Here is a 72,089-nt window from a genome sequence, read left to right as displayed (position 1 = left end):
GGCAGATTCATTCTGCCTTGGCCAAGATCGCTTAAGCTATTTGAGATCGCTAATCGATCAAGAGTGTTTTACGAAAACGCTTAAGCGGTACAAATGGATAGTTTAACGATTTTCAATCTGGGGATCTGCCCGAGCTAGAGCGTTAAGCGATTACCGATCACTTAAGTGACCATGAGTAAAAGCAAAGAATCGCTTAAGCGATATAGAAGGATCTCTAACACTGTGTAAATACAGAGGTCGCTTAAGTGTTCCTATGATTCGTATTATTTATTGTATTTCAGAGCATCGGTTTAGCGATTAACGCTATGCTAAACATATAGGGTTATGATTGTTCAATAGACTAGACCGTTATATATTTATAAAATATATAGTTCTTTCACGTCAGTATGAAAACAATAAGGTGTGAATGTTTACGTCTATACTAAACATATAGGGTTTACGATTCGTTCAGTGGACTATGACCGTTAATATTTATTATTAAACATATAGTTCTTTTACGTTAGTATGAAAACATATAAAGTGTTGAATGTTTACGTCTATGCTAAACATATAGAGTTTACGATTTGGTCAGTGGACTAGACCTTTATATATTTATTAAACATATAGTTCTTTTAATCATGAACATATAAGGTGTAAAATGTTTACGTCTATGCTAAACATAAGGGTTTACGATTCGTTCAGTGGACTATGACCGTTATTATTTATATTAAACGTATAGTTCTTTACGTCAGTATGAACATATAAAGTGTTGAATGGTTACGTCTATGCTAAACATATAGGGTTTACGATTGTTCAGTGGACTATTACCGTTATATATTTATATTAAACATATAGTTCTTTACGTTAGTATGAAACATATAAGTGTTGAATGTTTACATCTATGCTAAACATACAGGGTTTACGATTCGTTCGTGGACTATGACCGTATTATATTATATTAAACAATAGTTCTTTTACGTAGTATGAAACATATAAGTGTGAAGTTTACGTCTGTGCTAAAACATACAGGGTTACGATTCGTTCAGTGGACTATGACCATTATTAATATATTAAACATATAGTTCTTTTACGTCAGTATGAAACATATAAGGTGTTGAATGTTTACGTCTATGCTAAACATATGGGTTTACGATTCGTCTTCAGTGGACTATGACCGTTATTATATTTATATTAAACATATAGTTCTTTACATCAGTATGAAACATATAAGGTGTAGAATGTTTACGTCTATGCTAAACTATAGAGTTTACGATTTTCTTTGTTCAGAACATAAAGGGTGCGTTTGGTTGAATATTCCTATAAATATTATAAATCCTATTCCCATAATATTTCTTTGTTTAATTATTTAGGAAATATTAGTATTTTTTTAATAATTTTAGACCCATTAACTGAATTAATTTCATTAATACCACTTGAAAAAGTTTAAAAAGTAACAAAAACACCCCTACCACCCAACTTCCCAGATCCGGCACCACCGATGGCTATAAACGACCGACAATAGTTGGTAATTCATATGTGACATTTTCGGCCAGATCCATTGTGGATCTGGCCGGAAAAGGCCACATCGGGCGTCATCGACTTTCAAAAGAATGGCTGACGTTGATGGTCAACGGAGCCAAATCTTAGGCATCGTTGACAAAAACGACGGCTAGATGTCAACTTTTTCGTCGTTGATGGCAGATTTGACCTTTTCCCGCCACACCATGGTCGATCTGGCCGTAAAAGGCCATATCGAGCCCTATCAGCCTGATCCGACTGTTATGAGTGGTAACGCCTTTCCTAGTAGGATTTCGACGGTGGTGGCCGGAATCTGGGAAGTTGTGGTAGGTGGGGGTGTATTTGTTAAATTTTATCTTTCGTTGGTCGATTAAGCGATCGTACTAAAAGGAACTTCGTTTACACAGGTTCGCTTAAGCGATCGTGTGATGACAGAATAAAATGCCCAGGTGCATGATCGCTTAGACGATCTGAGATATCGCTTAAGCGATCCTTGTCTTTTGTATTAGTCATTGAGCGATCGTGGATCGCTTAAGCGATCGTGCACCTGGGCAGAATCATCTGGCCAGGTGCACAATCGCTTAAGCGATCTTGTTTGAAAAACTCTTAGTCGTTAAGCGATATATAGGTGCTTAAGCGATCATGGGCAATATATACTTTTTTCTTTCTCCTTAATTTGACAAACTAAAATTACCAACACGCATTAATTCCATACTTTCTCCTCAATTTGACAACCTAATTCCAAACTAAAATCACCAACAAATATTTAGGCCATGTAACAAGAAATATAAAGAATTATTTATTAAAGGTAACAATAAAATTTATAAATACTAATTGAAAAAATACCATCAATAGTTGGCCTTCGCCAACTCCATGAATTTCTCCTTCTTCGAACCTAATTTTCTGGATCTACATATGATTACTTCTGGCAACTGCTTCTCTTGTGGCCAAGTTGTTGCAAATTGAGCACTTTTCATCTTCCGGGGAACCTCAGAGGCTGATGGATACGCTTAACTCTTTTCTCCCTTTACTGTCTTCTTGAATGGCGGATGAGTAATGTCAGCCAACTCTGGCGCACTACCCACGCCTCTTCTGAGGGCACTGGATATATTATTTCTGAATGAGCTAGCATATATGTGATCTGCCATATAGAGAGGGGAGCAAAGTTCCATGTAAATTCTTGAACCAAATCCGGCTTCTGTTGGTGTTTCAGTGCTACTAGTACAGGAGCAAGGTAAACGTTGAATGTCAAGCACTTTAAAGCTGCAAGTTTACTAACAAGGTTAACTAGGGCATCCGGACCATAGTCGCACACAGTGAATCTTGAGCATTAAGAGGATAGGCAAACAGTGCATTTGACAGTTCAACGTTCTCGCAATAATTTTTCAACTGACGGAACAAGGGTTGTAGTAAAATTATCTGACTCCGTACGATGCTCATGGAACCACCGTGACAATGTCCTTTGGATTGCATCAAAAAGTGCAACTATTGAAAACTCTCTTTCTATTAACAACTTTGAATTTATGGACTCCGCTATATTTGGGTCATTGATATCAAACCTTCTTCCAGGAAAGTAAGCTCTACTCCATCACTTGAAACCAACATCATGCTCAAGATACTTAGCAACTCTATCATCCTTGATTAGATTTGCTAGAAGTGCTCTTCGAACTCATCAACCGATAAGCTTTTGCTGCATGTAGTATGTCTAAAGGAGGCCAACACACTTAAACTTTGTTTTATGTTCTCACCAAGGTGCCTCATACAGAATCCGTGATGTGCTTGACGGTAAATAGTGCAATCCCCTTATTTATAGAGTTGTGCTTATCAGTATATTATGCACAACTCGTCACTGTCAGGCACATCGTACGTAATTGCCAAAAAACCAAGTCCAAGACTCATTTTCTCAGAGTCAACCATACACCATGCAACATGATAGTGTGATTCTCGCTGTCCTGGCAGTGGCCATAACAATGTACCCCATACTTCCCGTCAGAAAGCAACCAAACAGCAACACCTTTCTCATGTTACAAAACCCCTTATAGCAGAACTGTAAGCAACGAAAAAATATTTAAACATCATATTCCTGTCACTTCAAAGCCGTCTTGCTACCTTGGTTTGTCAACTCAAGCATTAACGGTACCGTTCTAATACTGCATACTCGTACTCCGGCGTGCCCCTCACAAAATCTTGTTCAGTGTCTCCTTTCCAGCATTCTAGTAACTAACGCACATCCCAACTCTGTGCGCACAAGTCTCTGAATATCTTTAGGAGATGGACCTTTCCCTTCAACGAACCGACTTTGACAAATTGTCCAATAACATCAGCAGACACTTATCGATGCTCACTTAAAATATGTCCCAACCACAGTGTGCTCACGGGTATATGTGCTAAGAATAACTTTTTCCGACTCTGCCAACTTTCTACAATAAATCCACCACTTACACTTTCGGTCACGAAATGCAACCGTCACAGCCAATGAATTTGATTTTTAGTGATGAACTCAAAATTACCTCTCACGGCAACAAGTTTTAGTTTCCTCACCACTTCCTCTTGTTGTCAAATAAATACCCTATGTGCAACTCCGATCCATCCATAAATATGAGCGATTCACTACTACCTCCAATTGCCCCCTCTGAAACTGCATAAAGACCACAGTGTCTCTTCCTCACATCTACGCCTTCTGCATAATATGTATAAATGAATCTCTAATCTGCAGGAACATGTACGGGGTCCTCCTCCTCAACATTTTCATTTTGCCCCCATGACCAACCTCTTTACAGTGTCCTTCTCACCACCCAATTCACCGTCTACTCTTGATTTTTCAACTAACAATCATTGCCCTTGTAGTTCAAATTAAAACCAGGCAAATCTCCGCCAATTTCCTCGTTATCCCCTTCTTTGAATCAAATTCCAACGGTTTTCTACCAAAGAAACCCTCAAAATCGGCCTCGAACCATTATCGGCCACATCAATCTATAAAACTTCACACTTTCATCCGACTTTAATATAGCAGGAGTACCTTATAATGTTGAGGAATTACTTAAAACATACTTCACAAACTTATCACTACGTCAGCAACTCAATTCATCTCTTCTAATTATTCATCAATCAACTCATCAAACTAATTGGGCTCACAACATGGTATAACTTCTTTGCTCTTCCCAATCCACTTCAGCTAATTCTTCCTCTATCCACTCACCAAAATATTCAACACCCAAAACAACTTGTCCTGTCTAATAATAGCCAAGTACCTATAATGCAAGAAAAAAAATATCTTAACAGATGTACTAAGGGTTGAAATATTTTAAAAAACATCGCACAGTCGCTAAGCAATCTGGTATTTCGTTTATTGGATCGTTAGCAAATAATGGATCGCTGATAGATCGCTTAAGCGATCAGGTATGTGGATAAGATCGCTTAAGCGATCCAGTATAAATAAGCATGATCGCTTAAGCGATCTTAGCCCATACCTGATCGCTTAAGCGCTCTATTCTACTGTATTATGATAATCCATAAATTATCAGTTTTATATGATCTCTTGTCGGATTTCAATTACTTTCTAGTGCATTTCTACCTGAATTGGTGCGTAATTCTCTACTTTGCGTGTTTAGGTTAAAATGGACTCTTTAGCAAATAAAGGCAAAACTTGGCAGTTTGACTCAGAATTGAAGGATTCCAGAAGAGAAGAGAGTTCCGGAGTAGGACAATGCACGATGAAGCTTGTTTCCAAGGTGTGAAGAGTCGAAAAGAAGAATCGGACGAAGAGGCAGCAGAGTGGCAGTTCTGGAAATTTCAGAACTTTTGAAGGAGCTTCGCCCCGGCGAAGAATTGTCTTCGCCGCGGCGAAGTTAGGCAGAATCGATTTTGGTTTTCATTCTTCGCCGCGGCGGCGAAAGTCAAAAATTAAAGTTTTGAAACGCACAGTTTCGGTGTGTGTGTTTTGGACTGGGTTTTTAGGACTAGGTATAAAAGAAAAAGAAAAACTTTTTAGAAGGGATCTCTGGGCAGTAAGGTTAGCCGTCTTTTACAATTTTAGAGAGAAAAGCTTGTATTTTCGGATTGTGAAGGGGACATTCAGATTGCAACAGAGAAGATTTGTCTTGGGGGAGATTTCTATTCCTTCATCTCCGTTTCATTATGTTTATTTTGTTACTTTTGATTTCCATTTTTATTCTGTTAAGTTAGCTATGAACTAATCTTCTATGGGTTAGGGTTTTGATTGTAGTTTGGATTTGAAATGGGTTGAATATATGTTTATGCTATTTTCATATGAATAAGTTTGGTTGTGTGTTACTCTGAAATTAATTGTTGTATGTGATGAACATGATGAGATTGAGAAATAATTCATGTTAAGCATGGGTAATAACATTATAGTATTGGAGCTAGAGAGTGATTCAAGAATTAATGAAATCAAGTTAGGATTCTTGTGCTTCTGATTTAGAATTATTAACCTTCAAAATGTTGGGTGCGGAATGTTAATAATGATGAATAGGAAACATAGCCCGAGAGGGTTTGTTATCATAGTAGTGAATCCGATTTACAACCATTGCATGTGATGTGAAAATAGTGTAACTTTTAGTTATAACCCATAAATAATCCAAACGAAGTCAAAACCCTACCGTTTTACTTAAATTGAATCTTTGTGTCCAATGTTTTCCCTTTTTAAGGATTAATTACTTATTGATTTATTTGTTTCTTTCAATACAAATTGCTCCCACAAATCCAAGATTTTCGTTGCTTCAACTTGTTAACACCATAGGAAACTTAGTGCTTTGCTACCAGTCCTCGTGGGACGAGATCATCCCCATCACTTTATTATTAGTGCGACTAGTATACTTGCTACATTTTTGCATGTTGTAAGAAACACGCAGCAAGTTTTTGGCGCCGTTGGCGGGGACTGTTTTTAAGTTAACATTGAGTTCTCTGAGTTTAACTAGATTGAAGTTTTTGTTTTTGTTTTTAATTTTTGTTGAGTTGTAATTTCAATTTTCTTTCACTTGTGTTCTTTCAGTTTATGCGAAGAGCAAGAGTCAACCAGTGGTTCCTGTTGACCTTGAGCTTTGAGAGGACTGTAAGAAGACTAAAAAAGAGATAGAAGAGAAGAGATACATTACTGCAGAAACGGAAGAAGTTGTAGTTGAAATGGCTGGACCAGAAAATAGGACACTGAGGGAATTTTCAGTTCCCACGTGAACGGAAGTGGGGTCAAGTATTCGAGAGACCTACTGTACAAGCTAACAACTTCGAGATCAAGCGGCTATCATCCAGATGATCCAGCAGCGGTAGATTCAACGGTGATTTGAAGGAAGATCCGAATCAGCACATTGCAAATTTCCTGGAAATTTGCGACACCTTCAAGTCGAATGGAGTGTCGGATGATGCTATTAGGCTGCGTTTCACATTCTCATTGGGAGATAAAGCAAAGGGGTGGTTAATGGCATTACCACCGGGAAAATTACAACATGGAATGAGCTGGCATAAAATTTTTTGACCAAATTCTTTCCTCCAGCGAAGTCAGCGAAGTTGAGAAATGATATCACCTCATTTATACAAGATGATGCCGAGTCGTTGTACGGGCTGGGAAAGATACAAGGAATTGATGAGGAAGTGCCCACATCATGGTTTGCCAGTTTGGCTTCCAGTCCAAACATTCTATAATGGGTTGATGGGTAATGTGCAAACCATGGTGGATGCAGCTTCAGGAGGAGCTTTGCAGAATAAGACACCTGAAGAGGCGTATGAGTTGCTTGAGGTTTTGGCAAGCAACAACTACCAAAGACCGAATGAAAGAGTAACAACGAGGAAATCTTCGGGTCTTCATGAAGTAGATGCTTTCACAGCCATCTCAGCCCAACTCACTGCACTTCAAAAACAGTTGGGACCTATGCAGTAAACTCTTACAAGCACCTCAACTAACTGTGATTTTTGTGAGGAAACCATGTGCAGCGAGTGAGTGCCAAGTCGGAAACACATTGCACCGTCGTCTTCATCAACGGAGCAAGTAAATTACTTGGCAGGAAATCAAAGACAGACCGAACAATCCTGCTCCAACACATACAATCCAGGGTGGAGACATCATCCGAATCTGGCTTGGGGAAATCAAAACCAACAGGGTAACCAATGGAACCAGAGGCAAGTCCAAATAACCAGCCAGGGGTGACCAATCAACGGGAGATCCAAGAGGTGTCGAAGTTGGAGGATTTGTTCGGTAAATTCATGCAAGAGTCTACAGGGTTCATGAATGAGACGAGGACAAACTTTAGAAACCAAGGGGCGTCCATTCGGAATCTTGAGGTACAGATGGGCCAATTGGCCGAGAAGCTGAATGAAGAACCACAGGGTTCTCTACCTAGCAACACAGTGACCAACCCATGTGAAAAAGCAAATGCAATCATTTGAGAAGGGGGACAGTTTTAGAAGAAGTAGCAGCCTACGAAAGAAGGAGGCAGGAAAGGAAGAGTATGAAGAGAGAATGGATGAAGAGATTATCTGTGAAGAGAATTCAGGTGCTTTAGGGGAAGGAAACAAGAGAGAGGATGAAAGGCAAAAGAAGAAGGAGAAATTGCCCCCGAGATACCACCAGAATTAGCTCATCACACTCCACCTGTGCCTTTTTCTCAGAGATTGAAGAAGAAGAATCAGGATAAGCAATTTTCGAAATTCATTGAATTTTTAAAAAATTGCATATTAACATTCCTTTTGCAGATGCAATATAGCAAATGCCGAGCTATGCGAAGTTCCTGAAGGAGATACTTTCGAACAAGAGGAAATTAGAAGATGAGGAAACGGTGATGCTAAGGAAGAGGTAGTGCAATCCCCAAAGAATTACCCCCAAAGCTCAAAGATCCAGGGAGTTTTACTATTCCTTGTGTATAGGGGATTTACTTTTGATCGTGTGCTTTGTGATTTAGGAGCTAGTATAAATTTGATGCCTTTTTCTGTTTCAGGAGATTAGGGATCGGTGAAGTGAAGCCAATGACAATGTCGTTGCAACTAGCGGATCGGTCGAATAAAGCACCCGAGGGGGGATAGTTGAAGATGTGTTAGTGAAGGTGGGGAAATAAATATTCCAGCAGACTTTGTAGTGCTGGACATGGAAGAGGTAAGGGATTCTCTCATTTTGGGGCCGACCATTCTTGGCCACGGGGAGGAGCACTGATTGACGTGCAGGAAGGGAGTTGCTGTTAAGGGTTCAGGATGAAACAGTAACTTTTAATGTGTTTGATGCGATGAAGTTCCGTCAGAAGCAGATTCATGTTTTAGTGTGGACGTGGTGGATGAACTCATGTGGAGTCCATGGAAGAAAACAGTCAGAATTGCCTGTAGAAGGTGTATAGCAAAATTGAAACAGTAGGGTTGAAGACTCAGCGAGGAACGATTGTGCTAGAATGTTAGAAGCACTCCAACCAATTGAGGAGAGTAAGATGCAGAATTTGAGGAATTTGACTTTGACAAGAGAAGGCAAAGGAAAATAATAACGAAGCTCCAAGGCTTGAACTGAAACCTTTACCCCCTCACCTCAAATATGTCTATCTGGAGATTCAATACTTATCCGGTGATTATTAGTGCGAATTGAATGCCTTACGGAAGAGAAGTTGATTAGAGTGTGAGGGAACATAGACTGGCGATTGGATGGACCATTGCGGACATTAGAGGCATATCACCCTCATTTTGCATGCATAAGATTCTCATGGAAGATGACTTTAAGCCGATACAACCACAACGGAGATTGAATCCTTCGATGAAGGAAGTGGTGAGAAAGGAAGTGGTGAAACCTTAGATGCGGGGATAATCTATCCGATTTTCGACAGTCCATGGGTGAGCCGGTACAAGTTGTTCCAAAGAAAGGAGGGATTACCGTTGTGAAGAATGAGAGTAATGAGTAATTCCAACAAGGACGGTAACGGGTTGGAGAGTGTGCATTGATTACCGTAAACTGAACGAGGCGACAAGGAAGGATCATTTTCCTTGCCCTTCATCGATCAAATGTTAGAGGGTGGCAGGACATGATATTACTGTTTCCTGGATGGATATTCAGATATAACCAAATTGCCATCGCTCCGAGGATCAAGAGAAAACGACCTTCACTTGCCCCTACGGCACCTTTGCTTACCGAAGAATGTCGTTTGGGTTATGCAATGCACCAGCAACATTCCAAAGATGCATGATGTCCATCTTTGGAGACATGGTGGAAAGATTCATAGAAGTTTTCATGGATGACTTCTCAGTTTTTGGTCATCTTTTGACAATTGTCTAACAAATTTGTCTCTTGTTTTGCAGCGATGCACAGAAACGAATTTGGTGCTGAATTGGGAGAAATGTCACTTCATGTCAAGAGGGAATTGTGCTCGGGCATAGAATTTCCAAGGATGGGATTGAAGTTGATCGGGCAAAGACAGAAGTAATTGAGAAGCTGCCACCGCCATCAAATGTCAAAGCAGTCCGAAGCTTCTTAGGGCATGCGGGGTTTTACAGACGCTTCATAAAGGATTTTCTCTAAAATCTCTAAACCCCTTTGCAATCTATTAAATAAAGATGTTGTTTTTGATTTTGATGATGATTGCATGCATGCTTTCCTAACTTTAAAGAAATTGCTAGTTTCTGCACCCATTATTGCAGTTCCTGATTGGGGACTGCCATTTGAACTTATGTGTGATGCTAGTGATTTTGCTTTAGGGGTAGTATTAGGCCAGAGAAAAGATAAGTGTTGCATGTAATTCATATAGCAAGACACACTGGTTGACGCACAACTGAATTACACCACTACTGAAAAGAATTATTGGCTGTGGTGTTTGCTTTTGACAAGTTTCGTTCTTATTTTTAGGTGCGAAGGTAATCGTTTACACGGACCACATCAGCACTCAGACCACTATTGGCGAAGCAAGAAGCAAAACCTCGGTTGATAAGATGGATTCTACTACTTCAAGAGTTTGAGTTGGAGATTCGGACAAAAAGGGGTCGGAAAATGTAGAAGGGATCATTTGTCAAGAATTGAGAGACCAAACAAGGGAGATGAGGTGGAAATGCCAATTTCAGAAACATTTGGATGAAAAGCTGATGAGAGTGGACGAAGCACCATGGTATGCAGACTTTGCAAATTATCTATCATCAAGGGTGCTCCCAAGTGGTATGACATTTCAACAGAAGAGAAAATTTTTCTCTGATTAAAATACTATTTTTGGGAAGAGCCATTCCTGTACAGACACTGTACTGACCAAATGATACGGAGATGTGTCCCGGAGGAAGAAATGGAGGCATTCTAAGACATTGTCATGAGAGGGAAGTGGGTGGCCATTTCGGGGGAGCTAGAACAGCAGCGAAGGTGCTACAATCTGGGTTTTATGGCCAACCCTCTTTAAGGATTCCTTCCGGATGATCCAGGAGTGTGACCAATGTCAACGGATGGGGAGTATTTCAAAAAGAGATGAGATGCCGTTGAACAATCTGGTGGTGGAAATTTTGACGTGTGGGGGATTGATTTCATGGGTCCTTTCCCGAGTTCTTATGGGAACACGTTTATCTTGGTGCAGTGGACTATGTGTCAAAATGGGTAGAGGCAGTTGCATTGCCAACTAATGATGCTAGGGTGGTGTAATTTCGTGAGGAAGAATATTTTCTCAAGGTTTGGTGTGCACGGGCGATTATTAGTGATGGAGGATCACATTTTTGCAATAGGCAATTGGATGCACTGCTGAGTAAGTATGGAGTGACACATAGAGTGGCAACACCCTACCATCCACAAACGAGCGGACAAGTGGAACTGTCAAATAGAGAACTGAAGGGAATTTAGAAAAGACAGTCAATGCCTCGAGGAAGGATTGGTCAAGGAGTTGGATGATGCTTTATGGGCTTATCGCACGCATTCAAAACCCCAATTGGTATGTCTCCGTTCAGATTGGTGTATGGGAAAGCATGTCACTTGCCGGTGGAACTTGAACACAAGGCATATTGGGCCGTCAAACAGTTGAACATGGATTTGAAAGCGCGGGAGAGGAGGAATGCTGACTTTGAACGAGCTGGATGAGTTTCGTTTGGAGCATATGAAATGCCCGGAACTATAAAGAGAAACAAAAAGGTGGCACGACAAGACATCGGGTAAAGGTTTTTGAAGTGGGCAGAAAGTTTGTTGTTCAACTCTAGACTTAGGCTTTTCCCCGAAAACTTAAGTCTAGATGGTCCGGACCATTCACGATAAGGAGGAACATGCATCCGGAGCAGTGGAAGTCACACATGAAGATAAGGGCACTTTCACGGTTAATGGACAGAGGTTGAAGCCTAAGTTGAGGGGGTGATGAGCTGCAAGTTATCCCAATCCGGCTGGACATCCCAACCTAAAGGATGGAAAGAGTCAAGCTTCCGACTATAAACAGCGCTTCTTGGGAGGCACCCAAGCGTTTTAACTTTTTGAATTTAACTTTTTGTTGTTTGAATTTTTCTTATTTCATTATGAGTATGTATAAAATTTAGATTTTTTGTGTTGTTTCAAGTGTTTCAGGTGAAGTCTAGAGCAAAGGAAGGTATCAAAAATTTTCAGACTTCGCGGGGCGAAGAACATTTCTTCGCCGCGGCGAAGAGACATGAAGAAACCCGGTTTGCTACTGGAGAGTTTCGCCGCGGTGAAGAAATTGTTTTCGCCGCGCGAAGAAAAGGTAAAAATTTCGAAAAATGGCTAAGGCATTTCGCCGCGGCGAAGAAACTTCTTCGCCGAGGCGAAGTTAGCCTTAAACTCTCGGGAAGTTTTCGCCCTGGCGAAGAAATTTCTTCGCCGCGGCGAAACCTGGGAAAATTCTAGGGTATGCGTGATGAACTTCGCCGCGGCGAAGAAACCTCTTCGCCACGGCAAAGCTCCTTTTCTATAAATACCAACTTTTCTTCCTTCTTTTTCACGCCGCTTCATTGTGAGTTGAGAGCAAATTTTCAATCCTCCAATCTTTCACTTCTATTTTACTTTTCCAACCAAAATAATCACTCCACATCATTCTAAACACCAAATCAACCCTTTCAACAACAATTTTCACAAAAATTTCACAAAATTTTTGGATAAAAAATTGGGGTTTTCTTGTTGGATCGTTTCTAAGTCAATGGTGGTGGCAAACGACTTCATATTGGTAAGATTTCGAAAACCCAAAGCTTTATTTTGGAAAATTTTTAGTCTTATTCGTAGATCTAGAATTTATGTGAACTTTATTCTTGAGATATTTTGGGTTTGTTGAGTTGTGATGTGATTCATGTGAGAAGTTTATAGCCAATTGAGTGTAGAAGTGTAGTTTTTGATTATTTGGAGTGTTTGTGTTGAATTGAAAATCGTAGTTTGGGGGTGGAATTGCGAAGTTTTAGAAGTGGGATTATTTTGAATTGTGATGTGGAATCTATTTAAGGGTTATTGCTGGAAACAGAACCCGCCTTAAAAACTGCCTAGCAGTACTTGGCAACCTCTGGTATAACAACGCCCGTACATCTTAAAATAGAAAAATCGTAGTTTGGGGGTTGAATTGAAAATGTTTGGAAGTGTGAATCAATTGTTTTTGCAGGATGGACATGGCTATGTTTTATAGGGCTAATATTGAGATTACAGTGGATTGAATTTCAGTGAATCAATGGCTCCGAAAATTAAGCATACAGGCAAGGGGAAGAAGTAGACAACCGGTTTGTGAACGAGGCAGCCCGAAAACGTTATGAGGAGGTGATCACACAAAAGGATAAGGGCTATCCCTGAACGTGGATGACAGCAAAACAATCAGTGGAATGGAGTAGGGGTAGACAGTGGAACATGTTCATGAGTGCTCCTGAAAAGCCGGCAGTGAAACCGTTGGTCAGAGAGTTCTATGCCAATTTCCCTGAAAGGCAGGATGACATTGTGTTTGTAAGGGGAGAGGATGTGCCATTTTCAGCACAGAAATCAACAAATTCTTTAACCTGCCTGAAATTTTCACTGATCAGTATGTGGAGTTCAAAAGATAACCTTTGATGATAATATTATCTTGCCAGTCATCGCAAAACCGGGGCAGCATGGGAAGTGTCTAGAAAACAGAAAATGACACTCAAAGGAACACAGTTGACACCAATGGCTAGGCTGTGGCAATACTTTATCTGTGCCAAACTAATGCCGGAGACACACTATAGCACAGTGACTTATGAGAAGGCGTTATGTGCTGTACTCTATTGCCACAAGAAAGAGTATGGATGTGGAGACATCATTTATCACAGTATCAGGATAGCATCCCAAAAGGGACGATCAAGCTACTGTTTCCCGCATCTCATCATGCCATGTGCAAAAAGGCGGGGTCAAGGTTGCAGATGATGAGCGCGTATTTATTCGGCTCCAATTCTAGATGACGACTATTACACAAAAGTCTTGACCGAGCGGCAGGATGCCCAACCAACAGCAGGGGCGAAGAGGCAGAGAACGAGCATGGCCACATCATCCAGCTCCACAGGATCTCAGAAAGCAATGATGCAAGAAATGAGCGGATGATGAAATACATGAAGAGACGACAGGATTGGATGATGGAGCGGACACAGAACTTCATGAAATGTTAACGAAAAGTTTCAAGGATCTGAATGTTGACACGTCCGAATATCAGTGGGTTGACTGGACTCAGAGACTGGCCGGATCAGAGGAAGAAGAGGAAAAGAAGAAGGAAGAAGAAGCGGAAGCTGAGGAAGAAGAAAGACATGAACTGGAAAACCTGTTTATGTTTATGTTTTGTTACTTTCATTTACTTTTTGTCCAGTTGAAACTTAACTCATTTTATTTGGTTTTGGATTGTTTTTTTTTTTTTTTTTGTGTTAGTGTTAGTTGATTTTTTTTTTTAGTGTTAAAAGGGCGAGACAGGTGTAATACTTTCATTATAGTTGTGATTCGTTCTAACATAAGGGACACCACGTTTTTGTTTTGACAGATTTTGGATGATGAAAGTCCGAAGAAAGTGTTGAACATTGTGGAACGACGATTCATGACTTAACCAGGGAGCATTCTCGTACCTTTTTATGTTCATTTTTTTCAGTGTTGTTGTTCTCTATTCCTGACTTATGCATAATGGAACTTGGGGACAATGTTTATTTAGTTTGGGGGTAGGGAATAGATTTGAGTTTAAGGGTATATTGGCTGGAAACCAGTAACTGCCTTAAAAACTGCCTAGCAGTATTTGGCGACTCGGGTTTAACAACGCCGGTACACCTTAAACTGTAAAATCTATTTTAAGGGTATATGGCTGGAAACCAGTAACTGCCTTAAAAACTGCCTGCAGTATTTGGCGACCTCGGGTTTAACAACGCCGCGTAACCTTAAAAGGTTGGTTGTATTTTTTCGTTGGTTGTCAGTTTTGCCGATGATGAGTTGTATAAATCAATGTGAGATAGATTGTTGAATTTTTATTGTTGAGAAATGTTAAGCATTACTTCAAGTTTACGTTTATTGACTGGATTTGATTGAGGTTTGTTGAGTGGTAACCACGATTTCATTTTTTTTCGGCAGCTTAGATTCATTTTATGCGATTAGGCAAAGTCTCGATAATGTTGGTGGATTCTAGAACCTAGTTGAGAAATGCTTGAGGCGAAATTTTAGGATTAGACATGGTTGAGGAAATGATGTAGGCGATTCTTGGAACGTTTGAGCCTTTCTAGCCAACCCATGATTGAAATTTTCACTAGTCACCCATTTGAGCACATTGGAACTGTGCTTTATTTTTCCTTAGAAAACAACAGATGTAAACTCCTTTACCCTAAACACTTTATCATACCTTTAGGAGAATTCGGTCTTAGTGCAAAACCGAGAACGAAACGAGTGTACAATTGAGTAAAAGATTAGTTTGGGGGTTAAGAGAAGAAAAAATGAGAGAGACCAAAAGAATGATGTGGAGGTTGATAAAAAAAAAAATAAAATAAAAAATAAAAACAAGGAGGTAGTCACTCAAGTCAATGCCGGGTTGTGTAAAAAAAAAAAAAAAAAAATTTATGTCGAACACAATGCTGCCTAGTTTAAGGGTATACGGCTGGAAACCAAACCCGCCTGAAAAACTGCCTAGCAGTATTTGGCGACTCGGGTTTAACAACGCCACGTACACCTTAAACAAGTCTCCCCTGCATTTATGGTATCCAAAAGTTTAAGAATTCGTGTTGAAGGCGGTGAATAATAGACATGTTGATTGGTGTTGAGAAAGTGTGGGTTTCGATGTGATTGAGTTTTGCTTTAGGACAACCGAGTTCTTCTATTTGTTTCCTATCCTTTTATTGGAGCCCATGAACGAGCCTAACATTGCAAGCCTTTAAAGACTTTTGATTCTCATCTGTGTTTAGTCCTCATTAGTGGAGAGCAGTTCGATATTTAGGCTTATGGAGTCTGCCACATTTGATAAACTTTACACTTTTTGCATAAAATACCGGAAGTTGGAAGGTGGATTGAAGTGGGGATTACCTACTTGGTAGACTAATTGAGGAAAACAGTCGATATAGCCCATAACTTCTGGAATGTCGAACATTCCTAATAATAAACTTTCAACAATTGTGAGATATGTGCAATATTAGGCAATTCGTTGTAGAATTTGAATTCGTTTTATTTTGGTTTTTCAGTTTTTGTGCATGTTTACGTATTTTTGTTTTTCGTATTGTCTTTGTTTTTGTTAGTTTGTTGTATTCTCGGGGACGAGCATCTCTTTAGTTTGGGGGTAGTTGATAATCTGTAAATTATACGTTTTTATATGATCTCTTTGTCGGATTTCAATTATTTCTAGTGCATTTCTACCTGAATTGGTGCGTAATCTTCTACTTTCGTGTTTCAGGTTAAAATGGACTCTTTAGCAAATAAAGGCAAAACTTGGCAGTTTTGACTCAAATTGAAGGATTCAGAAGATAAGAGAGTTCCGGAGTAGGACAATGCACGATGAAGCTTGTTTCCAAGGTGAAGAGTCGAAAATCGAAGAATCGGACGAAGAGGCAAGCAGAGTGGCAGTTCTGTAAATTTCAGAACTTTTGAAGGAGCTTCGCCCGGCGAAGAAATTGTCTTCGCCGCGGCGAAGTTAGGCAGAATCGATTTTTGGTTTTCATTCTTCGCCGCGGCAAAAGTCAAAAATAAAGTTTTGTAAACGACAGTTTCGTGTGTGTTTGTTTTGGACTGGGTTTTTAGGATAGGTATAAAAGAAAAAGAAAAACTTTTAGAAGGGATCTCGGGCAGTAAGGTTAGCCGTCTTTTACAATTTAGAGAGAAAAGCTTGTATTTTTCGGATTGTGAAGGGGACATTCAGATGCAACAGAGAAGATTTGTCTTTTGGGGAGATTTCTATTCCTTCATCTCAGTTTCATTATGTTTATTTTGTTTACTTTTGATTTCCGTTTTATTCTGTAAGTTAGCTATGAACTAATCTTCTATGGGTTAGGGTTTTGATTGTAGTTTGGATTTGAAATGGGTGAATATATGTTTATGCTATTTTCATATGAATAAGTTTTGGTTGTGTGTTACTCTGAAATTAATTGTTGTATGTGATGAACATGATGAGATGAGAAATAATTCATGTTAAGCTTCAGGGTAATAACCTTATAGTATTGGATGCTAGGATAGATTCAAGAATTATGAAATCAAGTTGGATTCTTGTGCTTCATGATTTAGAATTATTAACCTTCAAAATGTGGGTGCGGAATGTTAATAATGATGAATAGGAAACATAGCCCGAGAGGGTTTGTTATCATAGTAGTGAATCCGATTTACAACCATTGCATGTGAATGTGAAAATAGTGTAACTTTTAGTTATAACCCATAAATAATCCAAACGAAGTCAAAACCCTACCCGTTTTACTTAAATTGATCTTTGTGTTCCAATTGTTTTCCCTTTTTAAGGATTAATTACTTATTGATTTATTTTGTTTTCTTTCAATTACAAATTGCTCCCACAAATCCAAGATTTTCGGTTGCTTCAACTTGTTAACACCATAGGAAACTTAGTGCTTTGCTACCAGCTCTCGGGGAACGATATCCTACCCATCACTTTATTACTTAGTGGACTAGTATACTTGCTACGTTTTGCATGTTGTAAGAAACACGCATCAATTTACCAGCGTACTAGATCGCTTAAGCGATGATCATCATACATAACACATTTTCAGTCTCTCCACCTACAATCGGTGCTACCACCCCCAGCTACCCACAATGCAAGAAATTTTTCAACAAATTTCACTCCTTTCAACTTCCATTACATCAAACACACCCAACAACCTAAACAACTAAATCAAAATCATAACCCAAACCCAATCCGTCATTTAAATCTTTGTACATCGAAAGGGGAAATAGACATACCTGGACAAAATGTCAGGAGGAGGAGGAGGAGGAGGAGGAGGATGATCTGTCTTGGAGAAGATGTTAATGGCGGAGGAATGCGTTAATGTCGCGGGAGGAAGAAGAAGGTACTGTTTGGGTTTGTTTGCAAGATTTTCTACTCTTTGGAGACTTATTATAATTTTTAAAAGAGTACACAAGTATTCATTAATCTCAATTACCCCCCTAATCATGTTTAATTAAGCTTAATAAAAAACAAGGCCATTTAGTTAAAATTTACAAACTCTATAGTCTTTTAATTAAATTTTAAGTTCAAATGGTCTTTTAATAAACTCCCCCGTGGTATTGGTGGTGGAGTAGGAGGAGAAGGAAGAGGTGGAGGGGTGAAATGACATAATTACTTTTTTACTGTTCTTGAATTTACCAATTTAATGGACATAATTAACAGTTGGTGGGTATTTGTCGTTTTCAAACATTTTGGTTATGAAATTGTCTTTAGGACAAACTTCGGGTGGGAGGATGGCGTTTGGCCAAAATTAATAATATTAACTATCTTAATTTATTAATATTTCAGTTTTAAGATACAAAATAATTCGATATTAGAGCATGTTTGGTACATTATAACATGTGAAATTAATATATTAAGTACGTTTATTTTACAATATTATACTATTTAATATTAGAATGGGAACCCTTTTCAGTTTTCACTACAAATGAGGGTTCACTTATCTATCTAATATATCAAAATTTATAAATGGAAACTCATTAAGTCTCACATTTACTCTTTGTTACTGGCTGCCTTGTATTATGAAAAGAGCTAGATCAATGTGTTTGCTCCAAAGCCGGCGGTGGGCTGACACGGCACGAAAAAAGCATGACACGACACGAAAAAAAGCATGGCATAACATGACATGAAAATATGCGGGTCATGCTGTGGGCCTTAAAAAAGCTGGTGGGTCGACATGGCACGACACGAAAAAAATAAAAAATAAAATTAATAGCTATTTTTTAAAATAGTCGTTACCCACCTATGCAAGGGGGTAACGGCTATTTTAAAATAACTGTTACCCCCCTGCACAGGGGGTAACGATTATTTTAAACTTAAAATTGTGTTGCTGAAGCCATTATGTGTATGAAAGATTGAATGACTGCAGATTTCAAACTTCAAAATCGTGTTACTGAAGATATATTTGAAGATTTTAAGGGCCCCTTTGGTTCACTATTATTACCTTATCCTATTCTACTATTCTATCCTAAAAACCTAAAAACGCATTTGTTTGAATATTCTCAAAATTTAATTCTACTTTATTTAACTCTAAAAATATTAATAATTACATTTCTCGTAAAGATAACCCAATTTTACATTTTCTAAAATACTATTATAAAAAATATCAAAATAGTGAACCAAACGAAGCTTAAGAATTTAGAAATTAATGAAAATGAAGATGTATACTAATTTTTAATTCTAATTGCTACGTTAGCATTTGTAATTTATAATTATAACTTATAACTAATAAAAAGTGTTAAAATTCAATTAATATTTCAATGTCTCATTATTTTATTATATTTCATAGTGATTATATATTTTTAATTAATATAAATACAAAATGTCACTAAATATAACATATAAAATATTTTTATAATAATTATTAATAATAAATCAAAATTACCATAATTTATAAACAATAATACTATACTTACAATGCTTTTCATATAAAGTGAGGTGGCAAAAAATGAATGGAAGAGTGAAACAAAAAGTCAAACTTATTAAATTCATTCTTTCATTTATTGTTTGTCACATAATTTTGTATGAAGATCTTTGTAAAATTTCTTTGTAAGTGTAGTATTAAACATTTATAAATATTAAAATAAAATATTTTTACAAAGCACATGAGCTTGCCCAAGGCACGACACGATATATAACAGGCCGTGCTGTAGGCCTTCAAATTTTGTGGGCTGACACGATACGACAAGGCACGAAACTATGCAGGCCTAGGCATGGCACGACCCACGACACGGTGGGCCTTGAATTTTTAGGCACGGCACGACAAGCCTTTAATTTTTAAGCACGGCATGACCCACCGCCATCTTTCCAGTTGCTCCCTTAGACATAATTAAGGCAGTTTGTAGAGATATCTTTAGCTAAAACTGTATCCTATGTGAATAAAATTTTAGTTCCAGGAAAATGGCACCTGAACTGGTGAGGCCATACCTTCAACTAGTCAATGGAATTTCTTCATAGTCTTATACAGCGGTCATGTGAAGGGCAACTGAGGACGCAAAAGCCCCGTCAGTGATTTTCATCAGCACCTGGTGTCGTCCTTCCTCTGCGATCGCACCATTCTTCACTACAGCTATTATGTCTGCATTTTTTATTGTGGTGAGGCGATGAGCAACAATTACAGTTGTTCTATTCACCATCACACTGTCTAATGCATTTTGAACTATTCGTTTCGACTCTGCGTCTAGTGCACTTGTCGCCTCATCAAGGAGAAGAATTTTCGGATTCTTAAGTATAGCCCTTGCTATGCAATCCTTTGCTTCTGCCCTCCTCGCTCGCCTACATTGGTGTCATCGCCATTTGGCAATGCAGCTATGAAGTTGTGTGCATTTGCTGCTTTTGTTGCTGCAATGATCTCGTCTTCAGTAGCATCTCCATGTTTGCCGTCGGCTATGTTCACGCGGAGGGTTTCATTGAAGAGTATTGGCTTTTGACTCGCTAAGCCCATCTGTTACCTCAACCAACTTATTTTGAACTTTTTTTATATCTACATTGTCAAAGAATATATGGCCAGAATCAGGATCATAAAATCTCTCTATAAGGCTTATTACAGTTCCACTACCACTCTCTCCAACAAGAGCTAAAGTCTGCACAGAGAATACCAGAGCTTAGAAAATGACTGATAATGTGTCAAACTAAATGTTCAATATATGTGTGTGATGCTGAAAAAGAATACCTTTCCAGAAGGGATGCTCAAGCACAGGTCTCGGAAAATTTGAACATCTGGCCTTGTTGGATATTTGTGTTAGTGTTTTGTAAATGCCGGTTGTCCAAAGAAAAGAGAGAGAATGAATAAAAACTGGACTACTTTTCATTAGACAGAAAACTGAATATAACATGCTGTTGTTCAATGTTCCAACTACTGTCAGAACTTTCACTTAATCTCAGCTAAACCACTCACTTCTAACAACTTCAAACAACTTCATTACAAAAATAAGCTGAGTCAACTAATTCAAAATTAACACTAAAATATACAGAAGGACTTAAGCTACTGAACTTCAGAAAAGCACCATGCACGTCCATCCACAGCAGCAAAACAGCTTCAACTTACAGCAAATCTTACTTCCAGCACAGCACCAATCTTCAACAATTTGAAACTGACATGTTCAAATAAAATATCACCTCGTATACTTGTTAGTGTCATTCCTTCATTGCTGCTCGAGTTAATTTTAGGATTGTTGTCAAGAATTTCATATATTGAAGTTACTGAATCCTTAGCTTTGTTGGTGTTTGGAGCCAAGCCAGTGGTTTCCGAGACACAGTTGGCTGCAATTGTCAATGCAAAGAAAACCTGCAAAAACCAATCTAAATCAGATTAACAACTCAAATGAATTCCTGTAAGGGTGAAAAAAGAGAAACAACAAATAGCTAAAACTTCAACCTTGAAAACTTCTCCGAATGTTGCTTTTCCATGGTGCACAACTATTGATCCAATGTAGAAGCAGAATGCATTTGAGCAGTGGAGAGCAAAGTAAGAAAAGCCAAAACCTCCACCACTTACAAGCCCTAGACGGGCTCCTTGTTTCATGGGGGCATCGCATTTCTTTTGGTACAAGTCCATCACCTTTTCTGTGCAGAATGAGGCAACAGTTCTAATGCTGCCAACAGCATCATTAGCCACTTGACTCGCTTCCTCATACATCAGCTGCATGTATATGTAAGACTATAAGCATAATTCACTCATTACACACAGTACAGAACACCCAAGAAAACACCAACCTTTGCGTTTGCACTGAAGTCCTTCAGAAACTTTGTTTGAAAGTATCTTTGAATTAACATCACTGGAGACACTGCTAAAATTATAAAAGCTAATATCCAGTTAGCGGTAAGGGCTATGACTAGCCCTTCTGTGATTGTTGCTATGTTCTGGACAATTAAGGCCAAGGTATCACCAACTAGACTTCGAACGGTAGAAGCATCAGTTGATAACCGTGCGCCAATCGCACCACTGAAAATTGAGGGTAAAAGGCATAGTTAGAGAAGCATAATTGTATTTCGGATGATATGAAAGTTACTATTGTTTAAATCACCTTGAATTTGCAGAGTCATCAAACCAACTGATTTGCTGGTGCACAACTTTCTCCAATGTCAAGGAACAAATTAATTGAATCAGTTTACCTCCAGCAACTCCAAAGAAGTAATTTTGTAACGGTATAGCTACTACAGTAGTAAAGCCCAAACTCAAGTACATAAGTGCCCAAAACCTGGAATCTTTCTGTAGTTGATTTGACGGTTCATAGAAAATTCTAATGGATGATGAGAGCAAGAGACCAAATGCAGGAAATATTAAACCATGTACACGGCACCTAGTGATCCAATCAACAAAACTGGAATCTCAGGTTTGTTCAGATAGGCCAGTCTCCTGATTGAAACTTTCTGTCGCTTCTCATTCCCATTGCAGATCTTTCAGCTCTCACCTCCCCATCTTCATTAGTCTCATACAAAGTAATAGTGCCAGGAAAATTATAGCTGAAACTGAAGGAGTGTCGGCTACCTGATGAACCTCCACTCCCTGATCTTCTACTTGATGAACCTCCACTCATCGATGTTCTTGTAGATACTCTGTGGCTCCTAGACCCTGTCATGATCTTTTCCATGTTATCAAAACTGGTATCTGACTTATCTGCATCAGTGGTTTGAGCATCTACACCTTCTTTAGCTCCTTCTTGCAGGCGAACCAACCCAGAGTAACCTCCCTTAGGATCTTGGATCAACTCCTCATGAGTTCCTAGAAATCAAATTTTAGAAACTGCAGAAGCAGGGTGAGAGTTTTGGAAATCTAAAAATGAAAAACAGGTTTATTGTTGCTACCTTTCTCCACGATTCTCCCCTGATGCACCACAGCGGTCATGTCATCATTTCTGATAGTTGTCAAGCGATGTGCAACAACCACAGTTGTCCGATTTGTCATAACTGTCTCCAGTGCATCTTGGACAATGCGTTCAGACTCCGCATCCAGCGCACTTGTAGGCTCGTCAACAAGAAGAATTCTCGGATTCTTTAATATGGCCCTTGCAATTGCAATTCTTTGATTTTGTCCACTAGATAGCTGAGTTCCATGCTCACCTACCATTGTGTCAAGCCTCTATTGAAAAAATGCTATCATGTCAATTACTTATTTGAATTAAAAAAAAAAAAAAAAGAAAAAAAAGCCTTGATTAATATGCTATAAGGTGGCTAGTGGTGAACGTAGCTCAAGCAAACTGGTGGTAATTTTTATAACTAGTTTTTACAGGAGGCTTTACCTGGGGAAGCTTGTCAATAAATTTTGCAGCATTAGCAAGCTCAATTGCAGTTCTAATCTCTTGATTAGTTGCATTTTCTTTCCCATATGCTATGTTCTCCTTTATACTGGTTGCAAATAGAATAGGTTCCTGACTAATTAGACCGATCTTCTCTCTTATCCATCTGAGCGACAGCTCCCTTAAATCAACACCATCTATAAGTACTTCACCAGAATCAGGATCATAGAATCTCTCCACGAGGCTGATGACTGTTGACTTGCCATTTCCACTTTGCCCGACTAAAGCTGTTGTTGTACTACTTCGAACATGCAACGAGGAGCCTGAAAAGATCTGCACTTCAGGTCTACCAGGGTATCTGAAATAAACATCTTTCAGTTCAATTTTGCCCTTAATGTTTTCTAGTGTTATCCGACTAGTGTCATAAGCATCAATGCTTGGTTTGCGTTTTATTGTTTCAAACATCTTATATGCAGCAGCTTGCCCTGCTGCAAATGCATTCATACTTAGTGATGTCTGACCCAATGACCTAAAGCAAAAAACCATGACAGGTGTTTAGATTGAGTTAACAGTCAGGTACAAAAATGATAGATATGCTTCAATGTTTGAAAGTTTTTGTCGGATAGTTTATTAATTGTTGTAGCTGATAAAATGGGTTTGCTTAGAACTCATGGAACTCACTCCCAAAAGCTAGTTCAAGGGGGGAGGGAGTCCAATCATATATATACATTATAACAGCTCACTAACTTGATAATATGGGACAAATTCAACTTCAATATCCTCCCTCCAACGGCTCTATACCATAATAAAGTGGGCTTGGGCTCACTCCCAAAAGTTAGCTCAAGAGAGGAGGGAACCCAACTACATATATACACTATAATAGTCCATCAACTTGGTGATGTGAGATAAATTTAACTTCAATAGTAGCAACATATAGCATTATAAGTACAGAATCAAATGTCATAATCACTTACATTCCTCCAAGCAAGATTGCCATTAGAACACTAATGTTAGTTCCTCCGTTATATCCTTTCTCAATGATCAATTTGGAGCCATACCACATGGCAAGTGCATAAGTGCCAAACATAAGGAGCATTTGTGTGCCAAGAGCTACGCCTGAGGCAAGCCCTTGTCGATTGGTGGCAGCATAGGCAAGTTGGAGCTTGCTGTTATACTTTTCTATCGCTTGCTTTTCCCCGGTGAAGGATGCAACCTGGTACAATTCAAAAAGAAAGTATGAAGGTTATCATACATATATAAATCAAGTTACATAACATAACATCATTGTCTTACTGTTCTAATGGCTCCAACTGTTTGCTCTACAACATTTCCTGCAACTGCATACGCAATTTGTCCACTGCTTGACATTTTTGTCAGCATCATTGACATGATTCCACCAACAATTACTACAGCAGGAATGCATGAAAGCAAAACTAGTGCTAGAAGCCATCCTATTATAAAGGCAATTACAAAGCCTCCCAAAAATGTTGAGATAAGTTGTATAAACTTCCCCACCTGTTACAAACTTCTCCATTAGGATCACATTCAACAGAGCAAGAAAACAAAAGGGTTTCAATCAAGTATGAAATATAGATAATCGATTATATAATTGTTCTCAATGTTTATCGTTTTACCTTTTCTCCCATGGCTTCTTGAATAAGGATTGTATCTCCAGACATTCTTCCAATGACTTCTCCTGTTGATGTTTCAGTGTTAAAGAAGGCTATGTCTTGTCTCAATATTGTTTTCAAGTACAAACCTCGAATTCTAGCAGCCTGTCTTTCTCCAGTTACCATCCAACATGACACCTCTGCAGTACACAATAATTTTATCAGAAAAAGCTTCCAATTTGCAAAAATAAAATAAAAGACAAACGATGATTTGCACTTACGTAGAAGTGAGGCTATGCCTGTGCCCACAGCCAAATACAAAAACTTCACTGCTATCTAAAAGTTCACCGGTGCAAAAATCCAACATATAGCATATATATGCATATGTGAAGAAATACTTTGTTTTACTTATTATTTCACAATGCAATGTACAATGAATTTATAGCAAAAAGAAAAGACTAATCTAGGAAGTAAATTGTTACATTCTTATTATAACTCATCTAATTCTTAATAGCTTTGATCCTAACCTAATATAGAAGATAGTCTTTAATGAGAATAATCCTATTCCCTATTTTACACTTCAACACTCCCCCTCAAGTTGAAGCATATAAGTCATATGCACCAAGCTTGTTACAAATAAAATCAACACGAGAACCCTTGAGAGACTTGGTGAGGATGTTTGCTAACTGGTCGTTGCAACTGACATAACTAGTTGCAATACACCCTGATAGAACTTTGTCTCGAACAAAGTGACAATCAATTTCTATAGGTTTAGTCCTCTCATGAAACACTGGATTTGAAGCAATATAAAGGGCAGCCTGATTATCACAGAGTAACTTCATTTGTGATACTTCGACGAATTTCAACTCTTGAATTAGTTGTTTTAACCAAACAAGCTCACAAGTGGCTAAGGCCATTGCACGATACTCTGCTTCAACACTTGACCTTGCAACAACCACTTGTTTCTTACTTTTCCATTAAACTAGGTTTCCTCCAACAAGAACACAAAAACCTGAGGTAGAACGTCTATTAGATGGAGAACCTGCCCAATTAGCATCTGAATATCCGACAATATGTGAATGGCCCTTATTTTCATACAGTAAGCCTCTACTTGGTGCTTTCTTCATATACCTTAAAATCCGGACAACTACATCCCAATGACTATCACATGGATTTTGAAGGAACTGACTTACAACATTGACAGAAAAGGAAATATCAGGTTGTGTGATAGTAAGATAGTTAAGTTTTCCAACAAGTCTTCGATACCTTCCAAGATCAGTAAGAGGCTCCCCCTTTCCATGTTAAAGTTTTAAATTAGGATCCATAGGAGAGTCTATTGGTCTGCAATCTGACATCCTTGTTTCCTCTAGAATATCCAATGCATACTTCCTCTGAGAAATAACAATACCAGATTTGGATTGAGCGACTTTTATGCCAAGAAAGTATTTGAGTAGCCCTAAGTCTTTCGTCTGAAAGTGTTTGAACAAGTGTTGCTTCAATTGTCCAATGCCATGTTGATCACTTCCTGTAATAACAATATCATTGACATAGACAACCAGATAGATACATTGCCCTGGTGATGTATGTCTATAGAAAACAGAGTGATCAGACTCACATCGAATCATACCAAACTCTTGGATAACTGTACTAAATTGTCCAAACCAAGCACGAAGAGACTGTTTTAGGCCATATAGAGAACGACAAAGTTTACATACCAAACCAGACCCCCCCTAAGCAACAAAACCAGGAGGTTGCTTCATATAAATATCTTCCTGAAGTTCACCATGAAGAAAAGCATTCTTAATATCCAATTGATGCATAGGCCAGTGTCGAATGGCAGCCATAGCAAAGAACAACCGGACGGAAGACATCTTAGCAATAGGAGAAAAAGTGTCAAAATAATCTGTACCATAGATCTAAGTATATCCCTTGGCCACCAAACAGGCTTTCAGCCGATCAACCTTACCATCTGGACCAACCTTTACAATGTAAATCCATCGACAACCAACAGTCGAATGGCCCGGAGGTAAGGAAACTAACTCCCAAGTATGATTATGATGCAAAACAGACATTTCTTCAACCATTACCTGACGCCACCTGGGGTAAGAAAGTGCCTCATGAACAGTGCAAGGAATAGAAACAGAAGAAATGGTGGATACAAAGGCATAATATGAAGGATATAAACAATGATAACTCAAAAAATTGTAGATGGGATGAGGGTTGCGTGTGGACCGCATACCTTTACGAATAGCAATGGGAAACTGATTAGCTTGAGACAAGACTGTGACATTGGAGGAATCGAGCACAGGACCTGCAGTGACAAGGGTCTCAGGAACAACAACAGGAACATCAGGATCACCTGTAAAAGGAACAAGACTATTGTCGACAGGAAGAGTGGTATTAGTAGTAGACTGAGGTACCGAAACAGACGAAGGTGGGAAAGCAATGTATGGAATTGGTAGAACATCTACTATCGGATCAGACTCTAATGTAGGATGAGGAAAAAATGGAGAAGAATCAAAGAACGTAACATCAGCAGAGATGAAGTAGCGATGTGTGGCGGGAGAATAACACTTATAGCCCTTCTAAAGACGTGAATACCCTAAGAAAATACACTTCGTAGACTTGGCTGACAGTTTATCCTAACCAGGAGAAAAAATGTGAACAAAATAGGTGCTCCCAAAGACACGTGGGGGAAGAGAAAATAATGGATGATCAGGGAATAATATGGAGTGTGGGACTTGGTCTTGTAAGACAGAAGAAGGCATGCAATTTATTAAGTAACAAGAGGTCAGAACAGCATTAGCCCAAAAACGAAAAGGGACGTGGCTATGTAAAAGAAGAGTGCGAGCAGTTTCAATGAGGTGTCTATTTTTACGCTCAGTAATGCCATTCTGTTGGGGACTATAAGCACAAGAAGACTAATGAAGAATTCCCTGAGATGACATGAATTTAGTAAAGGAATCAGAGAAATATTCACGAGCATTATCACTCCATAATATACGAATGGTAGTATTATGTTGAGTCTTAATTTCAGCACAAAATGATGAAAATATGGAAAATAATTCAGAACGAGATCGCATAAGAAATAACCAACTGCAACGGGAATAGTCATCAATAAAGGTAACAAAATATTTAAATCCCAAATTAGAGGTAACACGACAAGGACCCCACACATCTGAATGCACTAACTCAAAGGGGGACGCAGCCCGTTTATTGACACGCTTTGGAAAAGAACTACGAGTATGCTTTCCAAGCTGACACGACTCACAACTCAAGGACGATGATTTAGATAGACCTGGGATCATTTTCTAAAGTTTGGAAAGACTAGGATGGCCCAAACGATTATGAAGGAGATCCGGAGACTCGGAGACAGTGCATGCTGTAGATGGGATATGGAGATGATAGAGACCTTATGACTCACTTTTTGTGCCAATCATCAGTCCCATGTTGTGGTCCTGTATAACAACAGAGTCAGTATCAAAACGAATAGAGCAATTTAAAGAGCGTGTAAGTTTGCTGACAGACATGAGATTAAAGGGACAGTTGGGAATATAAAGCATAGAGTCTAATTCTAAGGAAGGGAGGGGTTTTGCACAACCAATAGCTTGAACATTGGCTTTAGACCCATTAGCTAAAGTAACAGGGGGTAAAGATGCAGTATTTGTAATCTGAGTAAGTAAACGAGGGTTACCAAAAATATGATCTGAGGCACCTAAATCCAGGACCCAAGGTCTTAGAGCGGAAGACTGAGTAAGCCAGGCAACTGAATTACCCGTTTGAGCGACAAAGGCAATGGATGAAGAAGACTACTTACTGGCTTGATACTATAAGTATTCATCATAATCAGTACCTATGAGAGTTAAGGAGGGCTGAACCTGCATTGTAGAGGACTTAGAATGAAGATCAGAGTGATCAGCGTGAGCAATATTAGCAGCTCGGGTAGGTTGACCATGTAACTTAAAACATTTCTCTCTGGTATGCCCCCACTGATGACAGTAACTACACTTGGGTCGATTTCCTCTGCCACCTCGATCGCCTTGTTCTCTTTTAGTAAAAGTGTGGGACTGAGAAACAAGAACTAAAGAGTCACCAGGGGAATGCACTATAGTAAGGGAAGAAACACGAAGTAATCTGGCAAACACTTCATCAAGCGAAGACACAGTAGATCCAGAAAGGATTTGATCTCGAACAGGTGTAAGATTTGGACCTAGAGCTGCAAGTGTCAGGACCATAAAGAACTTGTCTCGTTGAGCCAAATCTTCTGTCGCAGATTTACCAACTGGTAACAACAGATTGAATTCTGTCTTAAGGGAGACCATCTTACCAAGGAAGTCCAACATATTCATATCCTGTTGTTTGAGATGAACTAAGTTGGACACAACAGAATATAAACATTGAATGTCATTTGTACAGAGAAGTTTAGCCTCACTCCAAATATCAACACAAGTGCGGTAAGATTTGTAAATAGGGTGGAGGGGGGATCAATAGTTTGCCATAACATACTACACAACATAGCATCAATTTTAGTCCAGGAAGACTTATCTGATATAACATCGATAGCCTTGGTGGTCAAGTGATCCTCTAGACCTTGACCCATACACCATAATTCGACAGAGGCAGCCTAGGATGAATAATTAGCAATCCCAATTAATCTCTCAGTGGTGATGGGAGGGAGACATAAAAAAGAATAACCACTTGCATGCGAGTGAGAGGCTGATGAAGGGGGATCCATGAAGAAGGTTAGAGTGTCTTGAAGCTGACAGAAAAGCATAAGCTCACACTTGCCAGAAAAACAAAACGCTCGTCGAAAAAACAGATCGGAGTAGAAGCTGACAAAAATACCTTGAAGGGTTTTATCGGCGAGGTGGAGAGGAACAAGATGCTGGTGGCAGTGAGAGCTCACGCTCGCTGAAAAAGCAGATTGGAGCAGAGGCTGACAGAAACACGATTGGCGCGTGAGGGCGCATGTAGTGACGACCGAGGATGAAACCACTTGGGTTATGACGACGATGAGAAGACGATTAGTCTGGTGTGATTAGACCAGATCCTGATTGTTGCCAGAGAACAGTCGTCGGAAAAAAAAATTCCCGAGAAAGAGAGAAGAAAAAAAAATTTGGAATTTCAGAAACCAAGCTCTGATACCATGTGAAGAAATACTTTGTTTTTACTTATTATTTCACAATGCAATGTACAATGAATTTATAGCAAAAACAAAAGACTAATCTAGGAAGTAAATTGTTACATTCCTATTATAACTGATCTAATTCTTAATAGCTTTGATCCTAACCTAATATAGAAGATAGTCTTTAATGAAGAAGATAGTCTTTAATGAGAATAATCATATTTCCTATTTTACACTTCAACAATATATGACGAAATATGGAATGCCTTTTATTGATTTCCTTAAATCTCTACTAGCTGAAATTAAGCAGTAATTAGAGTTTCAATCAATCAACTTAATTCAAGTGATTGATTTGAACAATTACAAGGATTTTTTTGTATTTATTACTTTCTTTTTTTACATTTACAAAGATGTATAAATTAGCAATTGTACAAGCTTACAATATACTGAATATACAAATTTCTCCTCTCTTTCTCTTTTCTTGGGCATACTCTGGCAATGTTATTGTCTTGAACTGCTTCTCTTTATCCTGCTCTTTGTCTCTGTCTCAATTCCTTACATGGTATCAGAGCACAACTAACAGCTTCTGCTTGCCTTTCAACTCAGCTTCTTTCTCTTTGTCACTGCAAACAATCAAAAAACACCATTACCCTTTAGCATGGAACTCAACCCAAATACAACTACAACAAACCCAGACGGCCCAACTAACAGCCCAATCACCATAGACAGCCCACACAGCTCCGACCCAAACAACCAATCTCTACCTGCTACAACCCAAGCCCAAACAATTCAAAATAGGCCTGACCTAGCCCGTTATCCATATGGAATGTTGGGTTACAACCCAGATTTTTTTACCATTCAAGGCCTGACCCAGCCTCTCTTAGAATACTGGGTTATAACCCAGATTCTATTCCCACATCGGGTTCGGATCCAAATCCCTACCCCTACCCTTTTCGAATTATTCCAGCCGCCGGGAACAATCGCCTTGAACCAGGCAATATTCTCTTCTCATCGGTCTCCGATGGACCTGAATTAGTCTTTATCAAATAAACCATAACTGGATTTGACAACCATGCCTCCTGGTCTCATGATTTCCGGCGAGCCTTCATCACCAAAGACAAAGATCCATTTCTTGATGAGGCTTTTCAAACCATCGCCGCAACCTCATCTTCAATGCCATTGGAATCGTTGCAATATGTTGGTCCGATCATGGATCAGCAATTGCCTTTCGTTAGAGGTTGCGACTAGGCTCCCACCAACAGAAATGGCTGCCGAAATCTGGGCTAACACCAAGGAGATGTATGGGAAGCTCAATCTTGCCAAAATTTTCACTCTCTGGCAGCGCCTCATCGAACTCAAGCAAGGGAACAACTCGGTCACCACTTATTTCAATCGGCTTTCTGCCGTTTGGAACGAGTTAGACGCTACCGAAGAAACACTTGAGGGGTCACTAGAAACACTCAATCAGTACCACAGAATGCAAGATCACGACCGATTGTCACATTTTTTGCTCAGATTAAATGACAGTTTTCTCTCTTTCAGGAAACAAGTACTGGCCATGTCTCCACCACCATTTCTTTACCGGAGTTTTCAACTGGCGATGCAAGATGAAAGCCAATGCTAGTTGAACTCCAACAGAACATTACTGGATTCAATGGCGTTGGCAGGGTTGAGAGAGAATGGGGATTCACAATGGCTATGGCACAATGAAGGTGAAAAACTTTCTCTTATATATGACGAGATGAAGGGCTCAAATTCAATCTTGAGATCTGACGGCCAGAAACTCATCATGTTTTTAAACGCATCTCACAGTTCCAATTGTGCCACATCACGCAATGGGTCAAACAGGTTAACTTCTTGGTCAAATAGGTTAACTGGATCTGGAAATGGGTCAAACGGGTCTGGATCAGGGTCAAACGGATCGGGAAATTCAAGATCCAATAAAAATCGATTATATTGTGATTATTGCAAAAGAAGAAATCATGATCAGGACCATTGTTGGAGATTACATGGTCGTCCGGATTCCAACAACAAGGACAGAAATGGTCATTCTTCTTCTTTCCAAGTTTCTCTTGGAAATCAGTCAGCACCTACTCTCAATCCGGAACAATATAATCAATTGCTCTAATCACTGAGCAATGCCCCATTGCTCCCACCGCATCTTACGTAGGTACCTCTTACTGTTTTAATGTACTCACAACTAATATATGGATTATTGATTCAGGGGCTAGTGATCACATTATTTGTCACCCAAATTTTTTTACCACTATTTCCACTACCTCATCCACTTCTATTTGTATGTTGAACGAAAATATCACCCCAGCTACTCATATAGGAGCCGTCCACTTATCTGCCACTTTATCACTTAAAAATGTGTTATGTGTTCTTGCATTTCATTTTAATCTCATCTCAGTATCCAAAATATGTGAAGACAATAGTTGCACTATAGAATTTTGTCCTAACACATGTAAATTTTAGGACCCTTCCACTAGGAAATTGATGGGCTTGGGTAAAGTCAATAGAGGTCTATACTATTGGGCACCTACTGAGTCTCTTAAAAGTTTTCCTACTTGTGGTCGAAATAAAATTTCCCATTGTAATACGATGATTAATAAAAATTCCTTTATTCTTCATCAGCGATTAGATCACACTGCAACTATCCCTCACCCTCAGTGTCCTATATGTCGATTGGCTAAACAAGCCCGCATTACTTTTCCGCATATCATTTCCACTACAACCCAACCTTTTGCTTTAATCCATCTTGATATTTGGGGGCCTTACCATACCCCAAATCATGATGGATCTAGATTTTTTCTCACTATTGTCGATGACTTTTCCCGGGGTACATGAACATTCCTCATGCAATCCAAATCTCAAACACTTACAGAATTTCTTGTCCATGGTCACCACCCAGTTTCGTATTTCTGTACAAAGAGTTAGAACCGACAATGCTAGGGAGTTCTTTAATTATAATTGTTCATCTCTATTTTTATCTCTTGGCATTCTGCATGAAAGCTCTTGCATATATACACCACAACAAAATGGGGTTGTCGAAAGAAAACACCATCATCTACTTGAAGTAGCCGTTGCCCTCAAACACCAAGCCCACATACCTGTTTCTTTTTGGGGGCGATTGTGTGATCACAACCTCATACCTAGTCAATCGCATGCCAACCAGAGTTCTTCATGGTAAGACTCCTTATGAGATACTGTTCAAGAAGCCACCAGCTTTTGACCACCTCCGAGTTTTTGGTTGCCTTTATTATGTTGCCACCCTTGGCTCCCATGACAAGTTTGGTACCCGGGCCACCCGCTGTATATTTATGGGATATCCTATGCTTCAGAAAGGTTACAGGCTATATGATCCAGTTGAAAACAAGTTCCTGACCTCTAGAGATGTTGTGTTTCATGAAGACACTTTTCCATTTGCCATAGATAACATTCTTGCAGGCGAACCAGCTGGGAGTAAGCCCCCTCAGGATCTTGGATTAATTCCTCATGAGTTCCTATGAATCAAATTTTAGAAATGTTAGTAGTCTGGTGAACATTTTAAAAATCTGACAATGAAAGGAGGTTTCTTGTTGCTACCTTTCTCCGCGATTTTCCCCTGATGCACCACTGCGATCATGTCGGCATTTCTGATAGTTGTCAAGCTATGTGCAACAACCACAGTTGTCCGATTTGTCATAATTTTATCCAGTGCATCTTGGACAATGCGTTCAGACTCAGCATCCAGGGCACTTGTAGCCTCATCAAGAAGAAGAATTCTTGGATTCTTTAAAATGGCCCTTGCAATTGCAATTCGTTGCTTTTGTCCACCAGATAGTTGAGTTCCATGCTCACCTCCCATTGTATCAAGCCCCTATTGACAAAAAGCTATCTCGTTAATTACTCTTTTGAAGCATTAATTAAATAAAAATAAAAATAAAAGGCAAAAGCCTTGACTAAGATGCTGTAAAGTGTCTAGTGGTAAATGTAGTTCAAGCAAACAGGTGGTAATTTTAATAACACTAGTTTTTACAGGAAGCTTTACCTGGGGTAGCTTGTCAATAAATTTTGCAGCATTAGCAAGCTCATTTGCTGTTCTAATCTCTTGATTAGTTGCATTTCCTTTCCCATATGCTATGTTCTCCTTTATACTGGTTGCAAATAGGATGGGTTCCTGACTAACTAGACCAATCTTCTCCCTTATCCATCTGAGCTGCAACTTCTTTAAATCAACACCATCTATAAGTACTTCACCAGCTTCAGGATCATAGAATCTCTCCAGAAGGCTGATAACTGTTGACTTGCCACTTCCACTTTGCCCAACTAAAGCTGCTGTTGTACCACTTGGAACATGCAATGAGAAGCCTTAAAAGATCTGCACCTCGGGTCTAGCAGGGTATCTAAAATAAATATCTTTCAGTTCAATATCACCCTCAATGTTGTCCAATGTTATCCCACTGGTGTCATATGGATCGATGCTTGGTTTGCGTTTTATTGTTTCAAACATCTTATATGCAGCAGCTTGTCCTGCTGCAAATGCATTCACACTGGGGGATGTCTGACCCAATGACCTGTTACAAAAGACCGCAACAAATGCTGAGATTGACCAATGATTATTTACAGGGTGAGATGTCATAATCACTTACAGTAATGACTATTTCTCCATTATATCCTTTCTCAATGATCAATTTGGATCCATACCATACGGCAAGTCCATAAGTGCCAAAGATAATGAGCATAAGTAAACCAAGTCCGATGCCTGAGGCCAGCCCTTGATGAGCGGTAGCAGCGTAAGCGACTTGGAGCTTCCTATTGTACTTTTCTATCGCTCGCTTCTCCCCGGTGAAGGATGCAACCTGGTTGAATTCAAAAATAAGTATGCAAGCTGTCATTTAGAGAAAAAAATTAAAAAACATTGTATAAACATAAACTAAGATGCATAATATTGATCAATGTATCTTACTGTTCTAATGGCTCCAACTGTTTGCTCCACAACATTTCCTGCATCTGCATACGCAATTTGTCCGCGGCTTGACATTTTGGACATCATCATTGACATGATTCCACCAACAATTACTACAGCAGGAATGCATGAAAGCAAAACGAGTGCTAGAAGCCATCCTTTTATAAAGGCAATTACAAAGCCTCCCAAAAATGTTGAGATAAGTTGTATAAACTTCCCCACTTGTTACAAACTTCTCCATTAGGATCACATTCAACAGAGCAAGAAAACAAAAGGGTTTCAATCAAGTATGAAATATAGATAATCGATTATATAATTGTTCTCAATGTTTATAGTTTTACCTTTTCTCCCATGGCTTCTTGAATAAGGATTGTATCTCCAGACATTCTCCCATTGACTTCTCCAGTTGATGTTTCAGTGTCAAAGAAGGCGATGTCTTTTCTCAATATTGTTTTCAAGTACAAACCTCGAATTCTAGCAGCCTGTCTTTCTCCAGTTACCATCCAACATGACACCTCTGCAATACACAACAAATGCTAACAATTATTTACAGGGATTAAGATCATCTCCTGATTTGAGATTTTATTTGAACATATACAATTATAATCGGTAATTATGGAAAGCATACATACAGTCATGAAATTCTTCAAAATTCAATTAAGTTTAGATCATAAAAGTTAAATTTTGTTTAATTGAAAAGCACGTGAAGAAAGGTAAGTTTCATATATGGTAAATTTAAAGCTCTTACTCATATAATTTATGATTGAATTTAAGCTAGATTCCATAAAAGTAGCAATCTAATAAATAAACTGATTTTGTCATTTTGATATAACATTAAAAAGAGTAAACGACTTTTTTCCACCTAAGGTTTGCCTTAATGACACTTTACCACCCAAAGTTGATATTTCGTTACGACCCAAAGTTTTAAAGCCGATTCTGGCCGATTATTGCCGCAAAAATTCTTTTTCTTCACCACCATTTGAACCTTCGGTCTTCTCTCTACAAAACCCTTTTCACTCCGGCACCTGATTTTTCGTCAATTTTGAACTACCACAAAGCTAAGGTTTCCTATTTCTTAGTTGATTTCCGACTGATTCCGGTGGCGAATATTCAATCGGTCACCATCATTCGATCCACTAACCTTCACGATACAAAACCTCTCTTACCTTGGCTTTTGGTAACTCGTTGAACTTCGATTAAGATCCACCAACTCTATTATACAAAACCCCTCTTACCTTGGCTTTTGGTAACTCGCTGAACTTCGATTAAGAAACTAAAGTGTATTTTGGATATTAACGAAACATAAATTTTAGGTGAAAAAATGGTATTTTGAAACTTTTTTAATGAGACGGTATTATCAAGGCACACCGTAGGTGGGAAAAATTCGTTTACTCCATTTAAAATGGGCCGAGAAGGCAAATGGTGGGTGATAGTAGGATGATGGTTGGTCACTTCATAAACATAGTTAAGTTTCATGCGTATGCTTAACTTAAAAGACAGTGCATTATTAAACTCCAATTACCCAGAAAAAAAGCTTAAACTTATGCAAAAATAAATTAAAAATTTAATGAAAAAAAAAAAAAAGAAAAGTCATCTGCACTTACGTAAAAATGAAGCTATGCCTGTGCCCACAGCCAAATACAGAAACTTTACTGCTATCTGAAAACCATAGGGCCAAAAATCCAAAATTTAGCATATATAATTTGCATCAAATAATCTTAATTTACAACATGGTAATTAAATATAATCTACTGAATATAATTCAGGATTAATGGTAACACATCTTCCGTANTTGTCTCAATATTGTTTTCAAGTACAAACCTCGAATTCTAGCAGCCTGTCTTTCTCCAGTTACCATCCAACATGACACCTCTGCAATACACAACAAATGCTAACAATTATTTACAGGGATTAAGATCATCTCCTGATTTGAGATTTTATTTGAACATCTACAATTATAATCGGTAATTATGAAGAGCATACACAAAGTCATGAAATTCTTCAAAATTCAATTAAGTTTAGATCATACAAGTTAAATTTTGTTTAATTGAAAAGCACGTGAAGAAAGGTAAGTTTCATATATGGTAAATTTAAAGCTCTTACTCATATAATTTATGATTGAATTTAAGCTAGATTCCATAAAAGTAGCAATCTAATAAATAAACTGATTTGGTCATTTTGATATAACATTTAAAAGAGTAAACGACTTTTTTCCCCCTAAGGTTTGCCTTAATGACACTTTACCGTCCAAAGTTGATATTTCGTTACTACCCAAAGTTTTGTAGCCAATTCTAGCCGATTATTACGGCAAAAATTCTTTTTCTTCACCACCATTTGAACCTTCGGTATTCTCTCTACAAAACCCTTCTCACTCCGGCACCTAATTTTTCGTCAATTTTCAACCATCACAAAGCTAGGGTTTCCTATTTCTTAGTTGATTTCCGACTGATTCTGGTGGTGAATATTCAATCGGTCACCACTATTCGATCCACTAACCTCCACGATACAAAACCTCTCTTACCTTGGCTTTTGGTAACTCACTGAAGCTCGACTAAGATCCACCGACTCCATTATACAAAACCTCTCTTACCTTGGCTTTTGGTAACTCGCTGAACTTCAACTAAGATCCATCAACTCTATTATACAAAAACCCTCTTACCTTAGCTTTTGGTAACTCGTTGAACTCCGATTAAGAAACTAAAGTGTATTTTGGATATTAATGGAACATAAACTTTAGGTGAAAAAATGGTATTTTGAAACTTTTTGAATGAGAAGGTGTTATCAAGGCACACCGTAGGTGGGAAAAATTCGTTTACTCCATTTAAAATGGGCCAAGAAGGCAAATGGTCGGTGATAATAGGATGATGGTTGGTTACTTCATAAACATTAGTTAAGTTTCATGTGTAAACTTAACTTAAAAGACTGTGCATTATTAAACTCGAACTACCCAGAAAAAAAGCTTAAACTTATGCAAAAATAAATTAAAAATTTATTGGAAAAAAAAAAAAAATCATCTGCACTTACGTAAAAATGAAGCTATGCCTGTGCCGACAGCCAAATACAGAAACTTTACTGCTATCTGAAAACCATAGGGCCAAAAATCCAAAATTTAGCATATATAATTTGCATCAAATAATCTTAATTTACAACATGGTAATTAAATATAATCTACTGAATATAATTCAGGATTAATGGTAACACATCTTCCGTAAAACAAAGGGTAAATACTGTATATTTAAACAGTTGAAAATACATAAATATGTATTTAATGAATATGCAAAGCTAGAGTAATCTTGAGTTCTTGACTGTTAAAAGTGGAAGAGTATAATATAGTGGGCAGCCTAATGAATTATTTTTTTTCAACTATAATATAGCCATTAAATGAAAGTTGAAATTTTCCTATTAAATGGACCCGTCTTCTTCTTCTAATTATAATTCAACACTACAGATGGCATTATTATGTGGTCCAGTAGAAAAACAGCGATGGAGAGAGAGCATGCAGTCCATCTAAATAGTAAATTCACAGATAACATCATAATTCATAAATAGGCGGCGGGAACGAGGGAGAAAAGTTTCGAAATAATCGATTTGAAGAATGAAAGCCAGGAAGGCCACCCACTAATTGGGTTGCTTACTTTGCAAAGTCAGTTATGACTTGTGATCATCGTCGCTCTCTCCATCTTTGAAAGTGTAGACAATGCCGTTTTTCATTTTTCCGCAGACCCCCTTGGATATTTTGTTTTCACTTTTGTGTCCTTTATCTTCCCACAGGGAACTCAAATGTTTATAATTCTTCTTCTTCTCCTTCTTCTCCTTCTTCTAATTATAATTCAACACTACAGATGGCGACTTATATTAATATAGTTGTCATTTTGAAATCGGGTTGTCAACCATTATTATTATCATTTCACTTTCACCTCCAAAAAGCTTAACCCAAATCTTGGATGCTATTCAACCATGTGTTCATAACCCTAGCTAGTCTCCTGTATTCACATGGATGCCCATGCCAATAATTTCCACCATTAAACTTTACTAGATTCACTTCTAATTTAAGAATCAATATTGCTTGAAAGTTAAGTCGGAATATATATATGTATATATACAAAGTGAAAGCAACTGTTTTGCTCTAATCACAACCCTAATTAAGTTCTGTTTTAAACAGGAAAAGAATCAGGCGGAAATGAAGGGAGCGTAAAGTGAATGTGAATTTGAATGGGGGAGTTCAGTTCAGTAGTTCACCCACCTTTGAAACTTCATGAACAACATTGGAACGATTGGTGGCGCCAAAGGAGTTGATGAGTTGGCCAAAAATAAGAGTCATGAACGACTGGCTGAGTCCATTAGCAATGGCAGAAGCGGTTCCCACCACCATCAAAACGATATCCTTTTTGTCAGCAAACGCAAACAACTTATAGAATGCCACCTTCTGTGTAGTCTCCTCCGATCCTTTCTTCTTATATCCATTCCCATTAACACTACCTGACGGTCCTCCACTTTCCGTCATTATTATTCTCTCCCAATAGATCAATATCCGTCAGCTCTCTGTGAATCAAACTGTTGAAGGTTGATGCTGTGCTGGAAGTATATTTTGCTGGAACCAAAAGTTTGAAGCTGTTTTTGATGCAACCAAAGTGACGTGCATGGTGCTGTTTTGAGTGCAGTAGTTTAGGCTTAAGTTGTCAACTTGTGTGTTAAATTTGACTTAGGTAACTCAGCTTATTTTGAGGTTTTGTGTCTCTAATGTGTAATGTAGTTGTTGGATTTTATGGATTAGCTGGGTTTGTGTAAAAGACTTACTGACAGTGGTTGTAACAGTAAGCAAAAGCATGTTATATTCAGTTCTTGTTTGTTAATGAAAGTAGATTAGTTCTCTTCAGTTCTCCTTTTCTTTGCACATCCGGCATAAGCTTAAACACCAACATGGTATCAGAGATGGATTAACAAACCATCATCTAACAAATTCACTCAAAAAAAAAAAAAAAAATCTTGAATCACCATCAAACTTCAACCCTCCGAACAACTCTGTCCAAAACAGCAACCTGGTTTCCATGGCAACTCAGTCGATTTCTCTCTCACCTCTAGTGTTTAATGGGGACCAATATCATATTTAGGCTATTAGAATGAGAGCCTATCTAAGAGGACACAGTATGTGGAAGAAGAAAAACAGCCACCGCAGCTTGGTCCAAACCCCACCCTGAATCAAATGAGGATGTATGAGGAAGAGATGTCAAAAGCTCCAAGAGCTCTATCTCATATACACTCTACAATAACAGACCTTGTATTTACAAGGATAATGGCGTGTGAAACTGCAAAGGAAGCTTGGGATAAACTGAGGGAGGAGTTCATGGGAAGTGATACAACCAGAAATATGCAAGTTATGAACTTGCGGAGAGAGTTCGAAATGCTAAGAATGCAAGAGGTAGGGAAAGTAAAAGAGTATGTAGACAGGCTTATGAGTGTGGTGAACAAGATTAGACTGTTGGGAGTTGAGATGAGTGACAAGATGATAGTTGAGAAAGTGTTAGTCAGCCTACCCAAAAGGTTTGAGTCCAAGATATCTTCCTTCGAAGATTCAAAGGACCTCTCCCAAATCAGCCTCACCGAATTGGTCCATGCCCTACAGGCTCAAGAACACAGAAGATTGATGAGACAAGAGGACTCCAATGAAGGTGCAATGATGGCTGCTCAAAAGGGATTGAATGTGCAGGGAAGCAATAGGAAGTATGCTGGAGATAAGAGAGGAAAAGAGAGAACTAGTGGACAGTGGGGAAAACCGAGTGGAGGAATGAATTATCCACCATGTTCCCACTGCAAAAAGAAGGGACATCCAGACAATAGGTGCTGGTTCAGACCTGGGATCCAATGTAAGAGGTGCAAACAGTTCAAGCACATTGAAAAAGTGTGCAAGAACAAAGGTGCACAACCATCACAGCAAGCACAAAATGCAAAAGACCAGCAGCAGGGTAGTGAACTTGAGCAGTTGTTTGTAGCGTCATGCTACTCTATGTAGACCAGTGATGATGTTTGGCTAATAGACAGTGGTTGTACCAACCACATGGCAGCAAAATTGTAGAATTTTGTCAGGATGGATAGAACCTATAGCTCTAAGGTCAAGGTTGGAAATGGTGACTATTTGGAGGAAAAAGAATTGGAGATGTGGCAGTCCAAACTCAAGCAGGTACCAAGATCATTTCAAGTGTTTTATTTGTCTATGAAATTGCACAAAATCTGTTAAGTGTAGGTCAAATGTTAGAGAAGAATTACACTTTACATTTTCAAAACCATGCTTGTGTAATAAAGGATTGTGAGGAAAATGAATTAACGAGTGTTAGGATGCTAGGAAAAAGCTTCCCAGTAGAGTGGAAAAAACCAGTGAATTTAGCACTAACCAGCAGGGTTGAAGAGTCTGATTTGTGGCAAAAAAGGTTTGGCCACTTTCACTATTTGGGAATTAAAGAACTCAAGACAAGAGACATGGTGCTGTATTTGCCTGAAATAGAGGAGAAAATGTCCTTATGCACAGCCTGCCAACTTGGCAAACTTAGCAGGCCATCATTCCCTTTGGATCAAGCCTGGAGAGTAAGTCACAAGCTGCAATTGATCCACACTAATGTGTGTGGTCCTATGAAGACTGAATCCTTAAATGGTAGCAGGTACTTTGTACTCTTTATTGATGATTACTCAAGGGTGGCTTGGGTGTATTTTCTGAAGTAGAAAAATGAGGTGGCTGCTGTGTTTAAGAAATTCAAGTTGCTGGTGGAGAATGAAGCTGGAACATTGATCAAAACCATAAGAAGCAACAACAGGATAGAATACACCTCAAATGAATTCCGCACAATCTGCAGTGTAGTTGGAATTCAGATCAATTCACAGTCCCGTACACCCCTCAGCAGAATGGTATCTGTGAGAGGAGAAACCGAACCATTATGGAAATGGCTAGGTGCATGATGACTGGGAAGAACCTTCCTAAAGTGTTCTAGGCTGAAGCTGTTAATACAGTAGTTTTCCTCCTGAATAGGCTGTCCACCAAGGTAGTCAAACATCAAACACCAATTGAGGCATGGAGTGGAGTCAAACCAGCTGTAGGGAGCTTGAAAGTATTTGGAAGTATAGCCTATGTAATGATCCCAGCAAGCAAAAGATCCAAATTGGAAGATAAGGCTGAAATTGGGATACTTATAGGCTACAACAGCAACTCTAAAGCCTGTAGAGTTTATATTCCTGAGTCTAGGAAGATTGTAATCACAAGAGATATAAAGGTTGATGAAGTGTAGTCTGGAACTAGGAAGAGAAGAGAATTGATGTGCAAGCTGAATCAAGATAGGAAGAGATGAATGAGGGGCTGATCCAAGAGGCAGATTTAGATGAGGAAGAAGAACATGCTGTTAGAGGGACAAGATCACTGGCTAATGTATACGAAAGGTGCAATGTGGCAGTGGTGGAACCAAGATGTTATCTTGAAGCTGCCAAGTCTGAATTGTGGAAAGCTGCAATGTAGGAGGAGCTCAGCATGATTGATAAAAACCAAACCTGGAAATTGGTACCAAGACCTGGAAAAAGGAAAGTAATTCAGGTAAAATGGATTTTCAAACTGAAAATCAATCTTGATGGCTCAATCTACAAGCACAAAGCAAGGCTGGTGGTCAAGGGCTTTGCACAGCAACCGGGTATTGACTTTTCAGAAACATTTGCCCCGATAACTAGGCAAGACACAATCAAGTTGCTGTTAGCACTTGCAGCTCAGTTTAACTGGAAAATTTTCTAGCTGGATGTCAAATCGGCATTCCTAAATGGGTGGATTTCAGAGGAGATTCTTGTGGAGCAACCAGAAGGCTACAAGGTTGAGGGCAAAGAGGATCATGTGTACCTGCTAAGGAAAGCTTTATATGGCTTGAAGTAGGCCCTTAGAGCCTAGTACAGCCGAATAAATGACCATTTGTGCAGCCTCAGTTACACTAGAAGTCCAAATGAACACACTCTCTACCTTAGGAAAACTGAAAGGGGATTGGCTGTGGTCTCTCTCTATGTTGATGACTTATTGGTGACTGGAAGCAATCCTGAAGAGTTGGACCAGTTTAAATCAACCATGCAAACTGAGTTTGAAATGACAGATTTAGGATTGATGAAATATTTCCTAGGCATGGAGATAAGTCAGACTGCAGGTGAGATTTTTGTGTGCCAACAGAGGTATGCAACCGAGATTCTCATGAAGTTTGGAATGGAGAATTGTAAACCAGTGGATACCCCACTGGTTCCCAACCTAAAACTGAGCAAAACTGATGGTGTAGAGAGGGTGGATGAAGGGAAATACAGGAGCTTGGTGGGAGGTTTGTTGTATTACACAGCCACCAGACCTGACCTTATGTTCACTGCAAGTTACCTTTCAAGGTTCATGAGCAACCCAATTGAACTGCACTTTAAGGCTGCTAAACGTGTGCTGAGGTATGTAAAAGGAACCATCATGTTAGGCATCTGTTTTAGGAAAGCCAAAAGTCTGAAATTCTTGGGGTATACTAATAGTGACAGGGGTGGATCCCTGGATGATGCAAAAAGCACCTTTGGTTATGTTTTCTACTTGAATCAGGGTGTAATTTGCTGGCTGTCAAGGAAGCAGGAGACTGTGGCACAGTCTACTGCTAAAGCTGAATATGTCTTTGCTACAGCAGTAGTGAACCAGGCTATATGGCTTAGGAAGATGCTGGATGATTTGCACCAAGTGCAGGGTGGTCCTACATTAATCATGTGTGATAACCAACTGGCTGTGGCCATGGAAAAGGACCTTGTACTCCACGATAGAACTAAGCATATCAAGATCAAATATCATGCAGTAAGGGAAGCTAAACAATGTGGTGAAGTGAGCTTAATGCACTATAGAGGAGAAGAACAAGTTGCTGACATTATGACAAAGGCTTTGTGCAAATCCAAGTTTGAAGCCCTAAGACTAGAACTTGGTGTTTCCAGCTAAAGCATCAAGGTTGATGCTGTGCTGGAAGTATATTTTGCTGGAACCAAAAGTTTGAAGCTGTTTTTGATGCAACCAAAGTGACGTGCATGGTGCTGTTTTGAGTGCAGTAGTTTAGGCTTAAGTTGTTAACTTGTGTGTTAAATTTGACTTAGGTAACTCAGCTTATTTTGAGGCTTTGTGTCTCTAATGTGTAATGTAGTCGTTGGATGGGTTTGTGTAAAAGTCTTATTGACAGTGGTTGTAATAGTAAGCAAAAAAATGTTATATTCAATTCTTGTTTGTTAATGAAAGTAGATTAGTTCTCTTCAGTTCTCCTTTTCTTTACACATCCGACATAAGCTTAAACACCAACACAAACAAACAAACACAAACATAAAGAATTCATGATCAAGATCTGTATCATATAAACACAAAACATAAAGAAAACATGATAAAGCGGAAAGAAAAGAAAATCGAATACCAGAAGGAGAGACAGAGCGAGGCTTCTAGCTATCAGTAAAAATGTGGTTTTTGTTACGTGAATAAGGGGAATTGATGTTGGTGTGTTTATATAAGTATAGATATATATAGACAGAGAGAGCGAGAGTTGTGAATGAATGTAAAGTGAGAGGAAATTCTACATTGGAGTTGTGAACTTGAATCTATCTTTCTCTGTTCTCACTACTTCTAGAATCTGATATTTTATTATTTTCCCTATTTTAACGTCGTCANACACGGGTCGTTTAATTGTAAAAGCCATTGAAACACACTGAAATAGAGATGAAAAAGTACAAAATCAAAATCTGATATCAAGTGATTATGTTGAATAGCAAGTTTTGTAATTTTGGGTAAAGCATAGCCCCTTTGCATTATCTCAATCAGCCTTAAGAGACTAACGCTAGCATCACTAAATATTATATGCCTCTTAACATTTAATGAAATAAGACTTGATCAACACAGGCAGGCTGCTTCAGCTTCTTGCGGTTCTCCCAGCTGCGTAAAAGCAAGCAAATTATGTTAGCAAGACCCAAATTTCAGAAGCAATTGATCGCTTCTTAACAAAGCCAAGAACCAATCAGTTTCTATTCAATCTAATATTTTTTCTTCTTTTCAGGAAATGAATTGATTGCTTCCTATTAGGACAAGCAAAGCCTGGAATATATAAACGAAAAAAGAAACATGGAAATGTACCTTCTAAAATAGTAGTAGAAAAAGTCAGCATAGAGGGCAGTCTGAATCAGGCCTGAAACCCAAGCTGTTTTCAGCATTTTGACAGACGTGCTCGTAAGTAATGATCTCCACAAGCGGAAGCACAAAGAAAACTTAAATATCCATCTGATTTTGTTCTCCGTGAAGAAACGATAAACCCAGTTGAGGATATGTAAAGCTCGATAAGCACTACATAGGAAATAAAACCCAAAAAAAAAAAAAAAGTATCACCACCAGTAATCCAATGGAAGGAAACCCCTAGAGAAAGGGAGCAAACCACACCAGAGAACATGATCAAATTCTGTAAAAAGCATAACAAAATTCTTCCAAATATAAAACTAATTTATGCACAAAAAGGGGAAAAGATGAACAACATCAAATGCTAAAAAAGTCTTGAAATTGGCTTGGGGGCATCTAGATGTACTGTGCAAAGAAATTAATCACCCAACCTTCATACGAAACAAATTTGTACAATTTAATTCCATAATGCTTTAATGAATCAAGTAGTTTAAAAGTAAATATCAGAATGTGGACTGTACTAAACACTACTTCTAAACAGTAACAACAATTGTTACTGCAACCAATACAAAAAAAGAAACAATTAATTAACAACAGAACCAGCATCATCTCAAATCATTGAGGAACTAGTTCCTCAACAGTCGGTATTGGCCTTCTGCTCTAAAACATTCTGCCACTAAATACTCATCTATAAACTTGCATCTATGAATTTCTTTTTCCAACCTTAATTTCCCTTTTCAATTATTACTTACTGTATTAACGTGAATTATTGCTGCATAAAAAATGTGCAATCAAGAGTAAACTGGTTTATGCCAGTACCCTGCCATGGACCCATTCACTTTCTTATGGTATGAATGATTACGACCAATCTAGTTCAGCCATCTTGGGATCCTCTTCCAGCAATACTGATATGAATACAATTTTCTTTTGTTGACATAACATGTTTTGAGAAACACAGGAAGCACTTTTAGTGTCCCAACCGTAATAAAAACCAGAACCACTTCTCATACCACAAGAAAGAGCAAAAGGAAAATGAAATATATTGGCCTACTTTACTACATCGTACAATAATAATAGATTGTGTATATATTACTTTTTTATTAGAAGTGTTTCCATATAATTGAGGCATTAAAAATATTTTGGGTTATTCCAGCCCAGCGCAAATCATTTTCACAGATTCTATCAATCTTTAGGATATAGAGACAAAGAAAAGGGTTCTATGGAAATATTTTGTTTTGGACTTTTGAGGAAGATCTGGGAAGAAGTTATAGAAACCTTTCAAGACACTCACTTTCCAGTGCTTAAAATTGGAATGACATTGTAGATTTTGGATGGCTGTGATACTTACAGAGTAGCCATCAAGGCATTTGATTTGATTGATTAGTTCTGGAACTGTGGCCAAGTTGAAACCAGTTTTTAACAGTTTGTTAAACCTAAAAGCAGTTACATCACAGAAACATTCATCTACATACAATTTTGAGGGCTGAACAGTAATTGGAACAAATGGAACAATATGATCAATGGGATGAAAGAAAATAAGCAGCTTTGGGAACATATAATGGCTTACCCAAGAAGGAAAACATAGTCTTACGTTGTCAATATTGCTTGACCTTTGCAGCAATACCAGTTGGGGCAAGATGGCAACTGCTTCAAGATAGATTGAGAAACTCCACAAAATCTGTCAAAACAGGGTGGGTTTTCCATCAGAAATCAAACCTATTTACTAAATAAAAAGGTAATTTACTATGAAACTGTAGTTGAATCTTACTTTCAAGCAAAATAGATTCATACCAAAACCCAATTTAAAGGATTATATAGCTACCAAATAAAAAGTTGACAAGAATATGACCAAAAGACAAATTGTACCAGAAATGAAAAATTCAGAATTATTTACATTATGAAGACCTCTTTCCCAAGCAAACTGAATAATGAGAACAGAAGCAAAACCTGACTTTCCTACTAGAAGTTATTAAGCAACAAAAACTTGCCTAGAATAGCAAAAATGCGATTTTAAAGGTTTAAACAGTAGAATTTAAATGAAACATAATGAACCTCACATAAAATCTATGATTTTACCTTGCTATGGAGACTAATCCAATGATAATTTACATGCTCATATTTAGACAAGTGACCTCTCTTTGTGACCAAGCGAGCATCAATTCCCACATTGTGGTGACTCTACACTATATTACAAATTCTTAGATTATATAGAGAACCAAAAGTAGAAGAACATCACTACACGCAGTAGATACCACCACATGAATCAGTGGGGTTCATGATATATAGTCATTCATTCTGATAGATAAAGGAATCATTGGGAGTGTTGAGGCAATTATGCGAATTCTAGATACTACGTCATGAAGAAATTACACCTAGAGCAGCAAATGAAACCAGTTGTTTTCATCCTGGATAAACAACTCCTAATCAGTGATTAGATAAAACTCATATCTAGAGCTCATTTAGAAACGAGATAATAAGTTCCTATATTGTAAAGGAGATAATAAGTGCCTTCATAACTGTAGGAGATGATAAGCTCCTTGAGGTATTAATAGGAGAAGACTAAGAAACAACTCCTATAATATAGCTCCTCTGTACTTTACCTGTTCAAAAAGAACATTAAAATTTTCTATTTTCTATTCTATAAATCAACAATAGGTATTTGAGTTATAAAAGCAACATGGAGAACATATAAGATTTTAAAAAATTAGAAATCAGCCAAAGGACAGAACATGTGAAAATAATCATCAATCTGTACTTGAGAAAAAATGCAATTGGAGGATGAACCAGCTTTCACATGAAGTCTTTTATGGTGACTGATATTATTATTCTATATATTTATAGTTATATCTATATGTAGCAAATATCAAGTTAGTCTCCGAAATTTCAGTTTCCAGAGGGGACTAAAAACACCAAAACCTAACATTTTAGTCACTTGAAAATGAAATATTGTTGAACTATTTACATGTAGAAGCATTCCAGTGTAAAATTTCTAATATGGCATAAAATGTGAAAGTTCAAGCATATATGATTCAGACTAGTGAATTACGACAGCATAAACTACAGAAAATTGCACGTGCTTTATCATGCCTAACCATGGATTCATTTTGATTGTCAATAAGAATTGCTTTCACTTTGCACAGTTTAAATAGGTCATTTTCTTTAGCCAAAAATCCATTGAATGGGAAACAAAGAAGAAGAAGACAAGAAAGTTTCATAACTCAATAGTATTATACTCGTGGGGAATCAACAAGGCCAAAACAAAACATGGGAGAATCAGGAAATAATGTCTAAAGGTTTCTTCATCCTTGTTATATGTTTGCTTCACAACTTTATGGTACCGCATATACCAAACAATAGCGATTGAAGTTCCAAGAAGGACTAGCTTCATTACAGAGTTGTAGAATGAGATGTACCATGTGAACAGATCAAGGTAACGAATGACAAAGATTATCACATACAGTTTTTGAGTTTTTAAGTGAAATTCCTGAGCACACAAATAGTAAGGACCCTCATAGAGAACTATATAGCACAAATACTTTTCAAATATATGAATTAATTAACAAATTTACTAAAATTTACAAGATGGCAACATTAAAGAACATTGAATTTAGAGAACATGTAAAGCCAAAAATCTCTCTGTTCCCAGTTTGAAGCTAACAAAGTCCTCAAATACTAGAACCACTTCCAAGAAAATAAAAAAGACAAAAAGTGGGAATATGGATAATTTGAGGTGACAAGATTTTAGTTGCAGGTTGAACTTTACGGATTATGTAAGAAAGTCTTATTCCCTATGGATAAAAAATTAATTCAAATAAGTATAAGCAAAAATGTAAATAACACAATAAACAGAACCAGAATAACAAGAGCTTTGAAAATGAGAACTGATTTTATGGTTCAAATGCTGCAAATGCACAAGACCAGCAACCTTCGATCAAGCATTAAATTCTACAAACAACAAAAGCTTTTATGAAGAGGTACTTAAAGAGTTTGGAAACTAAGTTTTATAGCCAATAACTGCATAAAGTGAACTAACAAGCTCTTAAATCAGGTGTCCGAAGAGCTCAAAATGTAACCACAAACTCATCTTTAGTAAAATTTGGGATGCCATTTCGATCACAATGGTAAAACAACAAATTTCTAGCTTTATGCACTACAAAGTGGCAGTGACCCAAATGAAAAACAACCAAAAAAAAGAAGGCTTTAAAAAGGAAAAAGACTACATGAGAAAGACGGGCTTTGAACATACATTGAGTCCCTGCCGAACACCTCCTCTTGTTAGCTCATAACTTGCTGAAAATCCAACAAAAACAACAGCTTTAACAATGTATATAAACATTTTATTTCCATATCAATACACTTTCAAATTATAGTAGCACAAATTGAAATACAATTTAAACTTGTTGGATAATACACTTTTAACAACTTAATTAATCTCATAAAATATAATTAATCTAACAATCATTAATCAATGCCTTAAAATCTGAATACCTTGAAAACCATAAATTTCACCCAAAAGAAACAAACATACCTCGTCTCTGTAGGGATAAAAATATTCAGGAGTAATTCAATGTATTTGCACTTCATAATTACCTCTCCTAAATCCATACAAAGCATTACCAATGAAACACAAAAATCACATTTTCAAACAGCTTTTCAAGCGAACCACGTTTTAAAACTACAGCTTCATATAGATCCTCACCCCAAATTCCTGAGATCACATTGTATCCACCTGTCGCCTAGAGCCCAGTCAAAAACGACGATTTCCAACTTCTGATCCGCTTGAAGCGTATCGACATCATTTGACACCAATTTCGCCGATAGTTGCCGAACAGATTCGGTAACAACCTGGCAATTAATCTGTGAAATTAAAAAAATTAGCAAATATTAACACAAGTGCTATCAATTTTAATGATTAAGGATTTGAGACGACAAAATGACCTAGACTGCCGGCGGTTGAGCGGCGGGACCGTCGACGGAGAACGGAAGGGAGAGGACATGCGTGATTGATACAGCTCGTTTGAAAATAACTCTAAACTGAGCCACAAAGCCAGATACTAGAGGGACTTGACAGGAGTCAAATCGCTGTTAGCCACCAAGGAAGGTGAGCGGCGCGTAAGTCTGTCCCCTGCTATCACATCCTGCATTTTCTTCATATAAATTTGCACGATTGGATAATATTGTAAAAGTCCTCATATGCATATATCATTTCAATTTTCCTGACCAAAATAATAAGTAGTCCCTTAAATCTATAATTAATATCATATTTAACCATAATCCAAAATTTATACTCATGCCATTGCTCACCTTCAACATCGTCACCCCCACTACAGTCAGTAATCAATTCACAAACTTGAAGTTCTTTATAACCAAAAACTCTGCTTTACTAGACTTGGTCAACCTCGCCAGTCATATATTCATATAGTAGTTAATCTGTGTGTGGTCAAGGAAACCCATCTGAAAATTAGTCTCCCACTTTTTATCTTTATAATTTTTTTTTAATTCTAATTTATCCTCCAAAAATTACTAAATAAGACAAACTAAAAATATAACTACATCTAAGATATAATATTAAATCTGAATTCTAGAAATTGCAAAAATGCTACTTTTCAAAATTTAATTGAGTAAAATCTAAATTATTATTAAGTTGAGAGTAAGCTTGGCAAAACCCTCCAGATAAACTGAAGCGCATTTAGATTCGAACCAAGGTCAGTTTCTTAGGACCCAGGCTTGAGTATATACTCAAGAATAACTCATAAATCGGGTTTTGATTAATTTTAAAATATCAAGGAATAATTCAAAATTTGGAGACGTATTTAATATTTAAATATTAAAATTGTTTTATATAATTTAAAAATGGACTTTTTTAAATATTTGAACAAAGGGGTTTTAAGTAATTTATAAAAAAATAGTGGTGTAAAAAAACTTACCAAACTGACTCTTTCGTTTTCTAAAAAATCCTTATAGCATCAGACTAAACTTACCAAAGCACCAACTCGCCATGATCGAACCCTTTGGTAAACTGGATTGTCTACGGATGAAGACACATCTGAAAGACATGATACTGCTACTAAGTTGCTCTTATCTTTCAACCGGGCCTAATACAAGGTAAGTTTGTTTCCTATCTGGTTTTGTTGTATATCATTTATAATTTTCATAAATTTGTATGTAGATTTAAATAATTATTCATAATGTAGAGTTTTATACGGATTTTTTTCTTCTTTTTTTTTTTCGGTCCAGAGAATAATTTTCTTTAGATAAGTCCAATCATTTTGAAGAATCGCAAAATGAATAACAATCATGTGGGTGCAGGACATTTGTATGTTAAAAGTGATGTGTATGGTTATGCAGCTCCAGTAATTGCTGCAACAGGTATAATACGCCTTCCTAATTGTTTTTTATTCCCAAAAATAAATAAATAAAAATAACATATATTTTTTCGTATGATTATTGAACAATTGATAACAATTTGAATCGAAATTGCCTGGCAGGACATCTATATGTTAGAAGTGATGTGTATGGGTTCTTCGGTGTCTTGCTGGAAATGTTGACAAGATTACGGGCTCTTGACACCAATTGTCCCTTCGGCGAGCACAACTTGGTGGAGTACCCAAAGCCATCTCTTTTGGAAAAAAGAAAACTGAAGAAGATAATGGACCAGAGGCTAGAGGGGCAATACCTTGCAAAAGCGTGTCCAAAGCTGGTGAGCTTATAGTAAAATATCTAGAATCTGACCCCAAAAGTCTCCCTTCCATGAATCAAGTCCCGGAAACTTTATAAAAAATCAGTGCCATTGAGGCAGACCCTAAAAGGGTTAGAGCCAAAGCCAAACGCAATTCTCCAAAGCACCGAGAAGAGTCGACTTCTTCTGATTATTCATAATTGATAGCCAAGGATACACTTGTAGGCAGTTCAATCCAAATTGCGCTCAGACTGATTTCCGACTTCCACTTTTATCCTCTGCTCCAGATTTATATAAGTAAATATCTGTCTCTTTCTCTCAAATACTATTACGCTGGTGTGGAATGTAATTGCATGAAGACAACATACTACATTGACAACACTTGTGATTGTAGCTGACTTTGAAAGATCGTTGATGAGATTTATTCCTCACAGTATGGAATATAATAACTATATTAACACGCCATGTTTGAACCTTTTGTAAATTATATGCAATGCAAAGATATGATTCTCATTCTCCTACTGAGTTGCTTTTATCTTTTCCAAGTTGGATCTACTATAATATCTTTTTTTTTTATCCGTGAGTTTGTGGAAAAGTCCCATCTTGTTTGATTTTAGGGATTTTAGGAAGGCCGTCCGATGAACAGTTTCAAGCCATCCCATGAATAAACAGTTTTATCAACACCGGTAGAGTCAGACTCGCATGATTAACATCTCTATCTTGGTTAGCATCCTTTTCTTTTTAGAAAAACCTCTCCCACAATTGATGTCAGACCATAACCTACTGAGTGGCTCTTATCTGTGATTTTCTGCCTTCCACCACCTTGGCTCTACCCTGAATGCAAGCCATCGGTTGTTTTATGTTTAAGTTATCATTTATTGTGTTGTATCCGTAATAAATGCTACATGATATTGTAAGCATGGAAATTGTTGATTGTACAACAGAATATACAGACCTTTTGTGAATAAATTTGAATATTCTTTTCCAAGTGCAAGTGCTTATAAGAATTTTATTCATCATTGCTCGTTTGTAAGTTTAGATTTAGTTTGCTCTGTTCTTTATTGTCCTTAGTCACTGCATAATTACCTTCATGATGCTCATTTTTCTTTACAATTCAAAGCTTTAGCCATTTGTGCAAAACAATCTTACTGGTTATAGTCCATTTATGTTGTGCTGGACAGTAAAAGTATATCCTCAAGTTTAAGAGTTATGTAGTTTCGAATCATATATTAGGGAATAGTTCTGAATTCCATCATCACTTTTCTCTCAACCAAATTCATTATCACAAGGTGCTTCTTCTTCTTCTTTTTTTTTTTAAATAAATTTAATAATAAATTAGAAGACACAAGTCCTTTAAAATAATTTTGAAAATTTGTCCCAAATCTGAAAAGCCGACTATTGGAATTTTCCTTTCTGATACTTAATGTACGTAAAACACAAGTCATTTACTTTCTCTTGTTCCTCCCTTCTTAATTTGCAGAACACTACCATCTACCATCTTCACACTTAGTATAATCACCATTCCAGTCCTTGCCCTTATATGTGATTTAATTATGTGTAATATTTGCACAAGAACTTTCATATAAGTTTGCGTTAGCTTCAATACTTTGAGCGGAATATGCTTGAAGAGCTTTTTGGCATCAATTTGAAGAGTTCAACATCTTACTGGAGCTGCATCACCATACACATCACTTTTCTCTCAACCAAATTCATTATCACGGGGTGCTTCTTCTTCTTTTTATTTGTTTAAAAAATAAATTTAATAATAAATTAGAATACACAAGTCCTTCAAAATAAATTTGAAAAGTTGTCCCAAATCTGGAAAGCCAGCTACTTGAATTTTCCTTTCTGATACTTAATATAGGTAAAACACGCTTTCTGCCTTCTTCACTTGCAGAGCACTACCATCTTCACACTTAATATAATCACTATTCCAGTCCTTGCCAAAAATCTGGCCTGATTTAGGCACCATTGGACCTCCCTGACACCACCATCAGCATACCCTTATCCTCCTCATCAAAACTCTTAACTTTTCCATTTGATTGCACCTCTGTGAGGTGCCAGAATTTGGCTGGAAAGGCATGAAAAATTGCAAAAACCTTAGGGAGAGGCAGAGGGGATCTACGAGTAATTGTGGTCAGTGATGTTGGGTTTTTGATGGGGGGAAGCTGGTGATACTATTGGTGGTGTTGGGGGTGGTTTTCGGTGCCGGGATTTGCCAAACTTTGGATGATATGCTGATTGAAACTAAGACTAGCGATTGACGATTATGGGGTTCAATAAGGCAAGGAGGTTAGTGGTTTTGATGTGAGGGTTGAGAGGATTGTAATAGTGGTGTTAGGAGGGGTCGACTGTGCCAAGAACAGGCAAAAATGGCTTAAAATCACTAGTGGGGTGAATTTGAGAAGTTAAGGGTTATTTTAAAATTTTCATCTTTGAAATGACCATTTTACCCTTTTAACAATTAGATTAAACAATTTTCTGTTAATTTAAAGGTGAAAGTCTGTAATTTATGAAACCATGGGTGGGAACTTGCAGATTCGCCAAACCTTTGATGGGAAAAAGTCGTTTACTNCAGATGGTTGCAGTAGGCCAATTTGCCAACTCTGTGGTAATGTGGTGCTACCACAGGTTTGATATCAGTTTTTCAAGGATCTGTTTCGAGTCCAAATTCACACTCCAATGCTTCCAACTCTCAAATGGTTTAGTCATTGCATTACCACCACCATCTTTTCAGCCGCAAACAGCACCATCTCAAGCTTATATAGATTCACTAGCTACTGTCGATGATAGATCCTGGTATCTTGATAGCAGAGCTTCTGAACATATTACCTTGCAAATGAGTCATCTTTCAGTTCGTTCTGATTACAAGGGTGCTGAGCAGTTCTCAGTAGGTAACGGTCAACTTTTATCCATTCTACATATTGGCTTAGCTTATTTGAGTTGTTCTTCTAATCAATATTTGACTTTAAAGAGAGTATTTCATGTGCCTGAAATTACAAAAAAAATTAATTAGTATTTCTCAGCTCTTAGCTGATAATCCTATGTATATTTAGTTTACTGATCAACATTATCTTATAAAGGACAAGAACACAAAGATTCTCCTTCTTCAAGGAATTATTAGGGGAGGATTCTATTGCTTAGTTCAAACTGACTGCTGCCAGCCCACTGCCACTCATTTCTCTTCGGTTCCACATAATATTAGCATTCCCATGGTAAATTTGGTGTATTTTATTAATGCTATGAAGCATAATAATATTGCTATTGTACGGCTGTTGCTCCTGAGCATTTAATTTCTGATAATTTCTAACAACGTTGGCTGCTTAGTGTCAGAGATTAGTACTTGTATTGTATCTTAGAGAGCTATTACTTGTAATCTTTATGAGAAAATTAATAAAAAATTTGATTTGTAGCATCAGAGGCTTGGACATCCACATGCTTCTGTGTTGAATACTTTTATCTCTAAATTATTTTCTCACGGATTATCTTCACTGATTTCTTCTTGATCTTTTTGCTTATCCTGTTGCTTTGGTAAACAACATCAACAACCTTTTCCTGTCTTTTTTATTAAGGTTTCTACCTCTCTTTGAGTTGATACACTCCAATGTNTAAAGAGCTTTTGTGGAACTACTCAAGCAAAAGGTAAGTAAATCCAACTTAAGCTAAGATTTTAGTAATCAAATGATTGCTATGTATATACATGATTATGATTTTGAGATTGATTGTGGAGAATGATTTTGTTGATGAGAAGATGGCTTTTGATGAGTAGATTTGAGCCAGGAGAAGTAGAATTGATGTTGTGGTGACCAAGTGAAGTTTGGTTGCATTTAGAAAGAATTTGAGTAGAATATCTGAAGTGTTTTTCTTGGCTAGGATTTGTGATGATTCAAGGAGTTTTATTCCAATTATGGATGGTTTAAGAAAGAAGTTGAATTATAGTTGAATTAGAATTTAAGTATGCATACTTATTGTTTGATGACATGCCTAAGAGAAGTATGTGCATGAGAAGAGAAACTTAATTTTGTGCAACAGTGCATATTTGCATTACATGATTGCACTTAAGAAAGAAACATAAGCATGAGACATTCACATGCATATATTTGCATATGCATAAGAGCTTAAAGAAAGAATAAAGAATTTTAAGAATAAAGAGAAAGAAAGAAAAGCACTAAAGAATTAAAGAAAGAAAAGTGCTAAAGAAGAGAAAAGAATAGGTTGTTGCAATGGGAAACCCATGGGTGATAAGAAGAAGAATTCCCACATACACACCTCCTTAAGTGAGCGGCCTAAGAAGAAGAAGAATTTGTACGGCCCGTAAGAGTGTATGTGGATGAGGGTTGTACCAAGAAGAATTTCTTACATGCACGCCACCTTAATTGAGTGGCCTAAGAAGAAGAAAGAGTTTGTACAGTCCACAAGAGTGCATGTAGATGAGGACTGTACTCATTCACATGGCCAGGATTCCGAATCTATACATCAACCAAGTTCGATCGGCAAAGAAAAGAAAGAATAAGAAAGAATAGAAGAAGAATGAGAATAAGAAAGAATGAGAAAGAAAAGAAAAGAAAAGCTTGAGCAAGCAAAAAAAGAGAAGAAAGAAAGAAAAGAAAAGAAAATAGAATAAGAAATAGAAATAGAAAAGAAAAAAAGAAAATGCATTTCTACGCACTATTGCATTTGCATCTCATTTATGCATGTACCATGATTTTCATCATGGTTAGTGAGAATAAGAAAGAGAGCGAGAAAGAACAGAGAGAATTAGAAAGAAAGAACAGAATGGTGAGAACTAGAAACAGTGAAAGAAAAGAGAAAGAACAAAGAGAGAATGAAGAAGAGAAAGAATAGAGTAAGGAAAGAATCAAAGAATGAGTTGCAGGGATAAAGGAGTAGAAGATTTACTTACTGAGCATTTTTATGCTTGCCCCGTTATTTTTCTATGTTTTGCAAGAAATAGGTGAGAAGCGGTCGAATGGACGTCGAGAAGCAGAGAGGAATAGCACTACTGTCCACCATTGTCAAAGTTTTGTATATACTATTTTGTATACGTAAAGATTTATATGTTAAGAAAAAAGAAAATTTTGGGCCCATCTACTTTTCTTTTAATAAGTATGTATCTTTTCATAGTATATTTTTTCTAAGTATACTAGTAGAAAGAAGCTATTACACTTTGATAGGTTATAACAGTCACAACAAATTGTATAATTAAAGAATGCAAACCCCATTACCGAAGCTAAAGATAGTAGATTTCTTTAACAACTTGAAAAGAGAGGAAGGAAACAACAAGTATAAATGAATTTCGTCTAGAACAAATAACAATCAATCACATAACACATAAACCAAAGTCAATAAAGATTCAGAAAAATTGATTGAAGATGGCTTACAACAAAAATTCTTACTGTGTGCTAGTTTTTTGCATAATTGTTGCCATCCTCGTTTTGAGTAATGAGGTCACTCCGGCGAAAGTTGCAGAAATCAGAGGCCTTGCAGACTGTGAAAAACAGTGTACAGCAAGTCGCCCAAAGGGATTTGATTGCCAATCGTGGTGCATAACTCAATGTGCATACGACAATGGTAAGGCTTTCGTTTCTTTACAGTTCCCATATGTTCATCCACTAAATATATTGTTCTTCTTACTGTTATATATAGATATATAATAATTATTATTGTTCTTCCTACTGTTATCAAAAACGAAACCATAGGCGGACTGGGAGATAGACCAAAAATATAAGACGTGCAAGATAAGAACAAAACAAAAGCATGGTATGTGTGCGCCAAAAAACGTGAAGACTAAGAGCAATTAATACGAAGAGGAAGATGTGATCATCGTAATGATAAAGGAAGAAGATATTAAATATATGGTTAAGAGTTCTTGGTATACTGTCTCCTATAGTAACTTTTAGCTACAAATAATGTAATTGATATAATATGATGACCCTTATGAGCTTTCTAATATTTCTTAATAAAATCATAAAACTTATTTATTATCTTATTTTTATATTTGAAGATATATAAAAAAAAAAAAAAAAATACCCCTTAAATCTGAAAACAAACTTATACTTAAAATAGTTTACAATTATCTAATTTTTATGGATGTTTCGTTATATATTCAATGTTAGAAAAAAGAAAGCCATAACTGTTCTGAATATCAAATATTACTTTGGACTATATTATGAGAATGAATGATCAAAGGTCTAAGAAGGCTTGGCACCTCTGCATAAGGATTTCCTTTTCCAATATAGGCAAACATTTTGAACTCTGCAAAGGAAAAAATGGCACCAAGCTTGAAATGGAAACATTTTAGACTTACAGCTAAGCAGCATTTACTTTATTGTTGTCCGCATTACAGCTAGAGCCGGACAAAGTTGTTTTTTCGCTTGTTACCCAAGTTTGTGTTCAGGCTTCTCAGATATAATATTCCTGCAAAGTTGATTATTGAACACATTTACATATAGGCAACATTTTGAGCTGAATTAGAAATGGTTCTACAGGTTTCTCTAAATTGAAAAAAACCATTTGTTAATTGAGAAGTATCACTCATTGCCCCCGGTAAATATCATTAACTACCCTATATTTTGCTTAAGCTCCCCTCGATGTAGAGGTTGGGATAGTTCTCAATTGTAAGGCATTTGTGTAATACACTAAAAGTGAGGGGGCCAATATATGAAATGAAGATTTGCATAATCTTTATTATTAGACTTTTCAAAAACTTATACGAAAATGGAAAACTCATTATTTAAGATCTAGGACTAAATTACAAAGTGGTCCTCATCACGTTTCCTCAGAGAGACAAAGTGGAAGATGATAACTTTCTAAACATTTTTAGAAATATCAATACCATAAATGGTTTGCAATATCAAAATATGAATGATAAGCATAGTTTTGAGATGTATTTACTATGTAAATATTTATAAAATTTATGTTTATGACTAAAGATTATGCGGAATAAACTATGGAAAAATATCAGAAACCCCTTGGGGTTCAATATATTAGGCAGGAGTGATTTTTGCAATCTCAGCAAACAAATACCTTAACATTTCGATTGCATTCAGCAGGCAAGATAAGAATGATTCGATATGAATCATTAGATTGGCCTGAATTAGGATAGGATTGGATTATAATGGTATTGTGTTCAATTATGTATAAGATCGAATAAGAATATTATATGAAAAAATTAATTAATTAATATAATATAGTTCGATATTTATTTTAAATTATAATGTTTCTTGGGACCCCTACTGAATATATACATGGAAAATAATTCCATTAAAACACTGCTTGATTAATATTAGAATATCAATGTATAATGCTAAATTTGAGACATTTTGAATTTTAATATAAGAGAATATGTTTTATATAATTTTAAAATTAATCGAAGTGTTGACACAAATGGAAAAGAATGTAAGATTGGCTTATGATTTAAATTATTTATTCAAAAAAAATATCAAATAACTCTTTATAAAATCATCCAAAAAAAACCTTTATAAGAAACCTATTATTTCCAAATGAAATAGATGATATAATACTAAGTAATCTCACATGGGAAAAAACAAAGAAAACAAAAATGTCATATTATTATTGCCTGTATGTTTTAAATTCTAACACTATCCTATCCTACTACATATCCAATCAAATGAAATAATTACTTTCTATTCAAATCAAAATCCAATCCTATTCTATTCAATCAAAACATTTGACAATTTATTTTTCTCAATAAAAGTTTATAAATTAACAAAAACACTCTCACCCAACCAACTATTGTTGACAATTGGCCACTACGCCAGCCGGTGGTTGAAAGTCGTTGGAATGATGCATGATTGGGCTGGATTGGCTAGTCATGCACCGATATTTCCGTTTCATGAATTGGGCTGAAACGGCTAGATCTACGACCAAAGATTTCACCAAATGTGCCATGAAGATGACATATTTTATTTATATAAAAAATAATCTAGTTCTAAGTTTCTTTCCTAATGTAAAGCTTATATTGATTTATTTTTCTAGTTATTTGCCCTTAGATAGCAGAAGTAGGAAGCAATTAGATAAAGGGTTTGATATACAACGTTGGTCATGAAGTTTAGAATTGGTATTTCCTTGATGCGATATTCATGAAGTTTAGACATTGTCGCAACTTTGGCCAATTCATTAACATAAATCCTCGAGAGAGGATCTTCGAGAATGATTTTTGGGTCTCTTCAAGCTAGCCGTCCAAGTTGTAGTGGTCAAATGAACATTGGAGATTTTGTTGAGTGGCTCGAGAGTATAAATGGTGGACATTGCAAGAACAAAAGTCTCTAACGGTGAAGGTGACTCAATGGGAATAGAGTGGAGACTCTTCAGCAAGATCTTGTAGGCATTGAAATTGCTGAACGAAAACAAGGTACAACGAAATATACAAACCTCATGTAAAGTTTTGATCAATGTGCTGCAATTATACTCATTATGCTCAAATATCTGATACTGGGCAAACCTTAAGATTAGGATACCAAAGTTTAATCTAATAGTAAAAGGGTAAAATGGTCATTTAAAGATGAAAATTTCAAAATAACCCTTCACTCTATAATTCACCCACTAGTGATTTAGGCCATTCCTACTGTTCGGACAATGACCCCTCTGAGACCACCATTATAATCCCTCAATCCCACATCAAAACCCGAACCTCCCTCCTGATGAACCCCCTAATCGTTGGCTATCACTTTTAGTGTCAATCAGAATTTCATCCAAATTTCGGTAAGTATGACACCAAAAACCACCCTAAGACCACCAATAGCATCGTCGGCTTCCCCCCACCAAAACCCACAACATTGCCGACTACAATTGCCCGGATAGTAGCCGCCTCTCCCTTAGGTTTTGCATTTTTTCGCCCCTTTCAACCAAATTCTGGCACCTCGCAATGTGCAATCAGGTGGAAAAGTTAGGGATTTTCGTGAGGAGATAAGGGAATGTTGATGGTGGTGTCGGGGGGTCCAATGGTGCAGGATCTTGGCTTGACCGGATCTTCTGGGGGTTATTGAGAGAAATTTAGATATAGGGGTTATTTTGAGAAAAAATAACGGTGTTAATTTAAGGATGGAATCTGCAATTTATGAAACTAGAGTGGGAATGGCGGATTTGCCAAACCTTTTTGGGAAAAATGCGTTTACTCTATAAATATTAATAATCAAAATCAATATGTGAAAATTGTTAATTTGGTCAAATTGAAAGTGACCAAAAACTGAGGGTGATGTCAAACACATTATTTAAGCCAAAAATTTATTTATTTGCTTTTTGTTTGATTTGGTTTTCTATTTAATTAGAATTCCATATCATGAAGTTGAAAGAAATTAATTATACTAAATATTATAATCCTTGGGTAGCTTCAAACAGCCAACATGAGTGGATTTTTAAATATAAAAATATATATAATTCAAAAACGAGAGCTCCACTACAGTAATTATTTTTGTTACTTGCAAATGCTATGGAGACATTTCTCACTTAGAAGAACCCCTAGATTTAATTTCGAGATTGAATATTTATTGATAATTAATATTATTAAAGAACTTTCAGGAAAATTAACCCCAAAAAAATAACACCAGATGACGAAAACACCATTCCACCTATTTGATCTTCTCTTTGGGAAAATAATCAATATATAATATACTATCCAGTGAATGCATATAGTTAATAGAAAGTTCATTGCTCTTTCATTCTTCCTCTTTTAGAGTTTCAAATTTTGATAATGCTTAAACCATGTGCAGATACTTGCCTACTCAATTAGCTCAATGTTTCATTTCTTAATATGCTGGAAAAAAAATTGAATAATGATCCTGAACGAAGTATACAACGAAGAGAAACATGGATAATAGCTATATATATTCTTTTAATTTTCACTTTCAGTATTGTACGAAGCCAGATGATATATGTTGATCTACAACAACACGGATGATGAAGATGGAATTGCCATAAGTTCAAACTTTAATTTGCTACAAACTTTAAACTTGATTTAGCATTTCGGGATTTGTGCTAGTCTAAAATGTTTACCCATACTACGCTTTGATTTTAGTCGTTTTTTTTGTTAATCTCTTTCCCTTTACCAAGTTTGGGCGCACTACTTTATTTGAGCCCATTCCTGCAAAATACAATAAAAAAGATAAGCCCTCATATAACCAAATTTGGTTCTACACAATGTGGTGGCTTGAAACGGTGACAACTATCATGACATTTGGAACAATTGTTGGTGCAAGTTTTATAATAGAACAAATAACGTGAAGAATGTAATAAGAAAAACACTCTAAGTGTATATATTGTTTATGTGCTCTTAATGTTAAAATAGAGTTGTTACAATGCATAAAAAACACCACATCACATAGATAAAAATTTTTAAGATTTTGCATTTTTGCTTAAGTGTAGTAGAAGAATTGAATTATAACTACAAATCCCCCTTGTGGGATTTGTATGGTGGCTTACAAAAACAGTTTTTTTATTTTCTAATGGAGTGAGATCAATGTGAATCATCAATTGGACCTTAGTGGACCTACACCCTAGGGGGCCAATGCAAGTAACTCATATAAATGTTTAGAAACGTAAGGATCTTCTAGGTCAGCCAATATGCAATAATACTCGGGAACACTTGATTCATAATAATTGTTCTTTGATTTCAATGCTCCTTTAGACTTTTAATGAAATTATCTTTAAAAAAAATTAAAAGCAAAAATGATTTGATCATAAAAAGTTTTATTTTTGTTGCAATTAGGTCATGGTATAAATTATTAAATGAACTATTAGAAAGTGCATTGTTCTTTCATTTTCTTCCTCTTTTTGACATGACAATGCGCTCGTAAATGAGTTTGTAGTGATATGAATACATGTTGTGCAACCCTAATCTCGACAGCCGAGGAAGCTTTATCAGGAAAAAAAAAAAAAAAACACATTAAGAAAGGGGGATTTTTTTGTTTGGAGGAGCGATATATATATTACTTTTGTCAAGTTGGTAGTTGTTGTAAAACAACTCCATCCTTGAATTAACCAATACTGGATGGGATGGGGATCCTTGTGAAGACCTTATCTCCTAATAGTAAAAAATAAAAAAATTTATTTATTTTATTTTAATATTTTATCATTTTGAAAGTGTATTTTATTTAATATTAAAAACTAATAATTAATTTTGCATTGAATTATCCAACTCAAGGATATAATTGATAGTGTAATTATAGAAAACGTTTATGATACTTAATTTTTAACTAAATGTATAATATTAGAATGATAAAAAATTTAATCATAATTCAATGATTGTTTTTAATTCAATATTAGAATGACAATTGCTATTACATTGAAACTGTTAATTTTTTTTTCCCCATTAATTGTAATGTTGGAGTAGGACTCTTTAAATAATACTTCTTATGCTTTTGAGGATCGAAGATGGGGTAGGGAGGGAATAGCAATCCCCATTTTGGCGCTAAAGTAATTCGGGGATTGTTTTAAAATCCCCTTGCTGAACAGGGCATGGACTCATGGATACCTTTCCAAGCGGGGAAAGTTGCCAATCCTTTTAAGAAAATGTTACTAGGCATTGGGCTTAGAACAGGTTAGGTTGAAGCCAATCTAATCTACTTTGATACCTCTACAAATCCAATCTAATTGTAAATATAGAGAAATCATAACTGATGGATACTAAATATGAAAATTTGGTTTTTCATTGAAACATTAAATCAAACACTTTAAACATATTTATATGATAGTTGCAGGTCTTTAAAGCAGAAATAGAAACTCCTCATAACTATCACATAATAGAATTACAAAAATTGTCAAGTCACCCTCTTCACTTGTGGGCTTAATCAAACTTCCTTAGCTAAGTTTATGTCCTCATTGGCCTGATTTGATTCTTGTTGTCAGTTGAGTATAAATGATTTTTCATCTTTTTCTGATTACTATGGTATGTTTTTGTCCTTTGCTCGATATTTTATATATGACTTATTTTTTTTGTTCTATACAATTTATCTTTGAGGGCTTTCCCCTCCCTTTTGGTAGTTTGTTTCTCCTTTTTCCATTTATTATCCTTATTTAGATTTTTCTTTTGCAAATGCATATCCATGTTTATGTCATAGAACATGTTTGCTGGATTCACTTTTTCATGTAATGATTGTATCCATGGGCTTACGGATGTCAAATTTTTTTAATTTTGTGTGCTATTTTGTTACTTCTGGCCATTTTACAGTTTGATTTTACTTTTCAGTAATCCAGATCAGTCCAAATACTTAAAGACGGCAAGGATGTACCTTTTTATTTTATTGATTGATTTTGTTAACTTAAGACGAGAAAACTACAGCGAGAATAGCTTTTGTGACTTTTATTAGTCATTTGTGTCCACATTTTTTGCCTAAATGTATGTATTTAGTGCTAAGAAGGTTTCTGCTTTATTATATTCTCTTAAACTTCTTGTAATCCTACAGTAATATCAGTTTTGCTTTCTCAATTTGGAATGCTTTTATAAGCGTAGACGAGGATTTAGTAATTTGCAGAAATTTGGCACAGCAGAAGAAGATGCTTATTAAAGGGATTTGACCAGTAATAGGTATCTTTTCTTTCCTATGTACGATAGATGACAATCTCTATAATGGAAGATTAAAACCATAGCATTTATATTTGTTTTTAAAACAATCATCACTTGGAATAATTCATATCTTGTCAATATTTTGTTTTACTTGGTAGTTGGCATAACTCATTAAATGCTTAGAATTTATCTATTGTAAATCATTTTTTTGGTTATATACAGCTTCCTTGGACTTCTCTTTACACATACTTTGAAGGTAATTCCATATTATTGTAAGAATGGGTAAGAATGGGTTTACTTTTCCTTCGGAAGCTCGTTCTACAATATCAACACTAGCTCTCTTAAAGATCTTACAGGAAGAGGTTGATACAGATTTTCATTTGCTTCTATCTTTTCAAGCACTTGTCCAGAGAGTTAAACTTCTCATTTTTATTATTTTTCCTTCTTTACAAAACATTTTCAGGCATTGAAGATCTAAAATCTGGGAATATTGTGACTCTGTTACCTCCAAAAGCTACATTTTTGGATGATCCCCTTCGAGTTCTTAGACCTATTTGTTTTGGTACTTTCTGAAATTTTTAAGATAAATTTTAGTTACATGCCGTAATGTCCCACTCGGCGGTCACCATTGACCTTTTTTTTCCCTTCCAGTGCATCTTTAACTAAATCAGTTGATGCTTTTATATGCACACACAGATATGCTCATCAAGAAGTAGCAAAAAATTGTTACAAACTACACGATTTCATTCAAATTTCTGGCTGCACTAAGGTCAAATTGGACTATTTGTAATGTAAATATTGAGCAGCTATTACTGCAATTCAGTAGTTGTTAATTCTGTAGTTGTTTCTTACCAAAATATTGACTTGGCATCAGTCGCTGGAATAACTAAATTTAGTAAATATAAAAGATATTGTTTTAGTTATTGCTTTTCTGATGACTAATTCTGTGGTAGCATGGCGAGACTGTTGCAAATGGTGAACATTGAGTGAATGCCTAACATAATTTAACCTTAGCATCTTATCATACTGCATAAGATCCCACTTAGATGCTGCTTGGAATCTTACTCAATTAACCGGGTGTTCTAACTTCACTGTCACTGCTATTTTCCATTTTGTATTTTTGTTACTTTCATTTTGTTAGCAGTTGATGCTGATCATGGTCTTAGTTCATTTTGTTTAATTTTATTAGGTTTTTATCTACATATTCTTATTGTTAAACAATCGAAAGAAATAATAAAAAGAGGAGGCTAGGGTTTCATTGATACTGCACAATTCAATTGAATACAAAAAGTATGATTTAACCTAAATACAAAGATATATATAAGCTAAACAAAGAAAATAATGAAAAGACAGATCTACCCTTAATAAACAATAAAACAAAATAACTCATATTTCTTAACACTTATCATATGTGAATGTAGGATGAGCAAAGAAGTCTTTTGTCAAGTTAAGAGTTCAGGAAAAACTACTCCAAAACTATAAACTATCATTTTTTTCAGTAATCTAATTTGATTGAAAATACTCTTGGATCTACACATATCCAAATGTTTCATGTACTTGAGTTGTCAAATGAGTTTGGTCCATTCTAGCAAATTTTGTGAGTCCCAAAGTTTGTGCTATACGCTGGACTTATATAGTATTCTACTGTTAATGTCTGTTAAGTCCATGTCATCATTCTGTTAGTGTGTTAAGGGCATTGTTAGTATTCGTTCTGTTGTTTTCAGTCTCTTCGCTTGAGTTTATAAACGACTCTGCACTCTGTTATTTGGAGAATTTTCTTAACGATTCTCGACGTCCAAACAAGAATGTTCACCAGAATAGATGAAGCTTACAATACTTTCAATTGAATTTCAAAGTCTTCAGGTTGTGCTTTTGTTCAGGTTCCTTCCTTCTCTTCAATTACTCCTTCTACTCTGCCGCGTATAACAATTAGGCTTTCACAAAAGAATAATGCTTACTGGAAATCACAAGTAATTTCACCGGTTTGTGCATTTGATTTGGAATATAACTAACTGGATCTAGAGATTTACCACCTGAATTTGTTGCTGTTGTTGATGAAAACTCTACGCCTAGAATTCAATTACATCCAGCTTTTGCTGCTTGGAGTCGAATGGACCAGTTAATTGTGAATTGTCTAAAATGTCTCAGTCAATGTTGCGACATGTAGTTAAAGAGTACGTCGGCTTGTGAAATTTGGACTGTTTTGGACAAATTGAGTATCACACAAGCTCGTTCTCAAGTGATGCGTCTCAGACATTTGCTTCAAACCACAGCCAAAGGTTCTCTAAGTGTCCATGAATATGTTCAGAAAATGAAAGATGCCGCTAATATGCTCTCGGCAGTTGGCACAGATATCTCAGATTCAAAACTCATACTAAAGTGGCTTAGGTCCTGAATTTGATGCAGTGGTTGTGAATTTGACATCCTTAGCTTCACGAAATAAGTTGTTTACATTAAAAGAAGCTTTGTTTGAACTACAGGCTTATGAAAATAGACTTGCTCATCAAATTCCTTCACATTCTAGTGATGTTCCTGGTAGCTCAGTACTGTATGGTACTACCAAAAAAGAAAAATGTTAATGCTACTGGTTCAGTATCTTTTACTCCTCAGTATCAGTCTCCACCATCATTTTAGAATTGTCAATACTTTGTTCGAGGTGTTGACAGGTCAAGGAAGAAAACACCAGATGGTTGAGTCGGCCAATTTGCCAACTCTGTGGTAATGTGGTGCTACACAGGTTTGATATCAGTTTTCAAGGATCTGTTTCGGTCAAATTCACACTCCAAGCTTCCAACTCATCAAATGGTAGTCATTTGCATACCACCACACCTTGTTCAGCCGCAAAACAGCACCATCTCAAGCTATATAGATCACTAGCTGGCGTCGATAGATCATGGTATCTTTGATGCGAGCTTATGATAACATATTACCTTGCAAATGAGTCACTCTTCAGTTACGTTCGATGTACAAGGGTGCTGAGCAGTTCTCAGTAGTTAACGGTCAACTTTTTATCCATTAATCCCATATGGCTTAGCTTATTGGTGTTCTTCTAATCAATATTGACTTTAAAGAGAGTATTTCTTGCCGGAAATTACAAAAAAAAATTATTAGTATTTCTCAGCTCTTAGCTGATAATCCTATGATATTTAGGTTATGATCAACATTATTTATAAAGGACAAGAAACACAAAGATTCTACTTCTTCAGGAATTATTAGGGGAGGATTCGATTGCTTAGTTCAAACTGAATGCTGCCAGCCCAATGCCACTAGCATTTCCCTCTTCGGTTCCACATAATATAGCATTTCCCATGGTAATTGGTGTATGTTAGTAATGTATGAAGCATAATACTATTGCTATTGTACGGCTGTGCTCCTGGAGCATTTAATTCTGTAATTTCTACCAACGTTGAGGGCTCAGTGTCAGAGATTGTAATTGTATTGTATCTTAGAGAGCTAATTACTTGTAATCTGAGAGAAAATTATAAAAAATTTGATTTGTAGCATCAGAGGCTTGGACATCCACATGCTTCTGTGTTGAATACGTTATCTCTAAATTTTTTCTCACGGAGTATCACTACTGAGTTCTCTTGATCTTTTTGCTTATCCTGTTGCTTTGGTAAACAACATCAACAACCTTTTCCTGTCTTTTTTTATTAGGTTTTACTCTCTTGAGTTGATACACTCCAATGTAATGGGGTTCACTATTAACATCAACAGAAAGTTAAGTTCATGGGTGTTAATTTGTACTTAAAAAGTTCTACCTGCTTTTTCTATATAGTCTTATAGTCTTTTGAATTTGTTTGAAAACATGAGATAATGACCCAAAATGAGATTTGATATATGGGTCCTCAAATTACACTGTAATTTTGAATCATATAAAAATTGACTGTTAATTGATATTTGATTTAAACTGTTAGACTAGTTTTGTAGAAATTTGAAAATACTATTCAATGTGGATTTTATTCTTTAGGGTTTATTTGTAAGTGCCCTGTCTCATTTCTGTGTAGGAATTATGATTGTACTTTGGTAACTCATTCACTAATTTAACGGTAGAAATCAGAGATTTTATTTGAAGATTAAGCTGATAAAACAGCTGATATATTAATAAGTCACTATCTACTTAAGGTTGAATTACTGAGAACAAGATGCAAGGTACTGCTGTTGCAAATGGTACAGCTGAATCTTCTCCTCAGTAAACTAAAGGAAAACCAGAAGTGATGAATTGATGTTATCTTTACAGCTTACTAGTGTACTCAAGTCACTTCTGATAGGCTGCTGCTCATCTTGAGGTCCGTTACTACTATATCTGCTGTAGTAAAGTGATAGTCTGATGCTCCTATTTGAGGTCAGTTACTACTACTATCTGCTGTAGTAAAGTGTTCAGTTGATGCTTGTGTAATTTCAGTTAATTGGCTCAGATTTGAGGTTAGGCACTACTACTATCTGTGTCGTAAGGGTTCGGTTGCTACTTTGTAATATTCAGTATTGGTGATTATTGCACAACCCGTCCCGAAATTCCTCACTCCAGTTTTCAGGTATCCGGGCGCCTCCCCCATATTTTTTGAACTCGTTGTTATACCGTGCACGTGCCATCGTAGCACACAACCCAAACTTCCGCGAAACCTATTCTGTTTACATTCAGACATACTTTTCCTGAAGTAACCTCACGACGTATTGTGCCCATTTCCAATTGCCATCTCTACATTACATCCAAAAATACCCCGACTACTGCTATCATCACCCTTTCGCTCTTTTAACCAAAGCCAAATTTACGAGTTAGCGGTAAACTTGTTGTATCATGGTTTTCCATACTTTATTGTACATCTTTATTCGAACCACCCACGACCTGTAACCAACAAACGCGAAATACCCCATGATATGGTTATAAAACACGGCCCCCGTTCTCTGATAAATTTCCTGTAAAGCTCATAATTTACTAATTTCCTGCTTTTTGATATCCAATTATTATTATTAACTAATGCAAACAACCCCTGTCAACGGTGCACACCCAACCTCGAGCGGTAGATCATGCTTCGGCCATCGATCTGCCGGAACGGTCATTGGTGGGGGCGAAAGACCTTTATTAATATGGGGATGAGATGACAATACTCAGTGTTAGTGGGGGAAAGGGGGGAGTTTTGCTTGCTTAAAATTATTCGTCAAACTAAATCGTGGCATGCAATGGTTCACCCTTGTTAATTTCACCCTAGAAAATACTATAACTATGATTCCACTTGAAAATTGTGCTCCTCATGGTGCGCTATCTCATCCCTTTATCGTTATCCGAGGCCGATGAACTCATTCATAATTGGTATATACGGCCACTTTATTTTAATTTTTTTTTCCCTTGTATTCAGATTTAAATTCTGACCACACAATTATATGATCCTTCTAGTTCTTCTCACTAAATTTTTGCATTACAAAATTCCCGGTTTATGAAGTTTAAATTTAAGTAATAGCTGATATGTCTTTATTGCTCTGAAGACGCACACCATGTTTTCTGTATAAACCCTCATGCACAATCAGCATCACCCATGTGGCATGTTAGAATTTTAATGCATTAAACCCTATCTAGTCAACGATGACTGAAAACTCGATGCTATTGACACTCTGATAGTTGATAAACCCACTGCCTAGCGCTGGTACCCTCTGCAAAACCTTTTGATATATGATATTCCTGTGGTTCGAATTTGTCAGCTAAAACGGAATACTAATTAGGGTCTCTTCCACACTAGTGACCCCCCACCCCCCCCCCCCCTCTTCCCTCTCCAACCTTTACCCCTCTCTCCCCCTCTTACCCCTCCCCCCCACCACGCAGCCCGTCCCCACTACCCCATGGTCCCATTCCCTCCAGCGAGCCCCCCCCCCCATCTCACACCTCTATCCTACGGGACCCCAACAATCCTAGATACCTGACGTGGGATACCCACACATCAGGCAGAGCCTGGGACTATAATTATTACTCTCAGATCTATCCCCGGCAAAGATCACTATCATCGCCGCAGGGCATGACAGCCCTGTGCAAAGCATAATCTCCACATGCCTCTTAATTTGACCTGGCGGACATATTACTCAATCTCCCCAGTCGCGGTGGGCTTTCTTTTGCTGTCTCACATTAAAGAGCCTTATATCTATTCTCTAATACGCATGCTGACAGCAGACCTGCCGACAAATATCTCAAAGTATCCCAAGCGCGAATTCCGTTTTTGCTGACCCGCTATGTGGGTATTATTGATTTGCCTACCCTGTTTACCAGGTGTTGTTCCCCACGGCGTATATTCCTGTTTGAGGGTGGTCGTCAGTGTAGTCCCCTTATTTCTACACATCTCATCTGCATAATTCAACGAACATGTAATTCCCACGTCTAATTTGTCGACTTAGGGACGTATCATGTGTTTATAAAGCCCTAGCCATACTACTGACCTATAATTCTTAGACATCGTCACTACTAGGGGTGAAACTGCAATTTTCCTATACAATGTTTCAAAAACTGACGGTATAACCCATTGACTTCTATAACACTTACTTCATAATATTAACCATGTTATGATTTGAGTAGTATGTCGGATACAATTATATCTCACGAATGCCACTTCACTATTCTTACGTTTCTTAATTCAATTGTTTATAACCTCATCGATATCAGCAACTGATAATAATGTCTAATTAAGATCCCTCACATCTGTCTATGCAAAAAATTAAGTTAAGTAATATATGCTAGAATAACTCATGATGCTATAAGCAGACCTTTATTAAATCTTGTATCTCTATCATTAGCATAGCTTCATATGAAGGCATATACTCCGGTTGTCTCATGATGGCACTGACCGCATTTAATGTGTGATTTAAACTCAGGCGGGTACCCATGCAATGCCCTTTGTTTAAATCCTATTTTATCTCAACAACATCTTAAACAAAGTTCTTACCACCATGCCGATTATATCTACATACGAAATTCATTACTCGACATCACATAAATGGCTATGTCCTCCTTACCTCTGCCGACTAGGCCACTAGATGCATACCCATTCCTTTCCAAGCTGTGACAATTGGAATTTCTTTCCTCTTAACACTGAATCTATTACATATTATCACATGGGTGAAACTTAGGACAAATTTTCCGGGTCCTACCAAAAATGAAGTTGTGTTCATAACTGACACATTGTTTATGGCCATTCAGCCCGCCATATCATTACTCACTTTAATTCTCTTACCGCCCCCTCCCACAACCTAACACTACCCAAATAAGTCACAAACCACTGTAAAACCTTCACACACCCACATGAGTGTTCTCCAGTTGTTCCCTTTTTCAACCGCACTCATTTATGACCCCCTCCACCCATTGCATTTTTGATGTATGTCATCCAAATTTACATAATAATTTTTACATTGTCCTTACAAAACAAGGGTTTATAGCCACATAAAATCTATTATATATATAATAAAGAATAATCCATTAAATCCAAAGGAATGTCATAAAATCTTATAACTCGAGATTAGTCTACCCTCTTCTGGTTTGTTTTCTTTGATTTTTCCGCTTTTGTGTATATCGGATCTTTTCTTGGTTCTTTTTCTCTATCGATTTCAGACTTTCGTTTCGAATACTATACTCAGTACCACAACAATAGCATGCAAACCGTAATGTTTTTCATAACTGTTTGATATTATTTAACACTACTTTATATCCCATCTGGACATAACCTTATTTATCCAGATTTTCTACACTTGCAACCTATACCTAAC

General features: G+C 37.0%; 3 protein-coding genes across 3 annotated transcripts; 1 reads left to right on the top strand and 2 right to left on the bottom strand.

The window, feature by feature from the left end:
- Nucleotides 1-20,008: 20,008 nt before the first annotated feature.
- On the bottom strand, nucleotides 20,009-39,623 carry LOC116144767 (ABC transporter B family member 9-like). Its single transcript, XM_031430200.1, is given in 17 exon segments — nucleotides 20,009-20,295; nucleotides 20,298-20,517; nucleotides 20,519-20,632; nucleotides 20,722-20,788; nucleotides 21,140-21,336; nucleotides 21,427-21,690; nucleotides 21,765-21,993; nucleotides 22,076-22,346; nucleotides 22,349-22,442; nucleotides 22,445-22,773; nucleotides 33,611-33,884; nucleotides 34,056-34,606; nucleotides 34,653-34,866; nucleotides 34,974-35,197; nucleotides 35,317-35,490; nucleotides 37,998-38,052; nucleotides 39,217-39,623. Coding segments are annotated over 17 exon segments (3,825 nt in total). The 5' UTR covers nucleotides 39,478-39,623.
- A 2,680-nt stretch (nucleotides 39,624-42,303) lies between these two features.
- On the top strand, nucleotides 42,304-43,938 carry LOC116144766 (uncharacterized mitochondrial protein AtMg00810-like). Its single transcript, XM_031430199.1, has 4 exons — nucleotides 42,304-42,384; nucleotides 42,472-42,546; nucleotides 42,739-42,836; nucleotides 42,918-43,938. Exons 1-4 carry the CDS (start codon nucleotides 42,304-42,306, stop codon nucleotides 43,936-43,938), a joined length of 1,275 nt encoding a protein of 424 aa, XP_031286059.1.
- A 726-nt stretch (nucleotides 43,939-44,664) lies between these two features.
- Nucleotides 44,665-50,457, bottom strand: LOC116144765. The gene is made up of 5 exons (XM_031430198.1): nucleotides 50,449-50,457; nucleotides 49,844-50,001; nucleotides 46,736-46,822; nucleotides 45,109-45,315; nucleotides 44,665-44,910 (listed from the first exon to the last, which is right to left on the bottom strand). The coding sequence occupies exons 1-5, from the start codon at nucleotides 50,455-50,457 to the stop codon at nucleotides 44,850-44,852; spliced, it is 522 nt and encodes a 173-aa protein (XP_031286058.1). The 3' UTR covers nucleotides 44,665-44,849.
- Between the last annotated feature and the right edge of the window lie 21,632 nt (nucleotides 50,458-72,089).

The sequence above is a fragment of the Pistacia vera genome, unplaced genomic scaffold (assembly GCF_008641045.1).
Source record: "Pistacia vera cultivar Batoury unplaced genomic scaffold, PisVer_v2 Contig455, whole genome shotgun sequence".
Taxonomy (NCBI): Eukaryota; Viridiplantae; Streptophyta; class Magnoliopsida; order Sapindales; family Anacardiaceae; genus Pistacia; species Pistacia vera.
Note: the sequence above shows the minus strand (reverse complement) of the source record. Positions and strands in the feature narration are given on the sequence as shown.

Excerpts from the sequence above, each read along its gene's own strand:
- LOC116144765 (XM_031430198.1), bottom strand. Across the intron at positions 46,823-49,843 it reads TGTGATCTCAGGAATTTGGG|ATTTTGTGGAGTTTCTCAAT; the intron begins GTGAGGATCTAT and ends CTGTTTTGACAG. Across the intron at positions 44,911-45,108 it reads TTCTACTACTATTTTAGAAG|CTGGGAGAACCGCAAGAAGC; the intron begins GTACATTTCCAT and ends GCTTTTACGCAG.
- LOC116144766 (XM_031430199.1), top strand. The coding sequence starts at position 42,304 with ATGAATGAGGGGCTGATCCAAGAGGCAGATTTAGATGAGGAAGAAGAA. Across the intron at positions 42,547-42,738 it reads GAAAAAGGAAAGTAATTCAG|CTGGATGTCAAATCGGCATT; the intron begins GTAAAATGGATT and ends AAAATTTTCTAG. Across the intron at positions 42,837-42,917 it reads GAGGGCAAAGAGGATCATGT|CCTCAGTTACACTAGAAGTC; the intron begins GTACCTGCTAAG and ends CCATTTGTGCAG.